General features: G+C 41.3%; 1 protein-coding gene across 1 annotated transcript; it reads right to left on the bottom strand.

The window, feature by feature from the left end:
* Positions 1-22,116: 22,116 nt before the first annotated feature.
* On the bottom strand, positions 22,117-50,081 carry vstm2b (V-set and transmembrane domain containing 2B). The gene is made up of 5 exons (XM_084722698.1): positions 49,398-50,081; positions 48,694-48,881; positions 47,341-47,370; positions 45,185-45,629; positions 22,117-23,167 (listed from the first exon to the last, which is right to left on the bottom strand). The coding sequence occupies exons 1-5, from the start codon at positions 49,468-49,470 to the stop codon at positions 23,079-23,081; spliced, it is 825 nt and encodes a 274-aa protein (XP_084578824.1). The 5' UTR covers positions 49,471-50,081; the 3' UTR covers positions 22,117-23,078.
* Positions 50,082-72,089: the final 22,008 nt, after the last annotated feature.

Here is a 72,089-nt window from a genome sequence, read left to right as displayed (position 1 = left end):
AAGTGATTTTGCTATCTTACGCCAGCGCAAGTGCCATTTTTGCCACGTGGGTAAGATAGCAAACGCACTTGCGCTGGGTCTGTGCCTCTGTGGGCGGGAGGTCTAAGCATGAAGGCAAAACCAAGGCGTGGCCGGGCGCGTTTGCTATCTTGTGCTCAGCGCATTGGGGTAAAACGCGCTTGTGCCTTATTGTGCTGATCGAAAGCAAGCGGGAGGCGCAATGGATTTAATTTATTCAAGGCGTGTCCAAATCCACCTTTGCCGTCTTGTGCCAGGGGCAGGAGTGATATTTTGCTCTGCCCCGCCCTTTGCGCCACCAGCGCAAAGCAGGATACACCTATCAGGTGTGCCCAAGTGCCTTCATTAATTCACAGGCGAGTTTAGGCCGAACATGCAATAAACCAATCAGAAAGTCAGCTCTCATCACCTTTTAAGAGGAGGCAGCATGACGGAGGATTTACCAGGAGGAAACAAAGAGAAAAGATTTTCAAAGCAAGAAGACAGATCTGGTTCGAGAAGAGAATGTGCAAGAGCACGCAATGTATCACGCTGAAATAGTTTACAGTAACGCCTGCAAAAAACAATACAATAAATGAACTGCAAATGTCATGCAGATATGTAACTGGTAATGTTTTACACCGAAGCACCTTGAAATTGTGTTGTATTTTATAATTAATTATTAGCATCATCATCATTATTAATTTTACTGGCTGAGGAGCGGGGAGAGAGATGGTGCAGTAGAGAGGAGAGGCGAACAGATCCAGTCCAGCCGCGAAGCTTCCCGGTTCCGCTGGTCCACCTGAGCCAGGTGGAGGAGCAGATACGCGGCTGTCTGTGCTCCTCCTTCTTCTCCTCTCCTACCTAATCCTCATCTCCTCCTCTCATCCTCCCTCCTCTGTCCCGCTGCGAAACAAGTTGTTCTGTTCTGAACTTTGGAGTGTGCAAAATTATGCACAGATCTATCCAACCAGCTCTGATAGAAGCACACATAACTTTTTTCTCTGTTGGGCTGGAGTCCTGTGGTCAAATATAGTGTCTTGTATATTTTGTATGTTATAGATCATAACTGTTCAATCCTTGTTTTTCTGAATCATAACAGACAGGCAGACACAAACACTACAGCTGCTCCAGCTGTCATCTGATAAAGACGATCAGGTGTGATCGCGGCCGTGCTCCCTTCGCAGGTTTATTTAGATTTATTAGGCTTTAAAATTATAATTATTTTCCTCTTTAGTGAGTTTATCTTTAAAGACACATGCGCACACGGCTGTTTAACATTGATGAAAAGTGTTCTGTGATTGTGGAGACGTGTGTGCGCCTCAGCAAAGCGCGAGACACGCGAACGCTTTTAATTTCAATATTTACATTTTATTGCTGATAAAAAAATATGTTCAAATATCACTTAACTAATCCACACTCACGTGGGAGGAAGAGAATGACCATAAATGACTGTGTTTTGTGATTGTAAAGACGTGTGTGTGTTTCGGTCAAGCCCGCCGGGTGCTATCTTGTGCTGAAAGACCACAGACTTTGCGCTTCGACCAGGTTTTGGCTGGTCTAAAGCGCAAGCGCGTTTTACTCCAGTGTGCTGAGCACAAGATAGCAAACGCGCCCCGCCACGCCTTCGTTTTGCCTTCATGCTTAGACCTCCCGCCCACAGCGGCACAGACCCAGCGCAAGTGCGTTTGCTATCTTACCCACATGGCAAAAATGGTACTTGCGCTGGCGGCGCAATGGCTCCACAATCACCAAACACCTTAATTTACATGAGTCTTTATTCTCCACAGGAGTGTCGATTAGTGAAGTGTCCTTTGAACATATCTACCGGCAATAAAGTGTAAATATTGAAGTTAATAGTGCAGGTATGTGTGTGTCATACCCTTGGCTGAGGTGCGTACACTCATCTCTACAATCACCAAACACCTTTCATTTATGTTTAAAAGTCGTGCACGCGCATGTGTCTTTGAAGTTAATCTCACTAATAAGTACAACAGTACTATTATTATAATTATAAAGCCCAATAAATCTCAGCAGACCTGCAAACGGGATCACAGCTGATCGTCTTTATCAGATGAGTCAGCATGACAGGTGGAGCAGCTGTAGTGTTTATGTCTGCGTGTTTGTTATGATCCAGAAAAACAATGTTTAAACAATTATGATCTATAACATAGAAAATATACAAGACACTATATTTGACCTCAGGAGTCCGGCCCAACCTGAGAGAAAAAGCTCTGTGTGCATCTATCAGAGCTGGTTGAATATAACTGTGCGTAATTTTGCGCACTTCAAACTTAAGAAACTCTCTCTGATTATTCCGCAGCGGCTCAGAGGAGCGAGGATGGGAGGAGAGAGATGAGGATTAGGTGGGAGAGAAGAAGGAGGAGCAAAGACAGCCGCGTATCTGCTCCTCCACCTGGCTCAGGTGGGCCAGCAGAACCAGGAAGCTTCGCGGCTGGACTGGATCTGTTCGCCTCCCCTCTCTACTGCACCATCCCTCTCCCCGCTCCTCAGCCAGCAGAGTTAATGATGATCATGATGAAAATAATTAATGATAAAATTCAGCATACTTTCAACGTGCTTCAAGGTTAAAATATAACCAGTTACATATCTGCATGATATTTGCAGTTCATTTATTGTATTGTTTTTTGCAGGTGTTAATGTAAAATAAATTATTTACACGTGAAGCTGTTTTGGAGACGTCCTGCTGTCTCCATATATCGCGTTTTCACTCCTCAAACCAGGAGATCTGTCTCCTGGCTTTGTAAATCTTTTCTCTTTGTTTCTTCCTGGTAAATCCTCCGTCATCCTGCCTCCGCTTGCGCTGCTGGCGCACCTCTCTCTCAAAGGTGATGAGAGCTGACTTTCTGATTGGTTTATTGCATGTTCGGCCTAAACTCGCCTGTGAATTAATGAGGGCACTTGGGCACACTGATAGGTGTATTCCGCTTTGCGCTGTAGGCGCAAAGGGCGGGGCAGGGTGAAATATCACTCCCGCCCCTGGCAAAGCTGGATTTGGACACGCCTTGAATAAATTAAATCCATTGCGCCTTGCGCTTTCCACTTGCGCTTTCGATCAGCGTAAGATAGGGCCCCTAGTGTCTTTTCCATTGCTATGCCAGTCACATACAGTCCAAAACAGCAGCCATGTTTCTTGGGTCATCAGGTCTCAGGGGGAAGGAATATCTATCTAAAGCTGTGCTCACATATGAGCTCCAAACGATGTCCTGAGATTTTTTTTTTTGCAGAGATTACCTTATTCTATTTTTCTACTGAATCCTGCAGCACATGCACAGAGTTGAAGCTTGCATATCAAGGCATTGTCCTATTAAGAACAGGAAGTTCGGTACGATTCTAAGAATGTCAAACTGCTAGACACATAGTCACACACACACACACACACACACACACACACACACACACACACATATGAGTCTTCCTCTTTTTCAGAAGGACCTATATATCAGACACCGAGAAATACAATAATAAGTTCATATAAAGGTCACTACACATAGACAAAAAGGCACAAATATAGCATGTGTTTATCGTGTAGGAGATGGATGTGTTCACACATGCTGAAGATACCTTTTATGGTTTAGGAGGGCTCATCTGTAATGTAATGTTTGATGTCAGCACAAACCGAGTTTCAAAATCAACAAACTGTAATAAAAAAAACTGAAGGACAGTGATAGGAATAATGGCGTTAAAATAAATGCCATTACTAACGGCGTTACTTTTTTCAGTAAGGGTAATCTAACTAATTACTTTTTCTATCGTTACAACGCTGTTACTCGCTGAAGCTGTCATCCGACTTGGCTCACACAGACACAGGAGCTGCAAATGTGTGTGTTTTTTTCCCATTGGTGACGGTGGAGGGGAGGGGCAAGATAACCGCCTAAGTAATGATGATTGGCTAAGGTAGAGTAAGATTTCATGTTAAACCAACCAGAGACATCAGGTGGGCGGGTGTTTACACACAAACCCTGCACATAGCAGCACACACACACAAACTATCAGAGATGGCGAGTCCAGAGTCACAGGGAAAGACGGCATTTTCGAGGTGGAATTACAGGCACTACTTTGATCTCATCGAGGTAAAAGGTAAAAATGTACATGTTGAGTGTACATTATGTCCCAGAGCAAAGAGTTTGTCCACATCCGGTGTAAGCAACTCCAATTTAATGAAGCACCTCTCGACAGCACACGCTTCTACTAAACTAGTGGCCAAAAACACTGTTGATACCAGTAATGATGCTAGCAGGCCAGGTGCTGTTAACGTGAGCTCCGCTAACAAAGAAGGACATGGAGCCACGCCGTCCAAGCAGCAAAAGCTGGATTTAAAAAAAAAAGGAACGCAATAGTTACTTTCCCTGGTAACTAGTTACTTTTATAGTGGAGTAACTCAGTTACTAACACAGTTACTTTTTGGGAGAAGTAACTAGTAACTATAACTAATTACTTTTTCAAAGTAACGTGCCCAACACTGCTGAAGAATGACAGATGCAGAGACCAGCTGACTAGTTTGCCAACTTGGCAGCGATATTTTTTCCCTAGGAAAAAAACAAATATTGCTGCCTGGCAGCAGAGACACTTGTGTGTGGTTGTGTTGCTGCTTGAGTGCTTCACACTTACTTTTCTGACTGTAATCTCATGTTTTCATGTCACAAATGATGAGGAAAGGCATTTGTGAGCTCAAAGAATATTAGAGAATATTAGTCTCATGTAGGCTGGTACTGATTGGCAGTCTGTATGGAAACACAACTATCAGTGGCTTCATAGGCGAGCAGCTGCACACCACGCAGCATCAACAACATGTTCACTCATGTGACATGTGAGTGATGTCACCTATTCAATGGCACAAAATTTGCTTGAACTCAACATCTCAAAATCAGAAATCTTTTGTTTAGTCCCCTTAACTCCATCAGCTGCAATGAGAGTGGCCTTGTCCACCAATGTCAAAATCACTTCCAGAAATTTGGGAATAATTGGTTCAGACCACAGATTCTCCACAATTATAGCAATGCTCCCACACTCTGATCTGGAAAAAGTCATTCACTCATTTATCTTCTTGGGACTTGACTACTGTAATGTTCTCGCCTCCAACAGAATGCAGCAGTGAGGCTTCTTACTGGTTTTAACAGACAACACATCACAACAATTCTTGCCTCTTTCCACTGGCATTTTTTGTCTTTTAGAATAGATTTTAAGATTTTACTGATCACTTTTTAAAGCTATATAAGGAGACCCATATAGCCAGTTTGCAGCCTTAGATCCTCTTGGCTGCCCTAAAGTCGAGGCTTAAATCTATAGGAGACTGTGCTTTTGCCATCCGCCATGGCATTTTGATGTTTCTCCATGAAATACAAAATCCAATCTACACCAAACTTCATGTTTGATAATAGTCATGCCCTGAACACATTTACATGACAATATACAGTCATAATCAGAGCATGGGAACAGCAAATGACATGTTTTGGGCTCTGGCATGCTTCTTTAAGCAGATTGACCATATCCAACTCAAATCTGGTCAAAAAAGCCTTAAGATATTGGTAATACTCTGTTGTGAAGATTATGATGTGTAGTCAAATAGCGTTTCCATGACGGCCAAATTGCTTGGCCATGCCAGGCTAAACATTTTCACCATATTTTATATTGAGGCAATCCAGAAGTATCAGAAAGTAATTGTATCACTTTAATATTGTGATACTTGGAGTAGGTGACTACATTTTTTAACAGGTAATTAGTAACTTGGAATACATTTTTAAAGTAACCCTCAAAGAACTTGTAGATATGACTGCAGAAAGAAAACAGTTCCTACATGAAACTGGAGAAAGAGACACTGCTATTAAACTTTTTTTTTTTTTTTTTACCACAAGTCAAGTGCTAATTAGTTCCATTATATTTGAGAGAAGACACACATTTACAAAATTCTGCAACTAACCAAAACACTCTAGATGGATAAACAGATGAGAGGAAAAAATGGATTTGGGATGAATGTCCCTATAAACCAGGCATGTCAAACATAGGGCCCGCGGGCCGGACCCGGCCCGTTGGATGATTTAATCCGGCCCGGCATAAATTTCTGAGTATGTCAAAAAAAGAAGCGAGTCTCTAGCTCATTTCTATAAAAAGTTGTGATTTTTTAAAATAAATACAAACCAAATGCTCCCTCCGGCCGCTAGAGGGCAGTAAATGTGTAAAAGCGCTCACGTCCAGCATGCAGCACTGACACGAGTTAGTCACAGGAAATAAACATTCGCAACGTGATGTGTCCAAGTAAAAATAAACCGGCAAGCTTGCTTCACCATTCACCACTACTAAACAAGTTATCGGTCAACACACCCTTCCCAAAATGGCACTGTCAAAAAAAAGAAAAGTGGACATGGAGTGCAGAGTTTTCCAGGAAAAATGGACTGAGAAGTATTTATTCACAGAAGTGAATGCAAAACCAGTGTGCTTGGTATGTAATCAGCAAGTTGCAGTGTTCAAAGAGTTTAATATTTGGCGCCACTATGAGACTCATCATAAAGACAAGTATGACCACTTGAAAGGACAAATAAGGAAAGACGAGATAAACAAATTGGTCGCTGGTCTGAAGAAACAGCAGTCTACTTTTACGCGCAGCTGCGATATTCCTGATGGGGCTGTAAGAGTTAGCTACATTATTGCCAACGAGCTGGTGCAGGCATCCAAGCCATTTTGTGATGGGGAGTTTGTAAAAACATGCATGCTGAAGGCTGCAGAAGTCGTGTGCCCTGAAAAGTGACCTGCCTTTGCCAATATTAGTCTAACGAGGAACACTGTCGCAGATCAGGTGACAGAACTCTCAAGTGACTTGAGCAGCCAACTGAAAGAGAAAATCAAGTCATTTATCGCATTTTCAATTGCAATAGATGAGAGCACCGATGTCACAGATATTGCTCAACTGGCCATATTCATTAGAGGTGTTGATGAAACTTTGACCATCACTGAGGAGCTGCTTGAATTGGTGCCCATGAATGACACCACAACAGCAGATGACATTTTCAGCGCTCTCGTTGGAGCGCTGGACAAGGTGGGAGCGGACTGGTCCCGTGCCGTGAGCCTGGCTACCGACGGTGCGCCATCAATGGTCGGGAGAAAGGCAGGCGTTGCCACAAAATTCCGTGACAAAATACAGACCGCAAATGGAGGACAAGAGTTTTGGGCATTTCACTGTATTTTGCACCAGGAGGCGTTATGTTGCAAAAACTGCAAATGGACCATGTTATGAGTGTGGTTGTGAAAACTGTCAATTTCATCAGAGCGCGCGGTCTAAATCAGTTTGACACATTTCTCAGTGATAATGACATTCATGCTGGCCTTGAATACACTTAACACTACATTGCAGGGCCGTAACAGAGTTGTCACTCAATATTACGACAGCATAAGTGCGTTCAAGATGAAACTGTCACTGTGGGAGTCGCAGCTATCCAACGGTGACACCGCGCATTTCTCTTGTCTCACAGCTGTGCGTCCGAAGGCACCGGACCGTCCCGATAATGATTTGGATAAATATAAAGACAACATAACAGATTTGCTGCGAGAGTTTGAGCAGAGGTTTCAGGTATTCAGTGAACTTTAGAACAAATTTGGCTTTTTTCGCTCGCCATTTACAGTGAAGCCTTCTGATATACCAGCTGACATTCAACTCGAGCTTATTGACTTGCAGTGCGATTCCGCTATGAAGGATAAATTTGGGTCCGTGGGATTGGATACGTTTTATCAATATCTTGTGCCAGGTTACCCCAAATTAACAGCCATGGCTGCAAAGGTTCTATCCATGTTTGGGACTACTTATCTTTGTGAACAGGTGTTCTCCGAAATGAACAATAATAAAACAAAGCAAGGTTAACAAATAAACACTTGAATGACATTGTTAAATGTGCTGCTACTCAGGATTTCACACCTAATATCGATGCACTTGTGAAGGCAAAAAGATGCCAAGTTTCAGGAGCCAGCAGCAGCAAGTAGACTGCAGGAGTGCAGTGAGAGAGAGAAAAAAAGTGTGATGACACGAAATTTGTTTGCACTCATGAATACAGATCATTAAAAATAAGATTAATCTGGTTTCATATTAAAGACAATTAATATTGTGCAGTATATTCTCAGCTTCAGTAGGCCCAGCCTAGTAGCTTGATCTGATGTAGTCTAATCTTATTGCCCATGCACTGCTATAACTTTTTATTTTATTTATTTATTTAATTTATTTTATTTTATTTTGTATTTCTTTTTTTTATTTATTTCAAAGCAGTATGACAATTAAGGCGAAAATATTTTTTTCATAGCTCCCACTTGAGTTTGTTTAGTGTGGTGAGTTGGTTCAGGTGTAAAACTGCATTCACGCAACTGTTAAAATAAACCAGTTGTTAACACATTCACCGCCAAACATTAAAATCATTGTTTTTCCATTGTTTGTGAATAAATGTGTTGTGCTTAGAAAAGATCCCTTGTCATCCGTGATTATAATATGTAGGGTAGGCTACAAATGTAGGCTGAATGATAAAGCATAGTAATGAAAAACAAAGCTAAATATTTGGAGTTGACATTCTTTTACTGATCCGGCCCACCTGAGAACAGAAAGTCTGGATCCGGCCCCAGAGACAAACTGAGTTTGACATGCCTGCTATAAACATTTTAACACCAGTAGTTTTACCATTTTTGTTTCATTTCTGTACACAGTTGGAGATGCAGAGAATATTTTGCTGCTCTGTATGAGTGGTGTCTTTAAAAAGAGAGCTAAATGTTTGATGACCACAGCCATACATGCTAACAGCCATACATGCTAACAGCCATGCTAACAGCCATGTTAACAGCCACACATGCTAACAGCCATGTTAACAGCCACACATGCTAACAGCAACACATGCTAACAGCCACATATACTCAGTAGTGGACAAAGTACTCAACCCCAGTACTTGAGTCAAAGTATAGATACTCCTAGTCAAATATTACTCAACTACAAGTGAAAGTTGCTCAGTCAAAATTTTAATTGAGTAAAAGTACTAGAGTACTTGGTTTTAAAAATACTTAAGTATTCAAAAGTACATGTTTTTAAAAATACTTAAGTATTCAAAAGTACAAATTACAAAGTACATTTTCTAATATCAATACATGCTGTATTGTTTTCATTATGCATTTACAGAAGCTTGTAACTCTCTGAAACCACCTGATGAAGCACTGACCTGCTTGTAGAACCACTCTGCTACACAAAGACTATAGAAACACCTATAAAAACTTCACCATAGAAATACAATCAAAAACAAAACGGACAGCTGTTGTCATTTTCTGATGTAACTGTATTAAAATCACATCATAAAATTAGATTGAAGCCAACTGTAAGGAGTTCTCCAAGTTAAATAACTGAGATTTCTTTCTGTCTTCAGAGGCAGTATATACATCGACTATGTGGTATTTTTCACCCCGATAAAAACAATCCAACTTTAAAAGTTACCTGGAATAATTAATAATTATAATAATATCTTGAGATTTAATTTTGTCTTTCTCCTGCCGTCACCATTACCGCTTTTTGTTTGAATGAAAGAGGGAGAACTTGCTTGTGCTTGTTAGTGTGCCTGGACATATTTCTGCTTTTACATCAGTCCCATTTGAGCTACTGTGATTGGTTTCTTTCTATGAGGAACACAGCATGTGACCAGTTGCATTTTAGAAACAAGAAAAAACACCAACAGCTGACTTCAACGATGCGCTCAGTCAAAAAGTAACAACAACCTTCCTAGAAATGTAGTGGAGTCAAAAGTACAATATTTGTCTTTGAAATGTAGTGGAGTGAAAGTAATAAGTTTCCAAAAAAAAACAAATACTCAAGTAAAGTACAAATACTCAAAAAATGTATTTAAGTACAGTACTCAAGTAAATGTACTTTGTTACTGTCCACCACTGCATATACTAACAGTCATTCACACTCACCTGCACAGGTTCATTTAATCTGCATTCAAACACACCCAAACAATTCACATGACACAGTTTGTTTGATGTGAATCTTGCTCATTTGTTTACATTCTCACACTGTTTAAATGGAGTGAATATATTCTCACTCTGTTTAAATGGAGTGAACATATTCTCACAGTGTGGGGTTAAACAAGCTCTTTTCTGTTATATTAACTATGTGTTTCTTTGTCTTTGTCTTACTGCGGTTGTTGGGGGCGGTTCACTTCCTGGTTGAGCAAAAGGTGTGTCTTTGGGTGTGTTCGAAACCGCATACTTACCTACTACTCATACTAACTCTTTGAGTATGCAGTGTGTCTACACTGGCAGTATGCGATTTTTGGGTATGCGAGAAGTTCCCGGATGCATACTGCATTCGCCAGAAATGTTGAGTATCCATCATCAGCTTACTACTCACACTCAAATTACCCAGGACACAACGCGACGTGACGTCACCGCGAACAGGACAGGGAAAAAAAGCGTTTTTATCAGTTTTTCCCTCCAATTTTTATGCTTGGAGGTATGTTGTTAGCGATTTCTCATTGGATTTACATTTATTAATAAAGTTTAAAAAATAAATACAACTTGCATCTGACAACAAGCCCAAGTCGATAGCGACCATGATGTACCGAAGACGGCGGGCCGATCTTCGTCTCATAGCCAACAAGACTCTCCGCCGGTAAGGCATCATGACTGCTCAAATTCCGTTAACGGGACGAGATCAGTCCAAACGGCGGTGTCAAGCAGGATGTATTGCGGGTTGGTTCGCTTCTTGTTTTCAAAGTAAAAGCACTATTTATCACCATGGTCTTTTGTTATGAGAAAGGGAAAGGGGTGTTTTATTTTGTGAATATAACCGGAAGTGTGTTGCTCACTGTGGCTAGTTTAAATTTCGCTGAATTCGTCCAAACGAAATTGTAAACGGTTGGTATTTGGACAAATAAATGGCACACTCGGGATCTAAACGGCCACTTTCTCGCCTGATTTTTAAAAAAATCTCGATAAAGTGATATATTTAAAGAGTTTAGAGCTAAAGTGAAATCAGCTTCAGCCTGTCGATTTCGGCTCGGGTAGGAGCGCAATGCATTGTGGGTTATCATGCAGTACGCTGTAGTGTAAACGCTTTGCATACTGTCTGATGGATGGGGTATGCAGTATGGAGTATGGATAGTATGGGTATGGAAGTAAGTAGTAGTTAGTATGCGGTTTCGAACACAGCCTTTGTCTTCTTCTTCTTCTTCTTCTTCTTCTTGGCATTTTATGGTGATTGGCAACGAACGTTATGGTTACCGCCACCAACTGGTATGGAGTCTGGATCGGGAATCTAGCTTAACTCTACTAACTGATTAAAAAAATTTAATAAATACATAAATACAAAAATAACTAATAATTAAAAGAAAAAAGAAAACTATGAAAGTTAGACAAATAAACACAGCAGTTATATTCTCTTTATGAGACTTGTTCTCCTAAGGTATTACAACAGTGCTTGATGACATTTCTCACTTGAACTTCTCTGTAAAATATCTCTTAAGTCCAAACTCAACTTAATTTCTTTGAGGTTTGATGTAAGTTGCCTTCTCTCAAATTCATATTTTGGACAACAAATTGTAACATGCTGTATAGTTTACTCCTGATCACAAAAGTCACGGTTTCCTGAGTCATGTTTGTTTGAAGGTGTGTCTGAGGGGGGTCAGGCTTTAGTTAGTTTTTGTCTTGTATTAGTTGTAGTCAGTGTCCATCTTGTTTCCCTTTGTGTGTTATTTGGTTTGACTTGGTCACTATAAATGTTCACTGAGGACTCCACAACAGTTTTTTTCCTTCCTCAGCCACAGAGACAGCTGCCCCATGAAAGAGGCTTTTTTCACAGGTACGTTCAAGAATTAATTAATTGTATGAAAAGCATTAATGTTAGAGATGACAGGGGAGTCACGTGACGCGATGCGAGAAGAAGCCACGGAGTAGGGAGCTCCGCACTGCATTGCTACCTTTTATCATTTTTAAACTTTTACACCAGAGATATTTTAATCCAGTACACTTGTTAACTAACAGGAGTGCAAAAGATGTCAAAATTTTCCAAGACTGCGGCCTGTGGAGATATTAAAAAGCATTAAGATCGTACATGGCCAACGCCATGATGCAAGACCAAGATGAAGATAGCGAGCTCGACCAGCAACAAGCTCAGGGCATAGCTCAGGATATCAGTAACATCTATACAGCACTAACAAAGATTTCTGAAGATTTGAAGGGGCTTGCAGAGACACGTCGCACTACTGCGTCGGTAGAAACTAAACTCTCCTCCCTAATTACGAGAATGGATGACGTGGAGAAGCCAGTGGAGTACTTGGAAATGAACGAGAAGGAGTGGCAAGCTAACCTGCCAGCTAGCAAGACAGAAGTCGGGCAGATCTGGGACAAATTAGAAGATATGGAAAATCGCTCGGGGCGCAACAATGTCCGCTTCATCGGCATTCCAGAGGGCAAAGAGGGAGGAGATGTGGTGAAATTTTTGGAGGAGCTGATACCAAATTTGCTGGACATGGAGGGGAGACGAGAGATTGAACAAGCACACAGAGTTGCTGGCCAGCGACCCACACCAGGTGACCGGCCCAGACCAATATTGGCGAAGTTTCTGAGATCATCGGACCGGGATGCGGTGTTGCGGGCAGCAAGGAACAAGGGCAAGCTGAACTGAGGAAACACTACTGTAATGCTTTTCCCAGACTACTCCAGAGCCACCCAGATGAAACGCAAGAATTCAAGGAGTGCAAGAAAAAGTTGCATGAACGAGAGGTGAGCTTCAGGATGCTATACCCGGCTAAGTTGAGAATCGAGAAACGTGAGGGAGAGAAAGCTTTCTATTGTCCCCGGAGCGCCATGGCTTTCATAGACGCTATGCAGTGAGTGTCTTTTTGAACATTAACTTTCAAACACTGGTGGACATTTATTTTTATGGTAGCTGTGCATGAGGAGTCAGGACGAGTGGAGCCTCGCAGACCAGACACAGACCGTCTGATCTCCGTTGGAGAGACTTTCATGAGGGTTGAAATGTGCAAAGTTCAGGTTCAGTTGCACACTCTTTATTTTGTTAGTTTTAGGGGGTTGTTTAGGTTTAGTCATCACCACTGCGCTACTTTTCTGGGTCTGATATATGGTTATGTGTCATTAAAGTGTAGACAGGCATGTCCTCTCAAATAGGTTTAGTGCATCTCTCTACTTGGAATGTAAATGGACTGGGGAACCCTGTTAAGAGAAAGAAGGTTATGATTATGCTCAAAAACAAAAAATATGACGTGGTATTTCTTCAAGAGACTCACATGTCAGCAGAGGAGTCTGAGAAGCTCTGTGGAGGATGGGTGGGACATGTATTCTACAGCGTAGGCTCTAGTAAAAGCAAGGGCGTCATAATCTTATCCATGGCAGGTAAAGTAAATATTTTAAAAATGAACTGTATCCCTAAGCTCAACTATCTTATCCATTCACTCCCCTTAGAAATTCCCCATCATTATTTTAAAAGGTTTGACAGAATATCCAAGATATTTATTTGGAATGATAAACGCCCCTGATTACACCACAGTAAATTACAAAGACCAGCTGATAAAGGAGGGTTGGGGTTGCCAAAGATGTTGTTTTACTACTATGCTTTTAATCTAAGACATTTAGCCCATTGGTCTCTCCCTCCTGAAAGGGCCCCTCCTTGGTATGGTATGGAACAAGCTGTAGTGGCACCTATGTCACCCCTGCAAATCTTGTCTATTAAATTAAGTAAAGAAGCAAAAATGCACCCGATAATCTCTCATCTTGAATTAATTTGGACAAAGGTTGCTTGATTACTTAAATTTGATCCATTTCTGAATGTCTCTTCAAGTATATGGTGGAATCCAAAATTACGAATTGGTAAATTCCCTATTTATTGGAAGGTATGGCTGGAGAAAGGTATGGTCACTTTGGGGGATCTGTATTATAATGGTTCACTGAAATCTTTTGAGGATTTAGTGAAACAATTCAGTATTCCTAGGTCTCACTTTTTTAGGTACCTACAGCTCCACCATATGTTGATAGGGATTTTTGGATCCAGTACATCAGGTCCCCAAAGTGCAGAATTTCAAGATAAGATTCTAAAGATTTTTGGAAAAGGGCATGAAGCATCAATCTATTATTCTATGATGATTCAAAACCTTGGTAATGGGCCCGTTTTAGCTTTGAAGAAAATATGGGAAGGGGATCTGAACTTGACATTCAGCGATGAGCATTGGGATAGGATTTGTAAAAATGTTAAAGTAGTGTCAAGGGACGCAAGGGTACGCTTCATTCAATTCAAGATTATACACCGGTTTTATTGGACTCCTTCCAGATTGTTTAGACTAGGACTGTTACCCACATCAAATAGTTGGAAATGCAAATCTGAGGAAGGGCATTTAATTCATGTATTATGGTCCTGTGACAAAGTTCAACAATTCTGAGCAATGATTTATGATAATTTATGTGAGATTACAGAGACACAAATCCCATTTAGCCCTAGATTATTTGTTTTGGGGGATCATTCAGTTTTGACAGGACTGGGGAAACATATTACAAGCTGGGTCCAAACCAGTATAATGATTGGTAGACAGATACTTGTCAGGGGTTGGAAGACAGAAGGGGTGCCCTCTTTGCAAGAATGGGCTGCAGAAATGGCACGAGTTGCAGCATTTGAAAAAGTGTCATATAAACAAATGGATAGACTGGATCAATATGAAGGAAAGTGGGGAAAATATTTACATCTCTTAAAGGGTTCCTGAAAGGGGTTATATAGTGGAGAGATGCAAGTCCTGAGTTTCCATGTGGAGGTTTGTGTACCTGTACTTTTTCTTGTCTTTTGTATATGCTATATTTGTGGATTCCAGCTATATGTGTACATTTGTATGTATGTACAAGCATATGTGTAAATGAATTAGTAGATTTGGTTGCACATAGGTGTATTGATAGAGGTATCTGACCTGTTTTTATTATGATTATTTTTTTATTATGGTTATGATTATTATTATTATTTTGTTTTATTTATGTTTTTTTTTTCTCTCTTTCATCAATGGTACAGCTAGTTTGGCTGTGGTTACTAGAGACAGGTTTGCAATATAGGAGAGAGCATAATGTTAAATATCAGCAACCGAAGAAGGATCAGCAGTTGGTGGTGAATGTTTAAGGGGGTTTGTTTGTTTGGGGGGGGGGGGGTTGGCTGGAAATCTGTGGTGAATTTACCATTCTATGTTTCCATGCTCTGTTACAGTGTTAAAAAACAATAAAAATTGTTAATCATAAAAAAATGTTAGAGATGACACATGGAGAATAAACACTTTTACTTTTGTTACTTTCCCAGATTTGATTGGTTCTCCCTCCTGAACTCGTGTGTATTTTAAAGCGTCTGTCCAGTCTGAAGAAGACAGACTTCATCATACTCTAATGTCTAGCATCATTTAGTTTATTTGCAGTGTAGTTTTAAGTGTCTCATGTTCATCTCAGGCATTATAGAATTACATATTCCACCATTTCCTGTAGTCCACAATGTCCACATCGCCTGTAGCAGGTTTCTACGTTAATGTCCTCCTTTCTACTTCTACTGATTTCTCTTGTTTCTCCTACTTTCCTTTGAATGCTGTAGTAACATAGGTAGACTGAGGTAAATGTCTGAGGCAGATTCAGCAAATGTAACTGTTTCTAAAGACTCTGCTGTGTACATAAAATTGTTAATAGTTAATTCTAAACACTGTAAATTTATCTTTAGCAAGTTAACTCAAATTTCTATCTTCATTTCTGAGTCCTGAATCATGTATAATTAAATGAAATTGAGGGGAAGTTAAAAAACACAAATTTAAAGACTTTCAGATGACAATTGGAATATAACTGAAATCAAAATTATTTGCATGTGCAGTGTTTCTATCATTGATATCAATATAGAACCTTGCAAGTAACTAGAGGGCACCTCCTGAGGTTGTCCCCCACTCCTCCTCTCTCCCCTCAGTTTTTAATTAATCTTTATCCAAAAGGTCAAAGGTCAACTTCACTGTGACATCATAATGTCCATCTTTCTATCAGTCACTGTACTCCTCTGCTAAATTTTTTTAAAAGATTTAGTAATTGTTGAAGGACGTCACTGTGGCGTGGTCAAATCTGCCCCAAATGCAACATGTTTGATAAGATACCCTTCCTAAATACATCTACAGGACAATATTTAGTCAGTGTTGCAAAATGGCTCCATTGTGTCCCCTACATTATTTCCATGAAGCAGTATGTTTTATCTACATGTACAAAAATCAGCAGGCACATGTTTCATGTCCAAAACAGGTGACAGTTCAGAGCCTTGTTGACTGGTCCACTCCGGTGATGGGGTCAATTCTGTCATGCTTTTGTTTGGCCATACTTTCTGGTCTGCTTGTCTGGTCTTTGTAAACTGTTTTAAAGGTGCTAAATTGTTGCTGTGTGTAAACACACTTGAAATATAGTTGATTTTTGAGTCTCACATCCGGGATGTGAAATATCGATGTTTGGGGTTGGTAAAGTGCAAAAATAAGATTGTAGAGGAGGAGGGTAGGGTTTCTGCAGATGCAGGCACTGCCACATCCTTCTGGTGGGTGATGGGTAATTACTTTTGTATTAGTCTATGCATTATATCCTGTAACAGACTATGAGTGCATAATGACTCCTCACAGGCACAGCTGCCACTTTTCACAACTGTTTTAACAAAGAAACAGTCACTTAAGTGTAACTGTGAGTGTGATATGCATTTAGCTTAAGTATATTTATAGAATATCCATCTATTGACCTGTTAATGCAGATGCCAAATGGCTTAAATTTATAAAAATGTATAAATTTTGGCTCACGGTAGTGTGCCCGGTAAGCGGCAAAGATGCCATATCCTATGTCAGCTCAAGTGTGAATGCTCCAAAAGTTGTTGCATCACTTTGCTGTGTGCCTCTGAATTTTAGTAAGTTGTTGGGCCTGGTGTGAGCCGCGCCTCTTTTCAACAACAAGGAAGACTGGGCGAGCAGGATCGTATGTACAAACATCATATCTTGTGACCAGTGTGTAGTGATTGGCCACTATTTTAAAGCTACAGAAAAAATTACAGATGTGTGCACTGTTACACATAGTACAGAGTGTTAAATCTGCATATGTTCAAACAAGATAGATCACAAAATGCCTGTGATATACTGTTTGTTAAATTTCTTCCTTAAAAATCATAATTATGTGGAACCACAGCTTTTAAGTAAAATTAAAACACTTTCAGGGTATCTAAATGAAAAACAAATCCACACTCTCAAAGCCTTTATCATCTCATCGAAGTTATTATGAATGCAGTTACAAATTAATTTATACCCACAGCAATATTGTCACTTTATTTTACCAGCTATTCATGTCAACTCTGACTGCATGTTTTGATCACGAGTCAGAGATCAACAGGACTTGTTTATGAATAACAGATATGACGATGAGATTGTTTCATTGGAAACATAAAATTATTTTTGGTTTACATGAGTAATTGTGTATTTTGGGAACTTAATTAAGACTACCATATGGTGCAAAGGGTTAAAAAGCAGGGTTCAGGTATTCTTAAAGGAATAAAACAGACAGCTGCTCTTTCGTATGTATTTCATTGATGGACAGGTGTGCAAACAGTACACCATAACTTGATAGGTTAGGACAGTGATTTTCAACCACTGTGCCGTGGCACACTAGTGTGCCCTGAGAGACTGTCAGGTGTGCCATGGGAAATTATCCAGGGCAGGTGCACAATGCCTGCATTGCATGGCAGAGCATGGCAGAGTAATTAAATACTCTTCCAGGTCAATAGGTGGCAGTAGGGAGCGCAATAATGACCTTAATAGAATGAGTGATGCATGCAAGAGGTGGCAGTGACAGCAGCGATGGATAAATATTTTAAAAGGAAAAATGCAGACTCCGAACTGGGCCCTAGACAAAATTCTAACCCAGGTGAAGAGCCTAGTACGAGTGGTGGTCAAAAGAAAGCAAAAACGGTGAGCTCGAGGCAATACAGCGAAAGTTATCTTTTGTTTGGATTTACTTTCCCACCCCATTATGCTTGGTGTGTGGGGAAAAGCTATCCAACAGTGCCATGATCCCAAGCAAGCTTAAATGCCATCTGCAAACGAAACACCCGTCACTTCAAAACAAGAGCACAGACTATTTTGTTCGCCTGCGTGAACACACTGAGAAACGGGTAACTTTAATGAGAAAAACCACAAAGGTGTCTGAGAGAGCTCTCAAAGCTAGCTTCTTAGTAGCTGAACTCGTAGCCAAATCAAAAAGCCACACACTGTGGCAGAGACATTAATACTACCTGCCTGTAAAGCCATTGTGAACGAGATGCTTGGCCCTGCTGCAGTTAAAGAAGTAGCCAAAATCCCTCTCTCAGATAACACAATTGCCAGACGTATTGATGACATGTCTGCAGACATCGAAAGTGTTGTCTTGGAAAAGATACGCATCAGTGGGAAATTTTCATTGCAACTTGATGAGTCTACGGACATTAGTGGACATGCTCAACTCTTGGCCAATGTGCGTTTTGTGGATGGAGACGCCATCGGAGAAAACTTCCTATTTTGCAAGGCATTGCCAGAAAAAACAACAGGAGAGGAAATTTTTCGGGTCACATCAGAATATCTTGAACAAGGAGGACTTAAGTGGGAAAACTGCACGAGTGTCTGCACTGATAGAGCAGCAGCCATGGTCGGGCGCACCAAAGGCTTCATTAGCGGAGTGAAAGAGAGACACCCAGATGTAATTGTTACACACTGTTTTTTGCACCGCGAGGCGCTCTTTGCTGACTGACTTTACCAGCAGACCTAGCTCCTGTGCTGGATGATGTTGTGTGCATGGTAAACTTTGTAAAGACAAGACCTCTGAAAAGCCGCATATTTGCATCTTTATGTGAGGAAATGGGAGCGGAGCATAACGCCTTATTGCTCCATACAGAGATCCGATGGTTGTTGCGGCAAAGTGCTGGCCCATGTGTATGAGCTATGAGAAACTAAAAGTGTTTTTGACTGATGAGAGGTCCGATGACGCAAAGCTGCTTGCAAGTGATGAGTGGTGCACAAGGCCGAAATGAAAACCTGCTCACAAGCACAGATAAAATAAATGGATTCCGTTCAAAGGTGCACCTCTGGCAACATCTGGAAAGTGCCAACCTTGAAATGTTCCTACTCACCCATAAATGGCAAGGACATGTCAACACTGCTGCGTTGTGTGAGATTATAGGTAAACATTTGAAAACTCTTGAGGAGAGGTTGTCATTTTATTTCCCCTCAACCCTCATTGAAAGCTTTGACTGGGTTAGGGACCCATATAGCTCAGCAGCAGTTTTTGGAGACAAGACCTTGGTTTAAAACTAAGCTTTGCTGATCTACCTTTGGTCAGTTTTTGGTTGACTGCTGCCAAGGAGTTCCCCATTCTGGCAAACTATTTCGACATTGCTCCCATTTTCCACAACATATTTTATGTTAAATGAGCTTTTCAAGCATGCCTGCTATTAAAACTAAAAACAGAGAAAGACTGAGAGCTGTTGAGGAAGAGCTTCGTGCTTCAGTTCCTGCCAGGATATCAGCTTTGTGTTCATCTAAACAGGCCCAGGTTTCACACTGAGTGAGTATAAACAAATTAAGAGACTAAATTGTCATTATATATACTGTATTAGGCTACAACGTGTCGTTCTGTAACATTTTTGGTTGGTGGTGTGCCGCGGGATTTTTCAAATGTAAAAAATATTAGGAAATAGTTTATTATTTATATGTTCAGGTTTATATTTATGATATAGTCATTTATGGTCATGTTAAGTCTATTATTGACTCTGTTACACATGTCTGTGGTCTTTATCTGTAAAGCTTTTTAGCTGCTACATGTAGCTGTAGCTGCATTTCCTTGTTGATAGGAAGCATTAACCTCACAGTACGACTGTATTCTCCAATAAGACGTCTCTCTGCATGTGAGCAGTGGTCAGAACCTCTCATCTTGCATCATTTTTTAACAAATAAAGTGTTCTCAGTAGTGACAAGCTTCATGGTCTGCGGGAGCAGCCATATTGGATAATGATGTTCCTCCGGTTGAATATTTTGTCTGTATGCTCTCCGGTATTTCGGATAATACTGCAACAAACAACACCTTGAACATAAACATCTCCATACTAGCTTGTAGGTTGTGCGCCATCTTTGGAGGCCTGCACCACGTTATCTCATGTAATCATAAACAAGGCTTTAGTTTGGGCTCTCCTGTCAAGTCATCTTGATCTCTGGCTCTCTAGATCTAAAATCGCCATTATTAATGATGTGTTTTATTTTCTCACACATAAAGGCATATATACACACACACACACATATATATGTATATACATATACATATACATATATATGTATATGTACATATATTGTAACTAGTTGGATTTACATGAAAAAATATACATTGGAGGCATATATTACGTTTACTGAAAATGATTTATTCAAGTGATTTATTCATGTTCAATATGCTAAATCGGATCACAACATGTTTTTGTTTTTCTACCTCTCTTTTAGGTATGCACAGGTTAGTCTTTCACATGCTCCTCTGTGGCAGTGTCAGGCTGATTCGTGGACAGATTTTTTTGAGTAATGATGCACTTTATCCATCATCATCATCCATCTGATCTGGACACTTCAGCTCTGGTTTCTCCATGACAGTGGGAGTAAACTTGGAAAAACTGATTTATAAAAGAGCAGAACTGTCACCTGGAGCAGCTCTCAGGTTTCTGGACATATCTCCTCTTTGTCCTCCTCAGCAGGAACAGCTTAGTTTCAAGTATGAATGTCAACAAGCCAGTAACTTACCTTTACAGTATGGGCACTAATGCTCCAGTCAGACTGACACAATCATGTGGACCTAATCTGCGAGTGAAGTGTATTGACTGTACTGCAGACTGTAGTCTCAGCAGTGTTGAACCTTTGACAGTATACCAGCAGGCTGAATGCATGCCCAGTAGTCATATGTGCTTCTCCTGTGGAGGGATGGGGCACCTGACAAAGAGACACACTATGCACAGAAAGAAAGCCACTTCTGTCTGATGTGTTTGCTCATTGAGTCATGAAGTCTATGTAGGTGCAGACCTATAAATTTTAATCATTCAAATTTGGCTGAGTGGCCAATAACATGTTTCTGTGTGTGACAAACACACATTTATTGCTCCTTTACTGTCCCTTTAAGGCAGTGGTTTCCAAACTGAGGGGTTCAATAAATCTGTTCTATGAAGAGTTCGGTGTTTCTTTCCTGCTTTTTCATTAAAATTCAACATTTAAATCATTTTTCATCATTTTCACCCCCAATTATTACTAATAATTGATAAAAATTGTGGCGTGAGGGGGCACAAACTTCTCTTGGCTTCTGAAAGGTGGGCATGCAAGATTTGGGAACCACTGCCTTATGGGATTTTGTCCACTGAAACGCTAAAGGACTTTTTATTTGAAATGCATACATAAAATGTTGTGTTTGTATCAATTCCATAATGCAGTAACAAAAGTCTGACAGGAAAAACCAAGCCTTTGTACTAAAATATGACCAGATATAATTGATTAAACTATGGAATTAGAAATGAAGGCTTGTCTGTAATATAAGCCTGGTACCCTCCACAGTATACCGTCCACTATTAGTTCAGATTAAATTATCAGTTATCCTTTAAAAGAGTTTATTTCCATGGAGCATAAATGTGGTTAGCAAATTTCATGGCAGTTTGCACATTTCACATGATATATTTTTTTATAGAAAGTGGAAACTTGTCACATGAGAAGTCAGAAGTTACCCAGTATTACAGCTGATCGTGGCACATGTCATGGAAGTCATTTGAGAAACCTTTTCCTAGACTTGGGTGTAGGTCCTGGCAAATGATTTACATGGCTTTACATGTTTAGGGCCCCATTGTGATCAGAACCTCCTCTGATGATACTAGAGAAAGACCTGGCATTTGTGTAGATGACCTCAACATACTTATACATTGTCTGTAGTGGAGTGGAGTTGTCCTTGTATGGACTTAAAGCTGTTGTTGATAATGAGCATCATTGTCAGTCATTTAGTTATGTGTTTTTCCTTGTGCTATTGTGAAGAACCATCTGCGGTAAAAGAAATGCATTACCATACACCTTTGAAATCTACTTTTTATTACAAAAACAATAAACCTTCATCTCAACTGCTGTTGGCAAGTTACCAATAAATCATTTTATCTCATAGAAATGAAATGTCTCACTTTGATCACCACATATTTAATAAAAATAAACATTATTGGAGGTGATTAACAACAACAATGGTAAGGTGTGCCTTATCTTAATCAAAATATATCAGCTTATTATTTGTTGTTTACATTATGGAACACAGCTATGAGAACAAAAGTAAGTGTGTGTGTGTGTGTGTGTGTGTGTGTGTGTGTGTGTGTGTTTGTAGGAGGGGGCGGACATGGTATATATTGGACTAACACACTGGATGAACAGTAGTTCTGTGTAGTGAAGATGCCTGACAGGGCTACAGCAAAATATGTAAATGATTGACAGGTCATGCTGATCAAATCACCCCCTTCCAAGAAAAAAACAAGGAGGTCACATGTCTTCCATATAACAAATGAAAGTGACTACATTGAAATCAGCAGTAGGACTCACACTGAAATGGTATGTGTTGTCAGATGAGCAGAGTTCACAGTGGAAATGCTGCAAAAGAAAAGTGAGTGTGGAGTGTTTGAGGAGGGCCATGCATGAAGCAGGTGCAGAGCTGAGGCAGCGCTTCATGTGGCCACGCTGTATAGGCTGTGTGTGGATCAGTAGTGATGCTCCCATCATTCACTGTAAGCAAGCACATTTCTCTTCTCCATGCTCTGCTCTTTCAACAGTCGTTTAGTTTTTATCTGTTTCAAGTCTGAGCAGCATCCTTCCTTAGATTTGTCACGTCTGTCCAACTCGCATTGCTTTCACTCCCTGCAGTGATGTGTTGCAACGGCATACATCAATTTAATGTAACCCTCTCTCCACTGGTGGGCACGAACTGCTGCTTGCTTTGTTTTTTTGGTATAGAAAGTGAGAACGTTGCAAGTCGACATAATTTTGGTTGAAGTCTCTTCAGTGGGCCAACAGGAAGGGGAGGAGCTTATGCAGGAACAGGAGAGTGATGCAGAGGAGGGGGTCCATGGTGCTCATCACACCACAGCCTGGATGAGAGAGAAATGTAAAAGAAAAAGAAATAAAATTAGAACAGTATTCCAAAGAAGAACAATTGTAATAGGATAGCAGTTCTCTTTTAAATCAAGCATGGCAACATATGAATGGAAAGTACTGTTCTGGCAACTGCATTTCTAAGGCTGCACTGCCTTGAACTACAAGGCCCTGCAGCACATCGTGAACAGAGCTGGGAAGATCACTGGTGCTTCCCTCCCCTCTCTCATGGACATTTACAATACCTGCTTAAGCCTGCAACCACCAGCCAGTATTGTGAGTGACACCACCCACCAGTCACACAGCCTTTTCAATTTCCTGTCATCTGGGAGAAGATACTAGAGCCTCCAAATTTGCTGAACTCTCTCCCTCTCTACCTCCAGAAAGTCTGGATTGCAGTTTACCCATCCCACACTGCCACACAGCACCTGCTATAAGAAATTGGCTGTGGCTCAGTGGTAGAGCCAGGTTGTCCACTAATCGGAGGATCAACAATTCGATCCCTGGCAAGATACAGAACCCCGATACAGAGGCACCTTGCATGGCAGCCCCACCAATTAGTATGAATGGGTGACATGTGTTGTAAAGCACTTTGAGCAATTGGAAGACTAGAAAACTCCTATATACGTGCACTCCATAGGGATGCACAGATACCACCTTTCTTCAGACCGAGAACAAGTACTTACATTTGTGTACTTACCGATACCGAGTACAGATACAAGTACTTAATAATGCAATTAAAGTTCTTACAATAACTTTTAAAACATGTTTTATTTTCATTAGATGCTCACTTTCTAAATGTAACAAATCATTGTTGCTGTTTTCTGCTACAAGTGTAACCATGGTTACTGTACACATTACATTTTTAGGTTATTTGTAGTAAGTTACTTTACTCATTTTGTGTTCCTTATTAAGCTGTGCAGTTTACTGTGTGGGTGATATATTTCAGTATAATAATTTTACAACATTATGGACTTGCAGAAATAAGTTTACTATTATAAATAGTGGTATATATGATAATTATTTCATTATCATTTACAGCATTTTAACTTGTATTTTTATTACACATTTACATGTGTAATATTTAAGTTTCGTCTTCATGTCCCTCTTGTCTAGAGCTAATTAGTTCCTACCTTTCATTGTTTAGGGGGGACAGGTATGAGTGTGGTGCCATGTGTGCAACAGTTTTGTTGACCCTGTAAAAGTAATGGTTTCAGTCAGGTGTAGGGAACACAAAAAGTCACAGTTGTATGAAACTGTTGCAGGCGGAGCCATCAGAATCAACGCTTTAGCATCAACTTCTACCTGTTTTCATTTCTTGTGTGTTAGCTGTAAAAGAAATACTCTGCTGGTGGATGCTCCATAAAATGCAAATGAAGCTTGCCCATTGAAGCTAATATTGATGTTAGCTTGTTGAAGAAGATAACATTGTAGTGTGATGATGATGAACATTTTTTCTTCTTACACTGACAAATGAGTAAACCTTTCCTTTCTAACTCACTTGACCTCTGGGTTACAGAATAGGCCCTGCCACAACTAAAGGATGGCACCAATGGAAAGGATCCAGGATGTGGCCTGGAGCAGCACTGAGATTTAAGAACAAAGGGGTAAATTTTTCAATGCAGAATTGAAATGTACCTTAATTGATACGTGCCATTAACCACATGAAAAGAATGTGATGTTTTGAGTTAACTTTCTGATTTGGATGCAGGATATCTAAGCTGAAATGCCTCTGCCTGACAGGTGTGGTGTTTGAAAGACAAGAAAAAGTGTAGAGATGTTTAAGATGAAAAACATACTGTTATACTGCTGGTACTGAGTTGGGGTGCTAGGTTTGTTGTTTGTTAATGCCAACAGGAGGCACTAGAGTGCTTTGTTTTTTAGGCTGTGTGCACCAGGGAGCTGCACACAAGCAGACGCTGTTTTACCTGCTCATAATAAAGAAGCCATGTTGTTAAGTCATCCTCTCTGTTGTTTTTCACCAGAGACCAGAGAATTTTCCCACTATGGCCTGAGACACGACAGCACACAACAAGGCGTGTTTGCCGTTTGTTCTGTTTTCATCCTTCTCAAGGGGTGATGAAGACACTGACTGAACACTGACATATTTTGAATCTGACATGTATTGAGCTTTATTTTACTAATGAAATTTCTGTATATTATATGCATTTAGACATGCATACTTTATATACGTGTGTGTGTGTGTGTGTGTGTATATATATATATATATATATATATATATATATATACACACACACACACATATGCATATATATATATATATATATATATATATATATATATATATATATATGTATGTATGTATTGGGACTAGGTGAATTTAACACAAGAATTTACTGCAACTAATTCTGTTATTTAAAAAAAAACCTGAATAAACACATAAAATGCTTCCATAGTTTTTTTACTTTTGAAAACTGGTCACCATTCACTTCTATTGTTTGAGAGATTCTCAAACACTGTTTTCCTGTGAAACTCCAGCAGCACTCCAACAAAATAAACCTGACCCTCAATCAGCATGAGGGTGAGTAGATAATGACTGAATTTTCATTTTTGGGTGAACTATCCCTTTAGTCTACCTTTAGTATGTCTGTCACAAACATATTAACTATACAGTCACTTGGATGATAAAATCAAATACTGTAACTATTTAAAAATACATTGTAAACATTTCATAAATGTCTTGAAAATGTCCTTTTCACAGTTATTATCTAATTATTACAGTAACACTATCATCCATGCATGTGTAAAATTTCCCTCACAACGTGATGCTTTATTTTTTTGCCCTGATATCCTGCTTGTCCCGGAGCTTTGAAAACATTTGCCACAAACAGTGAGTCCCATTCAGTGAGGAAAACAGCAAAGATGTGACACTGCTTTACAAATGTCTGACATGACAACTTGACATTAGCCAGGGGGACAGAGTTTGTCATTTAAACATGCTTTGATGTGTGTGTTCAGACTGTGACCGTGGCTTCACTTGAGATCACTATCAATATTCTGGATGTAGTGATCTCATAGAAATCCCATGTCTGAATGTCTCCTGTGATCTTGGTGTGTATGTGAAGGTTCAGGGTCAGGCCCAGAGCGAACTGCATAATGAGCTGCTGTTAAATGTATTCAATCAGATGCTGAACACATGCAGATTGTACATTTACACCACGTTTTCTTAGTAGGTCTGAGTCTCAAGATATTAGTGAAACTGACACATCCCCCCAATATGCAAGCAGGCCAGATTTCAGACAGCTCAAACACCTCTATTATAAATGTATATATGAAGCTTTATTATAAATCCTTCTATGCTATAATGATGAAGTACTCCGATTCAGCGGCGTCAATGTGCTCTGAGAAACCGAATAAAGAAATGAAATGCTTTGGCTTTTAAAAAGTGTTTATATGATCTCTGAAATAATATGAAATAACTTCTGTACAGGGATTCAGGGATTTTCAATATACCCAAAGACGCTCAAAGTGTGGCAGCAGTGAGGCTTCCTGAAGGAAAACTTACAGTTTCATAAAGCATCTGCTCTGGTGAGCGACAGAGCATTTCCACCAGTAACAAAGCACAAACTTCTTCTAACTTTCTTCTTCCTCTCTTGTTTGACCACACACTCTGGGACACCAACATGTGTCTACTGAAAGATTCATCTGTAAAGATTCATAACCAGCTGAGGCCTAAAATCTGGACTGAATGATAAAAGGCGATCTGATCTGTTGGCGTCTCCCAAACCTTCTTCCACAGCTACTCACAACTCCTCCCACTACTCCAACACCAAGCTCACTCACTCCACCGACTCACTGTCACTGCTGCTGCTTACAAATACTGCATGTTGTTAGCACTGGTTTGTTTTGCTTCACTTAAAAACCTTTCATTTTAATAATGTAATTGTTGTATTTAGTACAAAAGATGTTCAGAATATTCAGTCTTGTTGGTTTCTACAATGACCAGTGGAAAATGTTCTCCAAAAACATCTCAGCCATGAAGAAGAAAGGGACAGGACATCATATATTAAGTGAAATTATTATTTTGTTCGGAATCAATATGTCTACATTTGCATATAATGTTAAGGTATATGTTGTTTCTTTAGCACATCATAATGTAAGAGGATCATGCACTAGAATGGACAGCATAAACCAGGGGTCGGCAACCTTTACAATGAAAAGAGACAGTTTGGGCCCAAAAAAAAGAAAAAAAATCTGTCTGGAACTGCAACTATTAACTTCTCTCTTTTCCCTGAAGACTAGTGTTTTTTTATTTAGCATCCATAACTAACTTATAGTGACGCTCAAGAGTGCCACCAAGCCATAGAAGTAGGGTATGATACTATGATATTTGTATGATATTTTTATGTTTGAGTCCAACTCAAATGCTTATGCTTTGAAATAAACTTGAAAATGTTTTGCCAACCGATAATCTTTAGTTAAGATAATATACTGTTCCTCTTCAGATAAACTTTAATCTTTGAGTTTTAGAAACTTAAAAAAAAATATGTTTCAAAATTTTACGGCAGTGAGCTGTGGAACTAAATTGTCATTATCTTATTTTGGTGCCAGGAAATTAAATGGTTATAATTGAAAATTATACTTAATTTTTTTTTACATATTCTTTCACCTGAATTAATTTACTCTGTATTTTCTAAATACATTTTTGGGGGTTTCCAAAAGTTGAAGATTTAAGTTTATCTAAAGAAGAAAAGTAAATTATCTCAACAAAAGATTAGTAGTTAGTAAATGTTTGCAAAACTTAAGAGTTTGAGCTGGGCTCAAAACTCAAAAATCTATTGTGGTAAGTTGCCTCGAAGTTTTGCGTTGTCTAAACTTTTTCATAGACCAACAATGATAAATGAAATTTAAAATGTATGTTGTTTTTTTTTAAGTTATTGATTTCCATATATATATATCTACATAACATTTGCTACAGTCACAGGGAGCTACTGGTTGCATGCCCAGCATAGAAAACCATTGAAAAACATAGAAACCACAGAGAGTGAACCAGTTCAAATATGCAGTATGATTTTTGATCATACTGTGCTGACCAGTAAAGCCCTCATTTAAAAAACAAAAACTGTCCCAAGATTTATTGCAGGACTCCTTGTCCTTAGCCTGGGACAGCTAATCATCTGGAAAATGTGTGCGAGTCCCTGCAGCTTTGTTTAGGATGAAGAAATGACTGAAAGTGCTGCACAGTCAAGCTAGTGTGCTGTACTTTTATAAAACAAAACAGCTGTGGATGAGAGACCATAGACAGAGTAGATTAATATATTCACCTGGTTCACTGTCTGCAGACTTCGTTCTATGTGTGGGAATTTGTGGAGGAACTGCCCTGACACAGAGAGCAGGGGAGAGGCTGCAACATGACCACCAAAACCAAAAACTTTGAAGTACAGATAAAAGAACCTGTCAGAGCTTCAGCAAATTATTATTTATGTAGCAAGCTAAGCTAAACAGACTGCATACATAACTTTGGTTTTAGCTTGTAACAGTTCACTACAGTGTAAACAAGGAGGAGGAGTTGGTAAAAAGTTGCTTGTAAAAAGTTTCAAACAGTATGAACTTTGGCTAACTGAAAGCTAGGCTCATCATTGCTGGAAACACATCAACAGTGTGTGACAAGTATATGACCACGTATGTGTATAATATGTATAATCATGAATACAGGTCGGGTCACGGGATTTATATTAACAGTTCTGAGTGGGTGGTGATCATCCTCACCAAAACTCAAGTGGGAGCCTAGTTTAGAAGTAAACATGATGCATTGAAGAGTCTAATATATCCCCCACCTGTAGTACAGTGATGCCCTCTCCTCATTGGGAACAAAAAAGAAGCTGGTGTTCAGAAAAAAAAACAAAACGATATGTGAACACGAGGCCTAACTGCAGCAAAGCCACCTCATCCAGACATAAACACACACACAGAGCATCTCAAACCTTAATGGACATTTTGGTTGCGTAGCACTTGATATTGCAGCAGTAAGGGGCGTAGAGCGACAGTAAGATGAGGTCTGCAGCAGCAGCACGGCTCAGTGAACACACACAACCATCAATACATGATTCAGATGTGCTGAAGGTAAAACTTATGACATTTAAATGGAAAACAACATACAAACACCCTCAAGACCAACATATGAACACACACACACGGCCGTGCAGATAAGGGATTGGAGCAGCTGTCAGGACAGATTCTGCAGACAGACATCGAGGTCCTCTGGGTGTCAGTCTGTGTAGGTGTCTGATTCTGTCTCACTTTATTTCATCTTCCTGTCCTTCCCACTGTCTCATACAACATTTACTGCAATGTTACTGCTGTGGGAGAGCTTTTGGACACAGCATACATTATGAAATATCTGACCTATAATTTCTCTTTATTTGCATGTTGAGATACTGGGTCATTCATTGAGAGAAAACATCCACCCACCCTGACTGTCTTTGTCTAAGAGGTTGTGATTGGTGTTTACATATGCAAATGTCCTCAGTAATAAGAGCATGTTTTCATTCTAGGCACTCTTTCACACTACAGTTAATAACCCTGCCCCATACAACTTCATTATCATTCAGTTGATAATGCTGTTTTATTATTTCCATTAAATGAAGCCAGTGTTCAAAGTAAGGAAGACAACTTCATTCTTCTCTGTTTTCCTATCATTTCGTCCTCTTCACCAAGTGTATTAACTTCATCGACCAAAAGCAACACTTCCACCACCGCCACCACCATCCAGACACCATCACTTCTACTACCACTATCACCATCATGCAGTTATACACCACCCCTACCAACACCACCTTTCAGCCACTTTTAATTCTATCACCCACACCATCTGCCAGCTACTATCATCTCTACCACCACCACCACCATCATCCAGTTACCATCATCTTCACCACCTCCACATCATTTCTTCTTCATAATTCATTATTCATATATCCTTTACTCTGACTCTAACCTCTCTGTACAGATGAACAGCTGAATGATGAGGGAAAAGGGTTAAAAATGGTATTTTAATGATGAGTTCAAAAGAGCACTTCACACATCTATTTTATGAGACAGGCGCTTAAGAGAGGGGCAGGTAGGCCTAGAAGTTGCAAAAGAACTCTTACACACTGTCTAAATCGCATTGTAACATTTATTTGCAACCTTCCGGTACTAGACCTTCATCAAACCTTGATTTTTTGTTTGTTTGCCTGATGAAGCTGTAGTACTGAAACATTACAAATAAATGTTACATTGCAAGTCAGACAGTGTGTAGGAGTATTTTTATAATGATAATGAGTACACAATGGTTGAAACCTAATTAATAACCAGGTAGCACAGCTGCAAGGAATGTCATAAATTTTGCTTCATTGCTATTTAATACTAATCCATTTTCAGTCTTACTTATTAAGTAAGTAATTATACTTATATTTTGTCCATTATAAAATAACTTAATTATCAACTATTACACTGTAGCCTACTGTAGCCTATGATGAATATGATATATGAAGCCTTATTTCTCAGTGACACACCACCATCATCCAGCCACTCTAACCTCCACCCTCATCTCCACCACCATCAATATCTGGCCACCACCAGCCCACCATCACCAACATCCAGCTACCCTCACCTCCACCATCACCCCTACCACAACCAACATCAATACACTATCACCTAAACCATCACAAATTTCTAGCCACCCTCATCTCCACCATCCAGCCACCCTAATTTACACTATTACCCATATCACCACCAACATCCAGCCACCATCACCTCTACCACCATCTCTACCACCCCCAGCAGCATCCAGCCAGCACCAGAGCTAAAAAGTAATCTTGAATCTTGGACTTGCATACATCAGGTGTACACAAACACCACTTCAAATGAATGATCATGGTTCTGCTGGATGTGTAAATAACAAACTGTTTGTTGACACATGGGCCTAACACCGTTTTAAAGAAACAGAGAGTGAATATTGTGTTTAGAACTTGTCGTTCTGCTCCGAGTGGTCAGAAATCAGTCATGCTTATCAGTGACGAGGCAAGGCCACCAAACCTCTGATGAGAAATGAAAATATGAGAGGCAATTTGAGACACCTGACAGCTTATCTGTCCACTCCCCCTGCCAGCCAGCACTGCCGTCCCTCCTCCCATATTAATTGTTTCTGCCACTCAGTCAGATGACATTGCAGAAAAGTGACAGATGCCAGCATTTTGGAGCCCCCTCCCCCGCTCACAACATTGGCTGTTATTACTGAGGATAAGGCAGCAGAGCCGAGAGCAAGCACGGGGTAATCTTTCAATTTTGCCACGCTTTTTAACCTTCATCTGTTGTCAGATACTTAGAGCATATCAGCTCAGAGCAAACAGGGAAAAAAAACTGCCTGAGATGGATTCCTCTGGGTTTTTCTGTCAATAGGAAAGTGTCAGCAAGCCACTTAAACTGTATTGGATTTAGTATGTAACAGACACCAGCAGCCTGCCCAGCTGACAGTCCACTAAAGGACTCAAACGTGAAAATATCAGCCTATGCCACTGCAATATTAATCAGGAGCACTTTTAGATTCAAATCTGCACTGGTTTTATGCAACACAAGTCAAATCCATTTAATGTTATTCTTCTTTTCAATCAAAAATTATGAATACAATCTTTTCAAGGTGAAAGCAGATATCATGCTATGCAGTTATTTAAAATGATTTTAATTTGAGATTACAATAATTATAATATATAACCCTTGATCACCGTGAGGCAAATACCAACATATTACAAACCACAGATCATGTCAAAAAAACATTCACATTCTTAAATGGTCCAATCTTGATGCAACATTTAATTCCAGTACAGGTTTATTTAAAGCTGAAGTGTCAGTGCAGATTAATGATTAGCACTTGGTGTGAGTTTCCTCACAGCAGCAGAGGCCCAGTGTGTCAGGATAACCTGAAACTAAAAAGAAGGCTGTGAGATGATTCAGAGAGCAACAGAGCAACACAGGATAACAGCATGTTAGGATGTAAACTTTAACAACACTTGTCTCAGAATGACTGAAGCAGCAAACTAACAGTGATGGAAACAGGAGAGTGTAAAGCAGAGCAGAGCGTCCTGTTTCTGTTCTCCACTGTAATTCAGGGCCGAGTGTCTGAACTTTTGAACCAAATGCTCGTGTGACCTCATCTGCTGCCTTCCAGCTGAAAAAGCTCTCAGCAGCCAATCAGGAATCAACATTTTATAACTGAATTGTGACCAGAGCACACACTGTTACTTTCCCTGGCTGACTGGAAATATGTTTTCACATCACAGATGATGAGCAAAGATAAACAGAGGTTAGGGGGAGCACAAAGTGATTTACCAAATACCCTATTTTTATGGTTGCGCCACTCCTGCAGATTTAAGTGTAGATGTTTTGTGTATCCTTTTAAACACAAATTAAGTCTGACATAACTGGTATCATCCAAACTTTGTGATTTTCACTTGAATTTAAGATAAAGTTTCATTGGTGTTAAAAGTATAATATGCAATAGTTTCCTAAAAAAACAAACAAAAAAACAATGTATATAGATTCAGAAATATAGTCCCTATCAATCATCACTACAGAAGCCAATTTCAATTTTCTTGGCCAATTCCAACTTCCAATTTCTTGGATTATGAGTCTGACCTGCCAAATCCAATTTTTAGTCTTTCTAGGAAGTATTACTGACAGCATTCACAAACATTTTTGCAACTTTTCTTGTAAAGATCAATAATAATAACACTGACTATTAAATAACTTTTACATTTGCCCCAGATTACAGCCAGGCCTTCATATATTAGTATACTGTATTAAGATTATGTACTAGAGGGAGCACGATCTCGTGAGATTCCGTGAGATCTCCTGAGACAGGGCTCACTTTAGTGACTTCATATGATCTCATGGAGAAGCAAATGTAAATAAACAAAACAAAGAGTCTGGGTGAGAAAATGTTTAAGGAGATGCATCAACACAGGTTGTTTATGCTTCAGCCAGAATAGAAGGTGAGATTTTAACTGTCAGTCTGTGAACAGCAGTCTGCAGCTGGCTAACATTAACACTGTTCAGCCACACTATCAGCTGCTCAGCTGATGGTCACCAGCAGTGTTGTGGCTGTGACCAGCGACAGTCTGTATCCCTGCGTGCATGATGTCACCATTGTGCTGAACATGGATGTGAATGTGTAAGTGATGCTGACTGGCTGGTCACCAGTCAAGATCAGTCACGCTGAAAAGCGTCCGTTTCCAGTCTCTGGTCATTCGATCAGTATATCCCTAATCATCACTTCCGTCCACTAACAGCGTGTGGTGGTGTCTGCAGAGACCCTGCAGCCCTCTGCCTGTATTTCTCATTATTTTGCTGTGCTTGGGACCAGGGACGTCCTGGGATTTAGATACAAAGACACAATAAAATCATTAAGATGTTAAGATTATTAATACTAAGTAGAGCTGGGATGTATGGAAAAAATCAAAGATCACAATATATTTGACCAAATACTTCAATGTCAATATATATTGATATCGTTACTACAGACTATAGTGTAGGAATGACTATTGGTGCTTTCACAGCATATTAATGCAATGAGATTTTTGATCAATAATCATCAGTCATGTGGATAGAATGACCAGGTACAACAGTCTGGTAAGTTCATAAAATGGCACTGCTTTACTGTAAACAACACAATATTGATATCCAAAATCTAAGATGACAGCTAGACTCATGATATCAGTATCGTATCGATATATGTCCCAGCCAGACCCAGTATTAAGGAATACAGCAATTTATGACAAAGATATAAAGGTACAAAAGCAAGTAGAAAAAATAAAATAGACACAAAGTGGAAACAAACATGGAGACAACTAAAGGGAAAGCTTGGTGAATTTGTTTTGTTTTAACAACGGCATCAGTGGTGCACTTAACAAATGGGCTGTTTGATTCCAGCAGTGTTTCAGAAAAAAGCAGATTCATAAGCTACAGTAAATGTAGTTGAGTAAAGAGGACAACACAGGATGATCTGGATTAAGATCAGAGAAAAGAATTGTTCTGTGATCAGCCACTGCACTTCAGCTGGATGTAAAATCACTTCTCTGCTGAGTGACTTCACCACTGGTGACTGTGCTGTATTTACTCATTTCTACATGTTCCCTCTGATCAAAACAAAACCATACTGCATGTCCATGTGTTTGCATCACACAGTCACATGTAGATGTTTTTCTATACAGCTGAATCAGTTAAAAGGCCCACAGCAGAGTCACATGTACAGGTTAAAGATAATGCTAGTCAGGTCAGATGACAGATGTTAGCGATAGCATTACATTGTAGACTGATTTAACTCACCCTTTCAGAATAAAGTCACAAATCTCTGCATTTACTGAATGCTGTGCATTTATTCCAACCCATCTCTCCTCATGCTCTGCTGAGGTTCAATAATCGTTTCCCTCAGAGTGACATCATGAATAATTCTCTTCTTCACTCAGCAGATGTCTGCTTGAACTCATTTGCACAATAAATGTGTTTCCGTCTGGTTACTATAGAATCAAACAGCACAACCGATGTTTATTGTATGTACTTGCTACAGCAAATAAAGAGGGAAAAGCACAAAAAAATGTCCTCAACTTTCTGTCAAACTCGCTTTCTGAATTATTTTGAAATAAGAAATAGCCAAATTCATGGTTTTATATCTACAACAACTGTTTTAAATGTGACTGTGAGGGTTGAGAGTCACATTATTATCTTACGCATCATTTACTGGTTGGTTTATCACTTCATCAATCCTCGTCAAAGTTAAGCTTGTGTAGGACTTGGCTTGGGGACTAAAGGGTTCAAGTCCAGCTTGGGCCAAAAATACAGAGTAGACTGGTAGCTGAAGAGGTGCCAGCTGCAGCATCCATCACTCTACCACTTCTCCCACATAAATGACATGTGTATGTGTGTATACAAGTGAATGTAAGTGTAAAATAATTAACAATGGATTGAAAACTGTTCACCATTCACTTCCATTGTTTGGGCGATTCTGCAGCACTGTTTTCCTGTGAAATTCCAGCAGTATTTTGTGGACAAACAAAATAAACCCAACCCTCAATCAGCATAAGGGTGAGTATAATGACTGAATTTTCATTTTTGGATGAACTATCCCTTTAACATATCGTCATAAATGAGGCATTGTCCCCACAAATCATAATCTTCCGATGTAAGCGAACATGCTTGTTTGGTACACACCCCAGCAAAAATCATATTATTGTTCTTCTTTCAGTAAAAATGCAATATAAAAGCAAATATAAATCATTTCACACATAGAATCATGACTTATATCACTCATATGGTATATCATATATTGCAATATCAGTCAAAATAATTGCAGCATGATTATTTTTGTATATCATTCAGCCCTAATTGAATCAGAGATGTAGTGTGGAATAAAGACTGTGCTGACTGTTATTCAGCTGACATTACTGGATTGAATCCCACTAACATGTTGATGGTGGTTATGTGACAGATTCACTGGATGATCCTCGCTGCTTCATGAAATGAATTAAAGTGAATTAGTAGCACAGGTTTCTGAACATGCTTGTGTTATTAATTGAGCTCAAATTAAAATTGTGATGTAAACATGAAGCAGCAACTGTTGAAGCTTTTATGTGCTTCAGTGAACGCATCAAACGACTGGGGGGGTGCAGCAGTGAGGAGAGGCGCAGCGGAGCAATTAAAGATGTCATTGCCATTGCATCAGCGGCTGCTTAAGTTCAATAGTTTGCTCCTTTGATATTGAAGTACTTATTTCATTCTTATAATCTATATACTGTACAAGGCAGCGCTGATATTTCTAATTTCTTTCATTCCATTTTGAGTATTTCTGATCTGCAGAAAAAGGAATATCTAACATTGGATCCTCTCACACAGCTGTAGGTTTTCAGTCATGATTTCACCACATTTCTTTCATTGTGTGGTTAAACATTCTGTCTCATCTACTTCTGCTCAAGTAAGAGCTCTTCATAGTTTTGTAAAATCACTTTTATGCTTTTTATTTACAGCAGCAGACATCTCTTTGCTGCTACATATGGAGAAATTTGTATCAGTAAATGTTGGTCTATAAATGCAGGTCCTGTAGCTTTTGATTTTGAAGTGCAAAAAGAAAAGCTAATATTTACATTTAATATTTTAAATATTAACTTTTTTCCCTGCTAAACAACTCCATTATAAGCCTGCTGTCTTGATGTGCCGTCTTGTCCATGGGTTCAGACTGATGTGGTTTGTAGGTGTATGAAAACAAGCTGCTGTTACCAAGTTTGCAGATCATCTAGAGCCAGGAACACATTGGAAATAAGAAGTTGTGATCAAAAAAACTTGAAGCTTTTCCCCAGGCTTTAGTCAAGTTTGATTAGCTGTCTTTTCATCTGTAAACCACTCTGACTCTTCTGTGCTGTTATTAGCTGCTCCAGCAATAAAAATCTACTTTGGAAAGCTAAGTCAACAACCCTCTGCTTCACAGAATCAATTTCACTTTAATTAAAACCTCACAATGCAGGTACTGCTGAAGACCAAGCGGCCAGCCAGAAGATCTCTTGTCTCTGCAAAATCTTCACCTACAATTCTCTGTGTTTCATCTGATTACAATATAAGAAATCAGAGCACTTTCAAAACACTGCTGGAGTAAGACAACAACACTACATTCAAGTTATCTTTTCCCCAAAGCTGATGTCAATTTCACACAAGTGTTTCATTTCTTCTACCATCACCTGGTGGAGGGCTCCATTTAAACAAAAAATATGACAATCATCCATGTTTTTACAGTCAGTGTGAATCAGTTTAGTTCAATTCTGCCAATGTAGTAACTGCAGCTTCTGGGCAACGTTAGGAACATCGGCATGACTGGGTTCTAAGAGCAGATCCTTGTGGCTGTTCTCTAAATGGTGCTTTTTTCTAGTGAAATGATACCTTTACTAACAGTAACAGTAGTAAGTTACTGTTAGAGATGTGCACAGCTCTTAGGAACATGCAACCTGTGATGTTCAGTTGGATGTGGACACATTCATTGTCGGGGTCACAATTAGGACTGAGAAACTATCAAAGGTAACCAAAAACATTATGTTATTTAACTTCCTCATTTTTGTCGTATTGATGCATTTGATAAATATCCCCAATGCAACTTTATTTACAAATAAAGCAGATTTAATATAATTGTTGTAATTATAAATTATAAATTCTAATGTTTGTAACCTAAAGCCTTTCAGCTTAGTAAGAACACTCAAAATAGGGTGCAGTTTTGTTTTTCCTGGAACGAGCTGCCTTGTATTTTTAATGAATTATACAAAAAAAATTGTAATTTTCTCTTGGTCCTACAATTTCATTGCAAAAAATGCTTAAGAGCATTGCAACATGCATCAGTATTTTTAGAAAAGCTACCATGAAATCAGGCATTTTAAACTGCAACATTCCCAAAATTGGCCCATGAAATCCTGGAGGGACTGCTATATACTCATCTCCTCTAGCTTGTCCCACCCATTGCTATTCTCATAGTTTTATGTTCTTGCTGTTTGTAGTTGCTGTGGCTGTTTTGACTTACAGTATGTTGTACAGTATGAGTTCATGTTCGCTTCTGCTGTAGTGTCAAATGTTCTCAAATTGATGTAAATTGTTGTTAATAACTAGAGATATAATATGCAAATATAGACTGGCCGTCTCTCAACACCCGAGACTGTGACTACAGGTCCCTGCTAGGAGGAGGTTCTATTTTAGATTAGTCTGATTCACCGGATGAACACTGCTGGTACAAGTCCTGCTACTGGTCGCTTTCTGGCATCTGCATCTGTTTTTGAAGTCTGTGGGACAGAGCAAAAAACCCGTGAGCTGTAACCTACATGGTGAAAACAGCAAATTAGCACTAACAGCTGTTACCAGGGATGTAGTCATTTTAATGCCAGAGCTCACCTCCTGACAAATATTCCACCAAAACAAGTTCCCCCTTGACACTACTTTGCAGCAGCACTGTTGCTGCATCCTGGGCTTAGCGCCATCCAAAAGGCTTGTGATTCGTTTAAAGAAATGCAAACTAGACAGGGCATTTTTTTTTTTCTCCTACAGCAGAATGTGTATGTGTGGAGCCAAACCGTTCTCCAGCGCTGAGTGCTGTGAAGAGAATTTTGGCTATGCCAGACTAATTTCAGATTAAATTAAAAAGGATTCAAGTAGTCAAGGACATTTACTGTCATTATACAATACATGGTTGTACAACAAAATTGAAGTTCCCTTATAATACACAATACATACAACACAGATAATTCATTAAGTTCAAATAAAGAAATAAAATAAAAATTCATTTGAAATGAATGTGAACTAGTTCATTTCTTGTCACTGTGAACATTGTAGCTATGACTGTTGGTGCTTTTTCAAAATATTAACACATTGATATTTTTGATAAATAATCATCAGTTATATGGATATAATGACAAAGGACTCTATCTTACACCCGCTGCAAAGCTGGTGTATGTAACTATTGTGTAATAAACTATTTACTTCTGAAACTGCTTCAGAGACACCTGCCCTCTCCATATATTACACATTCTTGTGCTTTAACTTACTAGGAGATCTGTCTCCTTGTTTTAAAAAATCTTCTTTGTTCCCTCAAATCAGCTGTTATGCTGACACAGCTTGCTATCTTGGCACACCTGCTTTTTAAAGGTGATGAGAGCTGACTCTCTGATTGGTTTATTGCATGTTCGGCCTAAAATCACCCATGAATTAATCAAGGCACTTGGGCACACCTGATAGGTGTATCTCGCTATGCGCTGCTGGTGTAAGGGGTGGGACAAAGCAGGAAACCCCTGCTCCCCTGGCACAAAATAGCAAAGGTGGATTTGGATGCATTTTGAATAATAACTTGCACTTCAGATCAGCAAAAGACAGGGCCCTAAGTGTTTAATAGAACAGTTCAATAAGTTTGGAAAATGACATCAATTTACTGTAATGTGGCCAACACTTATGCCATATCATAATATAATCATATCCAAAATCTAAGATTATATCAGTTTCATTTCACCATCAATGGAATCTGTATATTGAACAGCTCTGCTGTACAGCTATGTAGCTATAAGTATTTTAATTTCATTCATGGATGTTGTTTATTATTCAGTAAAAAGAATGACTCAGAATACTTTTTTGAAATAAAATATAAATCCTTTCAGAACAGTTACCAATTGAAATGTGACAAGTAGTCATGATGTTAATGCATCTGTTACTGATGAAATAATAGAAGTGTTGCGTGGTCTGGGTTGTAACAGAGGAACATGCTCTGAATTAACAGCTCTGAAATGGCCAAAACAATAAGACGCATTAAGCAATCAGGCTTTACAGTCAAGCCTCTGACTGTGAGGTTTTATGTGCTGCGTCAGTAATCATCAAGAACACAACCAACAGATGTAGGTTACATAAATGAAAATGAACATACGCTTTCACAACTTCTCTGTGAATTGTTGGTTTGTTTTAGGTTTTGGACAAGCTAAAAACTGTAAAGGAGGATGGACTGTGTGTGTGCAGTAATAACAGGTTATCTCTGGATGTGTGCACTTGGCCTTATCACAGGCTGGGCCTCACTCTCCTGCCTGGCATTTCACACAAAGCACACTGATAACTTTCCATTCCTGGGCTAAAACGCTGTATTTTTCATTTAACTGCACAACTGCATGTCTCCCTGCACATGAGCACCAGAGGGGTTTCCTCATTAGATCTGCGGTGCTCGGAGCAGATGCAGCTGTCTGTGTTATTAGTAACTGTCCTGATTAACACTGATTCCAAGTGTCTGCAATCACTGATAGAAGATGAGCACACGTTACTGCAGCTCAAGTGGAGAAAACATGTCACATTTATTTTGTCAGAAATCATCTATGTCTATTTGTAAATGTTTGCAAATATTCAAAGAAGCAAATCTGCTTCTAAAACATTCACCTTTTCCATTTATTCCTCTCATATTTAAAATAAATGCTTATCAATAAGACCTCATCCTCACCTCCCCCTGCTGCTGGTGACACCAGTTTATGCACTTGTAATTACTATTATTATCACTTTATTATTATTTTACCTTATCTCATTCAATGCATGGACTATAAAAGACCCCCTCCCCACCACCACCACCAATAAAACAATAATGTTAATATCATCAATTACAAAAATGTGCCATGAAAAGTTTTGTACATCATTATTTATTATTCATTTTATGTTTTGTCATTGTATATGTAAAGTCACTATTGTATAGTTTTTTGGCCCAATAAAAAATAAATAAATAAATAAATAAAAAATGTAAAAATAAATAATAATAAAATATTAAAAAAAAAATTAAAATAGATCAAATGCACAGGAACTGCAAACACACATTGTGATATGTGAGGAGTCTTTATATGCTTCTCGAACAAAAGGTTACACATACTAAGCACCCAGCACCACAGATATGAAAATGGTTATAGACCAAACCTTGAGGAAACACTGACTGGAGAGATATTGTGACTAATGTTCAAATTATGGAGAGATTGATCATTTCATTAAATCTATCTAATACTGTGAGGGATGGATTGTGTTTATGACCTCACTCATCTGCTACTGTATGAACTGATCATGTATTTCCATCATTATAATGTCTGTATGAATAACCAGCCATTTGTTCCAATATATTTAGTTGTATTTCTATATTTCTTGAAAAAATTATGTATGAAAGAGGTTACTAATTGGGGAAGTGTCTGGTTAGTCTATTCTCGCCAGTTAAACTTTTTACTAATATTTCACTAATGCACAACACTGTTTAACTGTTGCGTCTAAGATGTTTTGCAGCCGCTCACAACTCGCTGGAGCTGCAGGCCTGTCAGACGACAGCAGCCCCTCTCCCTGCAGCCTGTGCTAATGATTCTGTCATCCAGCCAGGTGGAAAGTGGGACACATAACATCTCGTAAAATCAGCACAGTTTGTCAGTATTTTCATATAGAAAATTAAATAAAGTTGTGTAAGAGTAAACTTGCATATCGAGTGGAGCCATGTGTAACCACATTCAGTATGGGCATGTGGACACTGCACCTGCCACTCCCACAAGGCCACACATTTCAGCCACATTTAATATACGACATATACGACGTCTTTGATTAATGGACGGTCTCATGATTGGCTCACACTCTGTGTACTTAAAGTCAATTCAGAATTTAGAAAGACCACTCTTGAATTCAATGCTCGCAACCCGATGAATAAGTTGCACTGTACTTGAAAAATTGACAGTCTTATCAGTTACTGACAATTTAGAAATAATATTTTAAACCTTCCCACAACAGTCTAATTTCTATGTTTTTATGTCCTTGCTCTTGTTAGTTGAATAGTTGTGTTCATTTTTATGTGTGTTTAAATTACTTTATGTATTGTTTTATCATAATTTTGCTTTATTTATTGTGACTTGCTATTAGACCTGGGTGATATAGCTTTAAAGCCTATCATGATAATGAAGTTTTATATAGGTTGATGTCGATAATCATGTAGGCTGTGACATGCTGTATACTCTAGGGCTGCAAGTGATGATTAATCGGTTAATTATTTCCTTGAGTCATCAATTAATAAAATAAAGTTTTAAAATGTCAGAAAACGGTGAACAATTTAACCTGTCACAATCTTGTTAATTGAAAAATTTGCGTATGTATGTGCACTCCACCGGTTTTTCATCTTTTAACTATTGATCAATCTGGCAATATTTTGGTCCATAAAATATCAGAAAATGTTGAAAAATATTGATCAAAGTCAAAGATGACGTCCTCAAATGTCTTTGTGCACAACTCAGAGATATTCAGTTTACTGAAATCAGAGAATTTAGACTTTTTTTTTCAAAGTTTTATCAAAACGATGAACTGATTAGGAAAATAGTTTACAATTCATTTAATAATTGATTAAACATTGCAGCTCTAGTGCACTCAAAGGGGTGGAAGCAGCTAAGGTGACAAAAACAGTAAAAATCACAGTATTTTTGACCAAATTCCCTGATGTTGTGACAGTATTGGAGCGAAAACTCTCACAAAATCTTCAAACAATGAGATTTTTTTTTTATCAATAATCATCAGAAATGTGGACATAATAACTAAGCTGGTAAAGACGCATGTTAGAAGAGCTTGAACAGTCTGATAAGTTCAGCAAATAACATTATTTTACCATAATGCAGCTTTTAAAACCAGGAAAAGACAACACCTAAAATATGATATAATGTTAACGATATGATATAATATTGATTTATTGCCCAGTTGCTATTTAAAGTATATTGCAGTTTTCCTTTAGATCATCTGCTCAGGAATATTTTGTTCTTATGTTTTTATTTGATGTAAATTCAGGTCTCTCTTGAAAATGAGATTCTATCTCAATGGGATTCATCTCATTAAATAACTGTTTCAAATGTCCAAATACATGCAATATTTTTTCAGACAATGTTTAACATTATCTATTATTAAACTGTGCTCATTTTGTACGGTTTTCTGAATGTTTTCTTTCTTTTAGACTAGATGACTGGTCTGAATTAAACCTTCCATTTAACTGACAGGGAATTTGGTCACCAGGAACATGTATCTCCTTCCCTGTGAGAGGCCTGAATGCTTGATTGAAGCTGTGGGAACAGAGAACTGATGCTCATCTGAAATGACTTGCAAACACAGAACAGCAGAAAAAATATCAACTCTAACACCTGTGACTGCCCGCTCTCTGTTTGCAACATAATGCCAGGATATTGGAAATGTACATGCTGGAGTCACCCAAGCCCGTCATATCAACACGTGGTACCTGCATGTCTCCACTAGACTTGGATGAGTTTTAATTATTCACATGCACGCTTCATCGAACAGAACTGGGGCAGGTAAAAGAGCTGTGGGGAAGTAGATTACTAGTCTCCACCCCCCTCCCATCCCTCCCCATACCATCTGGCAAGCTGCCGCTGGCAGAGCCACTGTCATGAAGAGGTGTAACACGATCATACACAAGACGACAAAAAAACGCTCCCCTGATCTGAAGAGGTTTGGGGTGTGTGATGTGGATGAGGTGGGAGGAGGAACATATGATGAGATGACAGAGAACACTGAACTGAGTGATCACACTCTTCACATGAATGCAGAAATGTTCATACTCCACACCAAATCTGAGTAATGTTTTTTCTGACAAAGAAAATATATTTATTATGATAATATCTCCGCTCCCATATGCTGTACGTACACATAAACAGGTTGGTGTGAAATGTGGTAGAACAAGGTTTGCGTTGAGGAGAGTCACTACTAGAGATGGGAATTGAGAGCTGGCACTAACACGGACACACGGTGCTGTTATCAGTATCTATGTAACATTAATTTGCTCTAATGTTCTGTGTCTTCAGTTCTAAAAGTGCTTAAAAGGGCTGGAATTAAACATAACATATTCATATGTATATCAAAGTACTGGACTTAAAATTAAAAGTCTCTTGTCACAAAAAAGTCTTAAGTCTCTTTTCCTCTCTTCCTTTAGAACATCAAAGTGATTCACTTAAACGCTGCTAAACATAAAAAAATTTGAATGGACAGTTACAGCTTTAGAATAAATAACGTAAAAGCTACACAACGCACTTGTCTTGAGTCAAAAGGTAGTAAAATGGGTGTCGGGTGTTTAATTTCCTATTAATTCTTTACACTTTGTTTGGTTATTTTTTATTATTAAGAAGAAAAGCTAAACTTCAAACCACAGAGATTCAGTTTGAAGCTACAAAAGTACTGAGAGCTGAAAACTGACTGACACTTTTAAAACTCTAGGGGAAACACTACAACTGGGATTGTAAATAAGTCAACATGTCAATGCAGTGTGACATGGACATGGACAGGAAATAGAATTGAGTGAATTGTTGTCATTTAGAAATGAGATTGCACAGCTGTATGACTTGAGATTGTGAACTTTACAATTAATCATGCAGCCCTATTGAAAAGTATTTGCATACAAACCGGATATCAGCAGCAGCAACCTCATGGTACACTTTAATGTACCACACTGTATAAATCTGAAGCAGTGCAGTGTGTTTGACTGCTTCAGCAAACAGCTGTTGCAGCTAACTTTAGCATCACATCCTCAGTGCAGCCTCCTGGCTCATGATATGATAAGCCAACAAAAAATGTGACTGTTTGGACCTTGTCAAGTCAAAGTAACACTCGCTATTGTTACAAAAATAATTCTGTAGTTATTAACTCAGGACATCAGACAAAGTCCAACAATGACAAACCATTCTCCATTGCTCGGCCAGGGAAAACGACATGAATCCAATCGTTTTTTAGACTTTGCAGCTAATAGCTATCATAGCATAAATGGCTAAATGCTAAGTTTGAGCTCGGTGTGAACTATCTTGATAAACAGAGAGAACTCATTTTGTTTTGAGACAACCACAGCCCTTAACCCCAGGTACCAGTTAGCCCAGTTAAAGGACTGTTGAATCTTTTCACATCTTTTTGTACATCTTTATTTTTTTGCATCAAATAAAGTAGTATTGATGAGAGTATTGATAAGATTATCAATTAGTATCTGTCAATAAACAGTAGCAATATTGATAAAAATCTAATGATACCCATCCCTCATCACTACTGCTGCCAAAAGAAGAAAATATGTAGATTACACACCTAATACTGCAGGCAACCATATGTCCTCCCACATGCTATATCTCTGTATCTCTGTCTCTGTTTCCAATATGTAGCAGCAATTGTACAGACTTAAAAACCTGACGGCAGGTGCAACTGATCTGAAGACTCTCAGGTGCCTCAGAGTGAAATATCTTCCACAACAACATGGAGATAAGGAGTTCATGTCAGAGAGAAACAACAGCACATTTACTCAGATTTGACTTTACAGAGACAGATGAACCCTGAGACAGATGCAGACCTGCACAGCAGCCTCACACACTCTGCTGAGCTGTGAGTGTGTGTGTGTGTGTGTGTAAATCTCAGGTGCTTCCTCACTTCTGCCACCACAAGGGGTCACTGTGGCTCTGTTCCACCCCCATTCCCAAACCCTCACTCACCAGCTCCATGCTGCTGCCGGAGGATGGCTGCATTCCCTGGCAGCGGCGAGGCAGAAGACTTGGCCACTGAGGTGGTGGTGGACGAGATGGACGGGAGGAGTCCAGGCTGAGCCTGCTGAGGCACCCGGTGCTTCCCCTGCCCTGATCTCTGACCTCCTGCCAGCCCCTGGCCAGGCTCTGATGTGGCCCTGCCTACTCCTCCTCCTCCTCCTCCCAGCGCTGTGTTGCTATTCCTCAGTGGCCAGCGGTTCTGGATGTGAGACACGGCCTCCTCAGCCACCATGCCGTCACCCAATGTGACATGCAGCGCGGCATGAACCGTAAATTCCTGAGTCTCGTCGGCCCACAGGTCAGACACGCGGCACTCGTACACGCCTTCGTCCTCCTTCTTCACCTTGGACAGGCTGAGGCGGTGTGAGATGGCGTTGCCCTGAACACGCACAGTCTGGAACCCAGGACAGAAACAAATGACAACACTTGAACAACTTGCAGTTTTATTTTACATTAATCATCATGTTAATAAGGCAGCTCCATGTTTTGACTTACAGTGGAGGAACAGGCACCAGCAGACTCATGACCCTGCATTAGCTGCTCAGCAGACCGACACATTAGCTCTTATAGAGCCTCAATTATCTCTAATAAGGGCACATTTTAACAGCAAAACCTTAACATTTTATTAAAGCTCAACCTGCCACAGTATGTTTAACACAGAGTATTTTAGAAGTCTGAAGACTTCATGAGATAAAACATGTCTGAAGAAACTGGGACAGCAGAAGACTGAAGAAATTCTCAGGTGGATAACAGTCACAGCATTTCTTTGACTAACAGATCACTTGATTTACATGAAAAATGTTATAGGTATGTATAAAAAAGATGACAAGATGACAAGATCAAACTTTAATTTACTAGAAAGGATCAGAAGCTTGTTTTTCATGAAAGGAGCGAACAAAAACTAGAAATCTGGCCTCCCTCCCTTACAAAGACACTGCATCAATGAATTAATGTCACACTGAAGTCCACAGAAGATCCTCTACAGTGTTAGAAAAAGGCTCACAATGTTTAGTCAGATTTGGGAAGCTTTCATAGAGGCCTTACCTCGTCTCAAATGTGATGACACTCAGCTGCTGTTTTAAGTGAAACTGAATCTAATTGTATTTTATATCCAAAGATATTTTCATGTTTACATCATTAAAATGACAATTCTTTTGGTTTAATATGACTCTAAGTGCAAAGAACCGAACAGGTGTTTGGGGGTGGGGTGGTAGGTTGCTTGTCTTTTTGCATTGTCATTATTATTTTAATGGAATAGTTCACCCAAAATTCAGTTATTATCTATTCACCCTCATGCCGATTGAAGGTCAGGTTTAGTTTCTGTGAAACTGGAGTTTAACAGGAAAAATGGAAGTGAATGGTGACCAGTTTTCAAACGTAACAATAAACAACAGAATAAAAACATCAAATGCCTCCATACTGCTCGTCTGGTGTAATCCAAGTCTCCTAAAGCCCCGACATGACAAATTGACTAAAGACATGTTTTTATACCACATTTTTAGCCTGAATCTTCACTGTAGATCCTTGTGCTGGGGCTTTAGGAGACTTGGACTATGCCAGACAAGCAGCATGGAGGCATTTTATGTTTTTTTTCTTTCATTTAAAAACTGGTCACCATTCACTTCCATTGTTTGGGAGATTCTGCAACACTGTTTTCCTGTGAAACTCCAGCAGTGTTTTGTGGACTAACAAAATAAACCAGACCCTCAAACATGATGACGGGGTGTAGATAATGACTGAATTTTTATTGTTGGGTGACCTATCACTTTAAGAGAAGAAAGAAAGCACATGCTGTATTTCTTTTCTTCTTGATTCTCATTTTTTTCATTTTTCTCTTATTTTGTCATTTCAAACAAAACACTAAGCAGTGAAAAACATTCTGGTTCACCCAACCAGTCAGTCAAGTAAGAGTGTCACGTTTTCCATTTGTCATTTAATGGAGTCATGATGAGGCACAGAGAGTGATTCAGCCTGAAGAGACGAGAGAAATATGACACTCCCCCCTTTTAGTCAGAGTGTCTCTGTGTGGTTTTGGAAAATAAAGGTCTGCTAATCACCACTCTTCAGTGTGTGCTTCAGTGTCTGTCAGGAGAGTGGACACTTACGCTTATTTTAGTGGCTTCCCTTGGAACGACCTGAGAAGAGAAAGAATTGTACATCACACGTCTGCAGCATGATTATCACTGAGAATTTCATCAGCTGTTCACTGACGAAAACATGTACATTACCGGCAACAATAACACAAGATTTTTCTTTCATTTGGCAGAGAGAGCAAACAGCAGAGCAGAGAGGGTTCTGTACATTTCTCAAAGACGCCATTGATAACCTCTCCCTCTCTCTTTCTGTCTCCTCTGCTCAGTCTATCCTCACTGCATGTTTTAATGTCTCTAACACGCAGAAGAAATGCTGCATGTTATTGTCTCTGACTCCTCAGATGGCAGAGAAAGATTCAGACTGATCTGTTGTGCTGAAATGAGAAGGAATTCCCTCTGTGTCCTGCAACAGTCCTCTATCATGGCGCTTTTAGGCAGCAGACCTGAGAGGAATGTAATGCTCTTGATAATTAACAAGTGGCCTTTCTGCAGTCCGAGTGGCGTCGCCCTCATCCTGAGTAACGCACTTGCTCTTTCACTTGAAACAAATGACGAAGCCGAGGTCAGACACATGTCAGGAGGATATTATGATAAGCTGATAAACTGCGTGATGTATGGATTTATCTCACTAAAGTAAGAGCTTGTTATACACACTTGCAGAGTGTATAACTGTTGATTGCTCACAAATGCACATATGCAAATTATCATAAAATGTGCTTCAAATATGGAGCAGTTCAGATAACAGTGTTTGTCTAAAAAATACATAAAGATCATGTATGGCACATGTAGAAAACTGACGGTAGCAAAATAACAAATGGACAACGATTATTTTCATCATTGATTAATATGTTCATCATTTCTTCAAATTATCGAGCAGTTGTTTGGTCCAGAAAAAGGCAGAAAATGTTGAGAAATGTTGATCTTGTTTTGTCCACAGCTAAAAATATTCAGTTTACTGTCAGAGACGAGTAAAGAAACCAGAAAATATTCACTTTTTAAAAGCAGAATTAATAGAATTTTGACATTTCTTTAGTAAATGACTGAAAATGATTAAGTAAAATCAATCAAAATAGTTGAAGATGTATATAACAGGCAATTAATAATTGATAAATTGTTGCAGCTCTATGAACATTAGTAAAAATCACAATATATTTGTCAAAGCAAAATGTGTCAAAATACCATTTTAAAGGAAACAGTGGTGCCGCAGAGATGTCCTGACCAAAAAAAACATCTTTGTCTGGTACAGATCCCCTCAAAAATCACTTCATAATCATTTAAATTGTTTTTATCATACAGATATAAATGTCTAACATAAATGTATAATTTTTCCAAAACTGTTCAGTCCTAGGTCAGTGTTGCAGGTACCTTGGCTCTGTTGGCTGGAGCGCTGATCTGCAGCTCATGAGGCAGTTCTTTAGAAACGTCCTCCTTCAGGTACCACCACTGGATCTCCAGAGACATGGGCGCCGCGCTGACAGCCTTGAAGGCGCAGGGCATCTCCACATCCTCTCCCTCCCCCACACTCACATCTTTAGGGACTTCAGTGAATGCAGCTTTGGTGGATGAAGGGGAGAGAGGCACAGATTAATGATGTGAGAGTGCTCTGTGTGTGTGTGGTGTGTGTGTGTGTGTGTGGTGTGTGTGTGTGTGTGTGTGTGTGTGTGTGTGTGTGTGTGAGAGAGAGAGAGAAAGAGTTTGGCCTCTGTGTGTTTTGGTCATCATGCAGACTTGTTCTGCTCCTATTAACTGTGATTTACAGACTGGAATGGTTTTATTAGAGCTATAATCTGCCTCCAGCTTTATTTGATCAAATCGTGGAGAGCAGTTCTCCATCTTCATGACGGTGTGATGTGGCCACAGCTGGGTCACACTATGTTTTCCTTTCTTACATTTCTCCAACTCTTCACTCAGAGGGAAGGAGAGTACCGTAAAAACGCACAGGCTCATTTTAACACTAACAGGACGCATGTTTAACCCGCAAACAGCTGACATCTATGTCCAACTGGAGCTTTTTAAAAGCCACCGCCGTTAGAACCTCCTCTCTCCTCTCCTCTCCTCTCCTCACTTACCGTCTGCACAGATCATAAAGGGCGCATTGAGGATGAAGTAATAGAGGAGGCTGTAGAGTCCCGTTCTCTCCATGTCACAGTGAGGCTCGTCACTCTCAGCACGGACATGAGACGGTCAGTTGACCTGGATGTGTGGCGTCCTGTTAACTGCCTGCTCAAACAGCTCCAAATATGGGCATAGAAGAAGAAGAAGCAGAATCCAGAGGAGCCGCAGCATCAGCCGGCCAGCATGTATGATCCGAGCATGATGGACCCGGAGACAGACAGCAGGACCCGGAGACAGTCCACAGTCCAACAAGTCACACAAGTGGCCGTTAATCCCAGTCAGGGTCAGTTATTCCGCTCTGCGCCGTCTGGAGGTAAAAACACAACTTCCCGGTCAGAGAGCTGCTCCTCGTCATCACCCCGCTCTCCTCTCCGGGCTCCGCTCCAACACCCATCACATACCCAGCGCTCCTCTGTGCGCGTGACACACAGGACACCGCGAGGACGGACAACTTCCCCCGATACCGAGAAACAGCAGTGCTGCTGGGAAAAGAAAAGACACGCGTCTGTCTGCGTCTGAGCTCCCCTCTGTCTCTGTCTTCTCTGTCTCTGCTGTCACACACCCGCAGCCTGCGCGAGGATTAGTGTGCGTCGCGAGCGCACCGAGAGGAGGCGCGAGCAGCATCAGAGCTCTCTCTCTCTCTCTCTCTCTCTCTCTCTCTCTCTCTCTCTCTCTCTCTCTCTCTCTCTCTCTCTCTCTCTCTCTGCTTGTGGCTGCTGTAATTTTTTTTTCATTTTTTTTAAAACGCGCGCTCCCAGTGCTGCCGGTTTACATTAAGGGCATCAGGATCATGTCTCGTGCCTCAGACGGATCCATGTGAACCACTGCTGCTGTATGAAAAACAGTGAGATGCTACAGAGAGAAAAGGCTGTCATGTGTCTCCACACAATATTGTGTCCATCACCTGCAGTATTTTCATATAGTCGATTAATCAGTTGATTATTTTCTCGATTAATCCATGAATAATTGTTTGGTTTATAAAATGTCAGAAAATGTTGAAAAATGTCGATCAGTGTCAATCAGTCCAAGATGACGTTCTGAGATGTCTTGCTTTGTCCTCAACTGAAAGATATTCAGTATACTGTCAGAAAGAAGCCAGAAAGTAAAGCTGTGGTAACATTTTTGTGGCATTAATGAGCAATAATTTCATAATAACCTTTCCAGCATATTGTAAATCAAGTGGTCTGAGGCAGAACTAGACTTCTGCACCTCCTCTTGGCTGTTTTCAGGCTTTAGGGGGCGCTATGGCAGACTTAAACCAATCACAGGTCATCAGCTGTGTGTGCACATTCCTTTGGTGAGACCAGAGTCCAGCTAATGAGCAACATGCTCAGCCCAGGAGTTTGTCAACTCACCTGGTTACTTTTGACTTTACCCTCAGAGGTGTATCAAAGGGCTTTTTCCAAGGGCTGACAGGACATAGACACAGAGCTGACAGACAGCAGCAGCGATCCATGAAGAAATCACAGACCCTTGTGGATTTATCTTCATGATTGCTAACTGGTGGAGAAATGTATTTGAAAGTCATGTCATGCGAGTGCAGAGATGAGCAATGTAAAGGACAGAACAGACTTTTCTTTTGAGTACTGTACTGACACTCAAACACATATGGGGCTTTTCCATTTCCACTTTTGTCCCTGCTGAGTCAAACTGTTCTGTGCTTATTTACATTTTCAATAACACTTTTATTGTGCCGAGCTGTGCCAAGCCACGCCCAAGATGGACCTGCTCTGGAGTGGGGACAAAGTGAGGCGGACCCACCTCCAAGCAGGATGTGGTCACATTTCACTGACCACAGCCAACCTGTGACGATCCCCTTTTCTCCCCCTCGAAGAAATGAGTGCTGTGATACTGAGCTCATGTTTGCGCAGGAGAACAGTGAGAAAGATGTTTTTAAAAGTCTCTTTATGTTCAGCCCTCAGTACTTCTGTAGCTTCTAACTGAATCTGTTTGCTTTGTAATGTAGTTTCTCTCCGCTGTCATGTTTGTACATTCAGGTATCTGCTTTATTACACACAACTGATGTCTGTCAGTCTGTGCTCGCTCACAATTGCCTCGGTAGACTGTTGTGTGCACACATGAAGTACATGCTGCTCATCTGGTAGGAGGGACTCAGGATGGAGAAAATGAAACCTAAGTCATGTCCTGGAGATGAGACTCAATAATCAACTGTTTTAGTTTTTTTTAATCTGCTGCAGCTCTAAGAAGCTGGAATCAGAGACTTTTGACTTTTTATTCAAAAATTATTCATCCTGACTAATCGATTATCAAAATTGTCATTCATTATTTTGATAATCCATTAATAATCGATTAATTATTGCAGCTTTAGTAATATAATTTTTACCCAGGGTATCTGCCAATATACAACTCGTTTGCAGCCTGTCCTCACCAGAAAAATGTGCGTGTTTGTCAGAGTTCAAGAATTTTCAGGTTTGGACCCAAGAGGGGAGCAGTTAAGTGATATTTAATGATACTTATGTGATATTTAATTTAACCACAAGCAACAAACTTCCACTAGAGACAGACAAACTAACAAGTATGAGTACAAACCAACAACTATGGAGGAAAAGACACAGGATTAAATACACTAGGGAGAGGGAGGATAACAAGACACAGATGAGGGCAATCAATGACAGTGTTACCTTCTCAGCTTCTTAGTTCCTAACTGTGGTATGGAACAGCTGGTACTTTTGACTTGGCTCGTTGTGACACTGGTAACAAGCAGTCCGGGCTGCTTTCACTCACATAAAGGAGGGGAGGCGGAGTAGTTAAGAACATTTACCGGGACTTTATTGTGCTCTCTTCGCTCTTGATACAACATCACAGCTCACTGGAGGGGGAGACATGCATGCTACTCTCTCTCACTGCGGGCGTGCACACATTAACACAGCCTCGCACTGGCTACTAACAAAAAACAACACTACCCATAATGCCACCTTCTTAAAGGAGAATGCCCAGGGTCCCGTTTCCCAGAGCCTTCGTAGCGCTACGTGCGTCGTAAGTTGTATCTTAAGGTCTCCCTTAAGCTTACGGGCTGTTTCCCAGAGTCTCCTTAGCTAAGATATATCTTCTGAAGGTATATCTTAAGAAGGGTGGTCTGAACCACTCGTAGGATGTCTCTTAGCGATGCGCTCCGTTCATCTTAACAGAGTTTTACCTTTATTAGGCCAAAATTATGCTTTTTAAATGGACAGTTGCAGTATAATTCACATCTAGACTCCTTGCGCAAATTACATAATTTAAAATTAACCTCATGAAAAATAATAATGAATAATGGATATTATGAAAAAATGTGTTTATTTATTCATGCATTTATTTATTCATTAATTTATTCATTTAATGGAGCTGACTAACTGACGATATGTTTTTTCTGACTAGGCTACAGTCTGTTCCCCACCACTTTATACTGGATATCTGACAGATACTTGACAAATTGATTCGTCTAATGAGGCCGGCTGGAAACTAATCAAGCGGGCATCACCAGCTATATAAGCGACCATGCGCATCGCCTCTGCTTGCTTTATTGTAGACTAGATTATGGCTGCAATACAGCGAATCGTTGCGCTAAATTAAGTGAACCAAAGGCGTCGCCGTCCGCGTAGCCAATTGGTTCATGTCAACCCCTTTATAAGGACAAACTTCAGTCCACTTGATGTCCTCTCGGACAGTGCCATCCTGTCCAAGTACCAACTGCCACGTGAGGAGATCCTGAATCTGCTTACACTTGTGTCCCCGCACATTTCCAGAGCTACCAAGTGCAACTTTGCCCTCAGCCCAGTGGTACAGCTTCTGGCAGCTTTGCGTTTTTATGCAGTGGGTAGCTTTTTGGAGGTGGTGGGAGACGGATTCGGGCTGAGCAAGGCATCGGTTTCACGGAGTATGGAGGCGGTGACCAATGTCCTTGTGCGTCATGCACAAGAGTACATTAAGATACCTGTGGGGAGAGAGGACATCACAGAGGCACACCAAGGCTTCCATGCTATGGCTGGCATTCCCCAGGTGATTTGACTGGTGGATGGGACCATAATCCCCGTGTCCAACCCATCCATGGACGACCAGGCCTTCATCTGCCGGAAGGGATATTCTGCCATCAACACGCAAGTGGTGGTGGACCACAGAGGGCTCTTTGTGGATGTTGTTGCCAAGTGGCCCGGCAGCACACACAACAGTTACATCTGGGCTGACTCGGCTGTGGGACAAGATACTGCCAGGCATATATTTTTTACCCAGGGTATCTGCCAATATACAACTCGTTTGCAGCCTGTCCTCACCAGAAAAATGTGCATGTTTGTCAGAGTTCAAGAATTTTCAGGTTTGGACCCAAGAGGGGAGCAGTTAAGTGATATTTAATGATACTTATGTGATATTTAATTTAACCACAAGCAACAAACTTCCACTAGAGACAGACAAACTAACAAGTAGTGGCTGTGGGACAAGATACTGCCAGAGGAGCGTTCGGCAGAGGTTTTTTCCTCGGGGATAGTGGCTACCCGCTCCGAAACTACCTTCTGACACCAGTGGCAGTTCCCCTGACGCACGCCGAGCAGGAGTACAACTCTGCCCACATCCTCACCAGGGGCTTGGTTGAACGCACCACTGGCCGTTGGAAGCTCCAGTTCCGATGCATCCATTGGTCGACGGGAGGACTGAAGTTAAACCCTGGAAAATGCTGTGCTGTCATCATCGTCACAGCAATGTTACACAATATTGCTGTATGTCCGCGAGCAAGTCTTCCTCTGGAGGAGAATGAAGGAGAGGATGACGATGACGACATCGACGGTGTCAGTCCCCCACCCGAACATCGTGCAGCACTGTACAACTTTTGCGTGCCACCTCATCCAGCATTACCTCCAGTTCTTCCTTCGTGAAGGTCGCTCCCCTCGTGCGCCTTGCTTTCTCAGCCATTGTGTCACAAGGTTGCACATATGTTAACCGTGAACCCGTATAGGCCACATGAACCACTCCCAGTGCACAATACATTAAATTGGTAATCGCATACACCTGCGATTAATTATGGCACGCACGCGCGCACACACACACACACAAAATGAAACGTGGATATGCTGCTGCTACAGGTGCCTATTGCGTGACAACAACAGATTTGCAGTCTGTACATTGACAGAACTGATGTTGATGTTGATGTAAAAAGAGAGACAAAAACGTATGCTTGTGTAAAGTTTTCAGTAACATCAGCTTTATCCGGGAGGATGCTGTGAGCAGCAATCACGTTTGTGTGCTTCATCATTGGCATTTTTCTTGTTTATAACAGGATGCATATATTTTTTTATGTGATGTGCTTCAGACGTGTTAATATGGACGGGGATTTAGCATGAAAGTGTGCCAAATCACTCGTCTGGACAGAGATTTGGTTAAAAAAAAAAAAAAAAAAAAATACCTGTGTATGTGTGGACTAGGTTTCAAATAGTTTAGCAGATGATCTCTGGGAGGCAGAGCATTTATGATACAATATTTGATGGTGGTAAAATTATTGTGGCAAGGCTTGTAATATTACAACATCATTTATTTACCTTTATAAGTGATCAATCGATGCATGCAGCATCGATTAATACACTTTCAGCACCGTGGCGAAGAACAGCTCCAACTTAAGATGTACCTTAACAGCTCTTCGTAAGAGCACCCGCTAAGGGACAGTTTGGGAAACACTCGTAGGAAAAGAAGTTCCTTTGCTAAGGTATATCTTAGAGACCTTCGTAGAGCCCAGGCCGGTAACACTACCGCCACTCTGGATGATGGATTAACCCCTTAACATCACTCCAGGACACACACCAAAAAAATAACACAGGACATATAACAAAACATTCCCCATTATAGCTCATCCCACCCCTTAGTGTCCCTGGTCGGGCTATCTTTAGTGGGAGATATCCTGAGGTAAAAGGTCAATGTCCATTAAGTGTCCACAAACCAAAATGATCAATTACTGTTCCTCGGTTGTAGGCACATAAGGCCCATATTGTCCATACAAATATGTGCACAAACACTGGAAAGGAGTTATGCTTCAGCTCGTACAACTCGTAGCTAGTGAGGAAACCTTTTAAAAATCCGGCTTAGAAGGAGCAAATACTGGGCCTAGGTGTAACTGCAGCCGCACTGGTTAAATGACTTTTTTTTCCTGTATGAAAACATGCATTACCAAATTGTTGGTATGTCACTTTATGGTAAATATAGTGAATCTAAGATAATAAATTTGCTTCGTTCATATTAAAAAAAATACATATGAATATTCACTGTTGTTAATATCATATATTTAATGTTATTCCATTAAAAATTTGATGAAAAATCCTATCATTATGACCATTTCTGAGATATTTTCATAAATGTTTTCATAAAAATGTATTCATAAAAAATAAATATGGTAAATAACAAATTGACATATTTTGGTATACCAACATATTATTAGCATTATAAGAGTGCATGATTTGTAATTGTGATTTTTTTCTTTCTGGTTTACAAACAATAGATAGACACTAAATCTCTTTACGGTGCAAGGCCACACAATTTTTTGGCACTTATACCAGAAAATCCTCAAGACTCTGATGCTGATCTGAGTGATGACGATGATGATGACCAAATTGAGGATCCTGATTATCAGCCCACACAAGCAGAAGAGACTGGGGACACTTCTTTTCAATCCATGGATGAGGAAGAGGTTGCCTCAATGAGCACATCTTCTACACTGCTGCCCCATAAGAAGAGCAGAAAAGGTAAAAGCACCCTAAAAGCAGTTTCCTTGGAGGAGCCACAGGGCACCTCTGGGCCTGAGGGTGACCCAAGTTCACCCTCAGGCCCAAACAAAGACACAAGGAGAGTCTGGAAGCATGAAGACATTGAGGAATTCCAGGTTCCTGATTCAAGATTTGAACCCCCTGAGGCTGTAAAGACACCCTTCCAGAACTCCAGTCCAAGTCAACAAACCAGCACCCAAAGTTGGCCGACCATCATCCTGCTCTCCACCCCCTCAGAAGAAACGCTACACCCCAAGACCCTCACAAACACAACCAGATGTGCATTATGACAACTTTAGACATTGGCCACTTCACTGTGACAAACGCGGGCGGTGCAACCTGTGTCCAAAGGGTGTGTCGAGATGGAAGTGTCAGAAATGCAACGTTTTCCTGTTTCCTTGAATGCAAACCAGCAATGCTTTGCAGCATACCATCAAAAATAAAGTGGATCTAATGCCCAAAAAAACATTTGCGCTTTTGCACCACCACACAGATGAGATGTGTCAAGATGGAAATGTTAGAAATACATGTTTTCCAGGGATTTGCAATGTCCCTGTGTTTGAATGAAAAAAAAAAATGTTTACAATACCACCAAAAATTGGAAGTGTGAAGTGGATCTAATGCCCCAAAAACATTTATGATGTTTATTCATTCCATAAGTTAGCATTTTATATGACTTTTTCTACTTTTTTTGGTATTTGTATGTATTTTAATACATTTACCATCAAGTGACATCTCAACCGTTTGGTCGAGGCCTGTATTTTAAAAACTGTGGGGTCAGTTGAAAATTTTTTTTTTTGTTGTTATTATTGCCCCACGGAAATAAAAAATGCAAAGAAATAATTTTTCCATTGCTTTTTTCTTAGTGAGGACATTAAAGGGTTAACAAACTTAACGTACCCATTACCCTCATAACAGCTTTGGCAACATGTCATAACACAACATCAATAAACATTTCAACAGTGAAAATAAATTTCCCTCTCTTTTTTTTTTTTTTTTTTTTTAAGTTTTTCTTTTTAGTTCTCATGGTGCTTAGTGACTCACCCAGTCACCGAACATATCTGGTGCTCTGCGCACCCTCTGTGGGCGCTGAAGAGGTTTGGAGCTCACAGGAGGACAACGGGTCGGCCTCTTCATGGGATGCTTAGAGTCAGCCTCATCCAATCGAGGCCAAGCAGGTCTGTCAGGAAGTTGGCGATCACTCGATGAAACTGGAGATGTAGAGCAAGCATCAGGAAGCTGGCCGTCATCCGAGGAGACGTCCCACAGGTCAAGGGGGCCAAAGTCGGTGTCTGAAACACCTCCATCTTTTGCAGCAGGTGGTGCCCCCTCCCGCGCTGATGTATTGGAATCTTGTGAGACCCAGCTGGTGTCCAGCGGAGTTCTGGAGTGGTAAGGTTTGAGTTTGTCGTGATGAACCACTCTGGCCTTTGATCTTGGGCTCTTTTTGATGCGGTAGACTAAGTCGTCCAGCTGGCCCACAACAAAGTAGAGGCCCTCGTATGCAGGTAAGAACTTTCGTACCTTGTTCTTGACTCGCTTGGTACCTTTAATCAGATGCCAGACTGCAGCTCTGACCTGATACTGGACTTGGGAGACGTTCTTGTTGTACTGTCTTTTAGCATGCACTGCAGCTTTCCCCAGAGCCTCCCGTGCCAGCTGGTGGGAGAACTCCAGCCGTTCTCGTAGCTACAGGACATACTCAGAGGGGGTGATGGGACCTCCCTGGTCAGGTGGCAGACCAGTGACGAGGTTGACAGGTTCAGTTATCTCACGGCCGAAGAGCATCATGTTTGGCATGAGGTCCATAGAGCTGTGTTTGGTGGCACGACAGGCCATGACTGCATATGGAATCATTACGTCCCAGTCCCAGTGGCATCGTTCTGCCGTAGTGGCTAGGATTTTCTGTAGAGTGGCATTAAAGCGTTCCACTTGGCCGTCAGACTGTGGGTGAAAAGGGGTAGTCCGCGTTTTTTCAATCCCTAACAGTTCACATATCCCCTGGAAGACGGACGACTCAAAGTTGGTGCCCTGGTCGTTGTGGATAGTGTGTGGGGCTCCGTACCTGCATACCCACTCAGAAACAACTTTGTCTGCCACTGTCAGTGCTTGTTCATTTGGGACTGGATAAGCTTCTACCCACTTACTAAAATAGTCCTGCACTACCAATATGAAACGGTTGTGCCTCTCTGTCTCATTTAAAGGTCCCATTAGGTCAATTGCAATTCTCTCCATAGGGCCACCGACTTGTACCGTGCCCATGGCAGCACGGGGAGTTTTCTTGGGATGGGCTTTAGCAGCGCAACTAGTGCAGGTACGACACCACAAAGTGACATCATCTTTCATGTTATACCAGTACTACCTGGTTTTAAGGCGTGCCAGAGTCCTTTCTGCTCCGAAGTGGCCACCCACTGGGCCATCGTGCATCTGCTCCATCACAGGGCGGCGGCATGAGCGGGACAGCAGGACCTGTGTATACTGCACCCTGCCTTCAGTGCTGTAGAATTTCCTCAACAGGACTCCTTTCTGCATGTGTAGTATTTTCCACTGGGCCCAATAAGCTTTGGTGGCAGGGCTGCAGGCTGCTATGTCAGTCCAAGGTGGCCTACTGCTCCCTTTCTCCATCCAAGCCAGAACTGGTGCTATATCAGGATCAGTTTTTTGTGCTGAACTGAGCTGCTCCATAGTCCAGCCACTGAAAAGGTCTGTGTGGGCTGTCTCACTCACCTGGTGGATGCTTGGATGAGTCTCGGCACTGCTGCAGCTGCTGATGCTGAAGTCCCCCACCCCCACTATTGGTGGGCCCGTGTCTGCCACTCTGTCACCTGCACAGCTGTCTGGTTCCACCACCCCCACTGGCGGTTGCCCTGCAGGAGTCTCAGTGGCAACTGTCCCCTCTGGGCTGTAGGTTAGGTCGCACTGCACCCCTTTATGTTGACGCTGGATGCTGCTGGGGGTGAGGTCTGGATGCTGCTGGGGGTGAGGTCTGGAACTGTACATGGGCATGAGCTGCGGCAGGGTTTTCTGGAGAGAGCATCTGCATTCTAGTGGTTTTTCCCAGGCCAATGGATGACCTGGAAATCATATTCTGCTAGCTTTTCCAGCCAGCGTGCTAGCTGGCCCTCCGGCTCCTTTAATCTGGTCAACCAGCACAGGCTGCTGTGGTCAGTGCGGACGGTGAATGGTCACCCGAGTAGGTACTGTCTGAAGTGGGAGGTGAACTCCACAACTGCCAGTAGTTCTCGTCTGGTAGTGCAGTAATTCTGCTCTGTAGCTGACAGCCGTCTGCTACCATAAGCCAAAACTCTCTCTTCCTCCCCTTGCATTTGGGAGAGGACAGCCCCGATCCCCCAGTCACTGGCATCAGTGTCGAGGAATAGCTCACCTTTGTCGAGCGGGTAGCCAAGAACAGGAGCTGAGGTCAGCCGCTGTTTTAGCTCTTCAAATGCCTCCTGGCATTCGGTGGTCCAACTGAAGTGTGTGTACTTCTTAGTGAGTTCATGGAGTGGTCTGGCTATTGTGGCAAAGTCCGCCACAAAGCGCCGGTAGTATGAGGCTAGGCTGACAAACTGCCGTACTTCAGAGATGTTTTGTGGTGTGGGCCAGTCTTTGATCTGCTGGATCTTTTGACGGTCGGTGGTGACGCCTTCGGCAGAGACAATGTGTCCCAGGTAAGCAACCTGCTCCCGAAACAGACGGCACTTGGAGGGCTTTAGCTTTAAGTTGGCTTCCCGCAACCTGGTGAACACTTGCCCCAGCCGCTCCAGCATCTGCGTGCTGTCCCGCCCCAGGATGACTATGTCGTCAAGGTAGACGAGGCATGTTTCCCATTGTGGCCCAACCAGGACACGGTCCATGAGCCTCTGGAACGTGGTGGGCGCATTGCACAGTCCAAAGGGCATCGCATTCCATTCAAAGAGGCCCTTTCGTGTGCAGAATGCAGCAGCTTTGCGGGCCCTGGGTGTCATCTCCACCTGCCAGTATCCCGACGTCAAATCTAGGGTGCTGAAGTACCTGGTGGTGGATAGCGTGTCCAGGGTGTCTTGTATGCGTGGCAAGGGGTAAGCATCTTTAATTGTCCGTTCATTCAGGGGCCTATAGTCCACACACAGTCTGGGGGTTTGGTCTTGCTTTCTCACCATCACGATAGGGGCAGCCCAGCTGCTGTTGCTGGGTCGGGCCAGGCCGGTCTCCAGACTCTGCTGCACCTGCTGGTCCGCTGCCACCTGCTTATCCCTGGCCATCCTATGTGGTGGCTGCTTTACAGGTGGCCCAGGCGTGGTCACGATGTTGTGCTGCACAATGTTTGTTCAGCTGAGGTCTGTGGGACCAGTAGAGAAGACATCGCCATAGGACTGCAGCAGGGAGGTCAGCTCATGACAGTCAACCTCTGACAGGCCGGAGCAGCTCTCGGCATACAGAACCTGCAGGTGAGCAGGTACAGAGGAGGCAGAGTTACTGGATTCAAACACTGGGGCCTCTGGGGAGTGAGGCTCCACTCTCTCCAACACTTGTGCAGATTGGAGGTAGAGCAGGTTTATTAAGTGAGTGACAGAATTTTTTATTGTAAAATTCAATAAAAAGAACTCTGAAAGAAAGGAAGGGGTTGGTAGATGAAGAGGGTGGAGGGGTGAGCGGCCAGGCCGCCACGTGCGGTGGAGTTGGAGTACAGTCAATCGGCACGTAGCCTGCCGCTCCACCCGCTGCTAGCATTAGCTCCATGCTAGTCAGAAAGGGGTTGGTGCTTTGTTCATAAAAAATGTGTTTCCGCTAATTACATCCCTATTGGCTTATACAGTCTCTGTTATATCCGACAAGAACGGGTTGGTGCTGACATTTGATCTCCTTACTTTGAAGTGTGTGACTCCGGTGGTTGTGTTTATGTTGTCTGTTGGAGCCACCATGTTGTTACTCGGTCCGTAGATACTGCTTTCCGCTCACTTTGTTTTGTGTTTTTTTTCTTAGAACCTCCAGTCCTCGTGGTGATAAGAAATCCCGGACGAGCCTCCAGTGTTACCTTCTCAGCTTCTTAGTTCCTAACTGTGGTATGGAACAGCTGGTACTTTTGACTTGGCTCGTTGTGACACTGGTAACAAGCAGTCTGGGCTGCTTTCACTCACATAAAGGAGGGGAGGTGGAGTAGTTAAGAACATTTACCGGGACTTTATTGTGCTCTCTTCGCTCTTGATACAACATCACAGCTCACTGGAGGGGGAGACATGCATGCTACTCTCTCTCACTGCGGGCGTGCACATATTAACACAGCCTCGCACTGGCTACTAACAAAAAACAACACTACCCATAAGGCCACCTTCTTAAAGGAGAATGCCCAGGCCGGTAACAACAGGTGAAAATAATCAGTGGGATGATGACATGTTGGAATGATTGATGATGTCACATCCAAGATGGCGGCGCACAGCGGTGCAGCGGCTTCTCGAGCTCCCGGGACCAAGCCTTACTTTAAAAACCTCTGAGGCCGTCTTTGGCACTAGTTTAGTGCAAAACTCGCAGGTGAAGTACAGCACAACCGAACTGTTAGCCATCAGAGGAAGTTCGGCGATCACAATCTCACCAAAGCTGAAATCCGTACTCGGAAGGCACCAGCTCCTGAGGTCAACGGTGTGGCGCAGCAGAGTACGTGGAGACGCGGGCAAAAGGAGACGATGTGCCCGTAAACAAAAGAGAGGAAAGCGGGCGGGCATGCTAGCCCGGCTAAAGGCTAACAGACCGCCGATTCCAACTCTCTTTCTGGCCAACATCCGTTCTCTGGACAACAAGGTGGACCTGTTACGTCTGAGGCTGAGTGCTTTTATGGAGATGAGGAACTGTGCTGTTCTTTGCCTCACGGAAACCTGGCTTAACAACAACATGCCGGACTCAGCCTACCAGATCGATGGACTACAGCTCTTCCGAGCGGACCGCGACTACCGTTCGGGCAAAACACGGGGAGGAGGACTCTGTATCTACGTGAACGAGTGCTGGAGCACGAACTGCGGACTGGTAAAAAGCCACTGCTCCGAGGCGATTGAACTGATGACTGTGAGATGTCGGCCGTGCTATCTGCCACGGGAGTTTACCGCGGTGTTCGTCACCATTGTTTACATCCCGCCGGGTGCTAATGCTAATGCTAACGAAGCACTACAGGAGCTACATGACACCATTAGCTCGCTGCAGACGAGGCACCCGGAGGCGTTTTACGTGATTGCAGGGGACTTCAATCACGTGAAACTGACGGACACTCTGCCCAGTTTCTACCAGCACGTCACCATCCCCACACGTGGAAACAACACTCTGGACTGCGTGTACAGTAACATCCGCGGTGCATACAGAGCCCTTCCTCGCCCCCACCTTGGCCTCTCCGACCACATCTCCATCCTGCTGGCGCCAACATACCGCCCCCTGTTGAGACGGTCCAGGCCAACCAAGAAGACAGTCACTGTGTGGCCAAGGGACTCAGCCTCTGTGCTCCAGGACTGTTTTCAGTGCACAGACTGGCAGATCTTCAGGGACCACCAAGACACTAACCTGCTACCCGAACCAGAAACCCTGGCTGAATGCTGAGGTCAGAGCTCTGCTGAAAGCCAGGGACGCTGCGTTCAGGGCAGGTGAGGCACCAGCGCTCAGAGAGGCGAGGAAAGAACTGACTGCAGGCATTGCAAGGGCCAAAGCCACATACGCAAAGAAAATCCAGGGTCACTTCACCACAAACGACCCCCGGCGCATGTGGCAGGGCATCAAGTGCATCACGGATTACAACACCAAGGACGCACAGTGCCCCAGGGACCCCTCCTTGCCAGACGCACTCAACAGGTTCTACGCCCGCTTTGAGGACCCTGACACCCCCCCCCAGCACCAGACTTATACCACCACCCGGTGACACACCCCTCAGTGTGACCACTGCAGACGTGAGGAAGACCCTTCAGGGAATCAATCCCCGCAAAGCTGCAGGCCCCGACAACATCTCAGGGTGGGTACTGAGAGACTGTGCACACCAGCTGTCCGAGGTGTTGGCGGACATCTTCAACACCTCACTGTCACTGGCATCCGTCCCCACCTGCCTAAAAACTGCCACAATTGTCCCTGTCCCCAAGTGCCCCACAGTGACAGGCCTAAACGACTACCGACCCATAGCTCTCACCCCGGTCGTCATGAAGTGCTTCGAGAGGCTGGTCATGCCCCACATCAAGAACGCCATCGACGTCACTGTGGACCCCAATCAGTACGCATACCGGAAAAACCGCTCCACTGACGATGCCATCTCATCGGTGGTCCACACAGCCCTAACCCATCTGGAGAGCAAGAACTCCTACGCCCGCCTGCTCTTCTTGGACTTCTCCTCAGCATTCAACACCATCATCCCACAAACCCTGGTGCAGAAGCTCACCTCTCTGGGATTGAGTCCCACACTGGGGAACTGGATCCTGGACTTCCTGACTGACAGACCCCAGACTGTCAGGATCCACAACACCGTCTCCTCCTCCATCACCCTCAGCACTGGCTCGCCCCAGGGCTGTGTGCTGAGCCCCTCCTGTTCACTCTGCTGACGTATGACTGCTCGGCGAGACACCCCAGCTGTCATATAGTGAAGTTCGCGGACGACACAGCAGTGGTGGGACGCATCACGAACAACGATGAGTCCAAATACAGAGAGGAGGTGGAACACCTGGTGCAGTGGTGCAGAGAAAACAACCTCTGCATCAACGTCAAGAAGACCAAGGAGATGGTGGTGGACTTCAGGAAGGACAAGCACCCCCCCGCTCCCCTGTACATCGGAGGAGCAGCTGTGGAGGTGGTCTCCAGCTTCAGGTACCTGGGTGTGCATATATCTAACGACCTCACCTGGAGAACCAATACCTCCTGTCTGGTCAGGAAGGCCCACCAGCGTCTCTACTTCCTCAGGAAGCTGCGGAGAGCTGGACTTGGTAACTCAGTCCTGAGGAGCTTCTACCACTGTGCGGTGGAGAGCGTCCTCTGCACCTGCATCACTGTGTGGCATGGCAGCTGCACCGCTGCAGAGAGGAAGAACCTGCAGAGGGTGGTGAAGGCAGCACAGAGGACAGTGGGGAGCAGCCTTCCTACCACCCTGGACCTCTATACATCACGATGCAGGGGGAGGGCCCTTCGCATCATGAAGGACCCCACCCACCCCGCCCACCAACTGTTCCAGCCCCTCCCCTCAGGCAGGCGGCTGAGGAGCATCCAGAGCAGAACCACCAGGCTCAGGAACAGCTTCTTTCCTGAAGCTGTCAGACTGCTGAACTCGAGCCATGCTCTATAGACCCCCCCCCCCCCAACTCTCTCCATCCCTCCCCACCACATACCTGCACCACACACACTTTACCGCACTAACTCACTTTACTAAACATGTGCTCTTAAAATACTTGCTCATGCGTGTTTCTCTTAGACCTAGCATTAGCAGTGCTGATCTCAGCCTCTTTATCCTTGTATCTATTAGTCTTACTTGTATATTTGCCTTATTGTATATTGTCTTGTGTATATTCTTCTCTTGCCTTACTTGCGCTCTTTAAATACTTTGTTTTTAATTATTTATGGCTCAATCCCGGACCCGAGTACCAATTTCGTACCATAAACTGTAAAGGTGAGCTGGTATGACAATAAAGTACCTTGAATCCTTGAAAGAGCGGGAAAACAGACAAAGACAGGAAGTAAAAACAACAAAGACACACAACTGAAAATACACCAAAATAAAACAGGAAGTGACAATGAAAAACCCCAGACCATGACAGTGTGGGTCTTAAGTGCACAAAGCTTATTCCAACCGATATGACTGTTATGGCTTGCCCCCTAGTGGACATAGTAAAAATGACAGGAGAAGTATAAAGAGTGAAAACATCAAACAAGCAAAGTACAGGATTCAAGGTCTGTGTGAAGCATAAATTAAATGTAGTGTTATTTAAAGGTTTAACTAACATAAAATTTCATTATGGATGTGATGTTTGGTCACACAAGTGACATGACTTCTGTCTCGTGAAATACATATCATACATATTTTAACCCAAACCACTACCATTTCCTAAACCTAACCAATTAGTTTTGTTCCTAATCCCTTGTAAACATTCATTCATTCATTTTCTGTAACCGCTTATTCCATAAGGATCGCGGGCTGCTGGAGTCTATCCCAGCTGACATTGGGCGAGAGGCGGGGTTCACCCTGGACAACTCACCAGTTCATCACAGGGCTGACACATAGAAACAGACAACCACTCACACTCACATTCACACCTACGGGTAATTTAGAGTCACCAATTAACTTAGCATGCATGTCTTTGGACTGTGGGAGGAAGCCGGAGAACCCAGAGAGAACTCATGCAGACATGGGGAGAACATGCAAACTCCACACAGAAAGGCCCTGACCCAGCAAGCCGGGGGCAGCAGTGCTAAACACTGCACCACTGTGCCGCCCTATTGCCAAAACATAACCAATTATTTTACAACACAGACAATATGTGTAATGTCACATGAGTTACATAACATAGCTAAGATCTGGTCTGCAAAGGTAATGTGGACACTGATGAAGAGTTAGAATTGTCACATCATGGCGGATGGCCTGATCTGATTACTGTAATTTTCAGCTACGAAAACAGTTTCTATCATTCACAGACTGTTTAGTCTTCAGCGGATGATGGTGGTATTTATATGCACACTTCATCAATACACATTACCTGTTTTGCTTCAGGTTTCATCACTGTGACTTTGACAGGAGAGGAAAGCAGCCTGTGTTTTCCTTCTGTGCAGTAAATACAAACTCACAGACTCACGTTCGTCTTGTTCAGGAGGTCCACAGTAAAAACAGATCTTTGTTGTAAAAAGGGCCTTCAACCCAACTGCCTTTCTTCCACTCTGTTTCATTGAAATATATTTATGGATTGTTTGATGTCCTTTGTCCTCTGTTTACTACATACCTACAGCCATGTATTTTTCCCCAATAGTTCTATACATGATGTCTTGTTTCTTTATTTTATTTTGACAGAAAGTGGAGTTAAACAGGGTTTTCCCCATCAGAAATATCACATTTTAGGTTTCTGACTCAAATCTCTGATATCTCAGATTCTGTGAGTTTTTGAAAATATTTTTCTTTGTTCTTTTCTTCCACCCAAGTTTCCCCATGGACAAGCTGAGACTAAATCAAACAAAAAACTCTTGTCATCCTCACAGATACAAGACTATGTACAATACAGCTTAAGATATAAGTCAACTAACTGCGCTTTAAGTCCCAAAGCTCACTGAGCTATAATCCATCCAGTGACCAAGCTTCAAATGCCGAACAGTGAAAACCGAGCTTTCTAACATCACTAACATACATGTTCACTTGTACAAAGTCAAGCAATAGCAAATATAAACTTTGTTTTTGGAAGTGTTAGCAAGCTATTTATGGCTGATCTTAGTGTTTTGACCGATTCATGTCCAGAGATAAAAGACTTCTATTGTACTTCAGTTTTTATCATCCACTATGCTTTTTTAATGAAGTAAAAGGAAAGGAACAACATATATATATATATATACATATATATATATATTATTTTTGTTATCACACAAATGTGTACATATCGAGACATACAGTGAATCTCCATGCTTGCATGTGTCTTCATATTTCTGTCTCTTTAGCCTATTTATTATCATTTTACTTTTTTTATTTACTTGTTTGTTTGTTTGTTTGTTTGTTTATTTTATAACAGATGGCCCAAATGTCCACCCAGGATCCCCTATAAAAGTGTCACACAGAGAAAACAAAATAAAGGGATGTTCACTGGAAAAGAACATTCAGTCATTATCTACTCATCCTCATGCTGACTGAAGGTCAGGTTCAGTTTTTTAGTCCACAAAACACTGCTGGAGTTTCACAGGAGAACAGTGCTGCAGAATCTCTGCAATTGAGGTGAATGGTGACCGGTTTTCAAATGTTAAAAAACAACAACAAAAACCCTAAATGCCATCATAAATCAAATCAAATTATTTCATTGACACCATGTTTTTATCCTGAATCTTTGCTGTAGATCCTTAGCTTGGAGCCATGTTCATGAGCATGCGCACACCGTCTGACCTGGGTGAGCAGTATGGAGGCATTTTATGTTATTATTCTGTTGGGTTTTTTTTTTTACATTTGCAAACTGGTCACCATTCACTTCCATTGTCTGGGAGATTCTGCAACACTGTTTTCCTGTGAAACTCCAGCAGTGTTCAAACTAAAGTTGGCTTTTACTCGGCATGAGAATGAGAAGGTAATGACTGAATTTTCATTTCTGGGTGAACTATCCCTTAAACACACACTGCACACAAGTGGTGTATAACTCTAATGAGAGGCAGACAGCCATGGCTCCTATATGAAGAAATGTAAAACCATGAAACCAGCAGTCTGCTGGAGCTCTTCCTAAAGTTACACAACTGCACATACTAAATATGTACAGATACTACTCTCTGTAGTGGGATATTGTTTCTCATGTTTTTTACAGATGCAGTAGTCATGCAGAAGTTGCAGCCGGTATTTGCAATGACCAGTAGCTAATTCAATCTTAGATTTTAAATATGTGTTGTTTTGTTTTTCTAGCACCTATGACAAAAAGTCCTCTGCATTGGATGAAGGATTGGTTGAAAGACTGGATTCTAGATCAAGTCATCACACAAGAAATCTACTGTTACTATAGACGAATCTGGCAACTGCTTAGTGTGTTCCGCCATCTTGTGGCACCACCATTGCTGCGGTGGCACATTGTGTCCGTCACTCTCTGTCTGCTGATTGGGTCTAGAAAGGAACCCCAAATTTGCACGACTGTCACAAGATTTTTCATAGTTTTGGTCAAAATGTTCACTCTCTCAAGATCTTGTGGATCTGCGGTTCTCTTCTGGATACTGTGACTGCTGCTGCCTGCTGACAGAGACAGATGGATAACTGGATTAACAACATTAACCAGCAGCCCTCAGTAACTGATGGTTTCTTTTAGGATGGTGATATTAATGTTCTTCATATGTAGATTTAGTAGTTAGATGTTGGTTGTGACAACAGCCAGAAATGGATGATGGAGAAAATTTTAGATTGTCAGGAACAAAGTTCCGTTCTGTGAATATTTTTGATCCACTGTGACACATGGTGCTCCTCTGTACACTCAGTGAATCTCTGTACAGTCTCTGCTCTCAGACAGCAGCTCTCTTCATCAGGTAAAGCTTTGTGGATTTTGCATTCTGTTTTTGTCCAACGTCAAAGTTTGACACAACTGTTGGAGCAGCTAAACTGTACAGCTTTTTTCCTGACTTCCTAGACATAGTTGTCAAAAGTAATATTACATATGTAGGGTTCTCTAAAAATGAGTAAAAACATTCATTTTCTATTTTACTGTGTTTCTGTAATTTGACTGATGGTAAAAATATGCAGATTCTGCCTTGATATTGCTTCTAAAACACAGAGTAATGTAGGACTTCATTTCCCAGAATCCTCTGGTTTTTCAGGTTTTCTGATAGGCCTGTTAAAATAAATACTGTTCATATATTAGCTCTGTAATTCATGTTTTATAATGTTTAAAAAAAAAAAATCATAAAGGTCAAGTTTTGTTTGTTTTAATAAAAAGACTAGAGTTTTCCCTGGGAGGAAGTATCCCAGATTTCACCGGAACACTGAAGGAGCTGGCTGCAGTTTTTCCTCGGCAGAGCCAGAGAGAGAGCTAAGTCAATGTTTGGAGACTTAAACTAAAGTTGGCCCAGATATTGCACTGCCTGACTTTAACCGGCCACAGTAAACTTTTCAAGTATCTCAGTTGGGTTTGAGCAGTTTTACCCAACGGTGAAGTTTTACGAGCCGCGCTAGCATGGACTCCGCTACTAGCTCGTGCTGTGAGTTAGCCTAGTGGCAGAGGGCTAGCCTGCCATAGACATATATACATAGACGCCGCATTGAGCGCTGAATCATACGTCGACGTCACCGCCATATTGGATGTGGCAAGAGCGAACTGAGAAGATGCCTCATTCATTCATGCAGAGTGGCAACAGACGGAAAAAGCTGTGCAATACCATTCTTTTCCAAGGTTTTTAGCTTACAAACACACACACACACACACACACACACACACACACAGACTGTAGTTGTATAGTTGTATAGATATATGTATGTATATATGTTAGGGGTTCAACGGATCAAAAAACTCACAGTTCAGATCGTATCACAGTTTGAGTCACGGATTGGATCATTTTTCGGATCAGCAAAAAAGAAAAAAGTGGTGGGATTAGAGTTAAATTATTTTAAAAATGCACTTGTCTTTGATCTTTGTCTGTCTGTAATTATCACCATAGTTATGTGATGTAATATTAATGATAATAGTAATGATAATGGTAATACTATTAAAAACTTCAAACTTATACAGTGCTGTACTATGTATATACTATACATATATTAGATCATTATACACTGTACAGTATAATACACAACTACACTCTGTAGTCTGGTTCAATGTCCTGCCTACAGCAGCACATCTGATTGGTTAGAAGTCATGATCAATCAATCAGTAGACACACTGTGTCACAGACGGGTGAGACAGAGCTGCAGCGGTGAGCAGAGAGGAGCTGTGTAGAAGTTAAGACAGCTGATATCACCAAAGTTTCAATGAACATCACAGTTTTATGATCTGTTTCTTTGGTGATAGCAGAGTTACATCAGTGAAAAAAGTTATGGTCTGGATTTCACTCAAGGTGATGTGACGGCATTTAAATCAGTCGCTCTTCACAGAGATGAGCTGCACACAGCAGCATCTGTCCTCTTTTCACTGCAACTCTGCATTGAGATTTCGGGTATTATAACTTATACAAAAGTAGCAGTGACAGTAAAACTATGATGCTCACATGTCGTCCGTGGATCACATGCGTGCCGAAGAGGAGGGCGATCTGTACGGGACACGGGTCAACTGCGATCCGTTGCAGCCCCCCCCCCACAGATATATGTATGTATATATGTTCATCAATCACTGAATATTAAAATGATTAATCAAAATCAGTTAAATGTAAACGTTCGTGCTCTTTATTCAGAAAATCTACCTGTCACATCTACGTTTCAGGATCTGATTATTATAAACACAGATGTTTAATATTAATATTTCAATATTTATCATCACAATAACAGTGTTACATACATTGATAGCTGTAAAAACTCATAAAAACATTAGAAAAATACATATGTTGGTTTGGTGCTTACCTATGTCCTAAACATATAAGGAGTAAACATTTATAATCATCACAATAAAAGTTACATACGTTGTTTTTGATGCCTATTTGTTTCCCAGATATATTAGTGTGTGTGTGAATGGGTGAATAAAGGGCATTAACTTAAATCACTTTGTAGAAAGGCGCTTTATGAAGTTCGGTCCATTTCCTTGCATTAGTTCACGAGGCAGTTTTGCCACATCCAATATGGCGGACACGCTGATGTATCGCAGCAACGGGCCAACCCGCTCAATGCGGCGTCTATGTATATATGTCTATGTAGCCTGCTTCACAGAACGGACACGAGGAAGTCTGCACAGACATTCGGGCGCGCGTGAGGACGGATCGGACGGAGCAGACGGATCGGACGGATCGGACGGCAGAGAACGAGGACGTGTCGCAGGTAGCTGGAGCTACAGGACTTGGCGGGAGCTGTCTGGACAAGGCGCTACAGCCTGGCTGGCTGCACCGCCATATTGCTTCAACAACGTGAGGTTGCGTGAGTAATTGCCATTGGACCAGAACCGAGTGAAGGATACAGGCACCGGACTGTGTTAAAGCAGACTGTGTGAACTGTCCTGGTTTCAAAAGGTTAAGTTCTTTTCACTGGACAAAACTGTGCACCAACTCTTCAAATGGGCCCCAACGGTTAGGAAGATTAACCAAGCGCTTAGGTTAGACTTTACTGGTACCATTATCATTTATATGGACTGTGAAAAAATACTTTTGGGTATAGGCGTGAGTACTGGTTACTGTGTTTGAGTACACAAAAGCACTGTTCTGATATTTCTATGCATTTGGGTTCTTGAGTGAGCATTTCATAGGTGAATACAGTTAAAAGATAAAAAAAACACACCTAGGTAAATATTTCATAAGTGATTGGTTTATTACAAATATTCACCATAATTTGATTTGGTTTATAAATAAGTTAAAAAGAAACTAATTTCATAAGGGTTGCTTTTCATTAAAAACAGCTGAGATTGAGTTCAAATGAAAAACTTTCATTTCATTGATGTGAGTTAAAACAAACTAACAGATCGAGGTGGCAGTAGACCAGTAACTCATGTGTTCTGTAGGGTAAAATTACTGTGTTTGCCCGTGAAGTCTGGTTCAAGCAGGAGGGAGTGATATTTGACAGTTTTGGGCTGTCTGACAGTAACCTGACACGCCAGATGGTTTGTTACACAGAACCATATGGGAAGTTGTCCATAGCAATTGTTTGGAAAAGGGCAGGCGCCTTTAAGAAAACCCCTGGCAGGTGATTGTATGAGCCATCTGTCATCGCTAACACAGGCTAACTTCAACCAATCAGATCTACTCACCAAACTGTCCCTGAAGCTGTCCGAAAGAAGTTCTGTTCTTTGCTCTTCTTTCAATACAGAAATACTCTCCAGTTCTGATATAACTGATGCTATCACAGTATCTATGCTAACATCTTCAGGAGCTACCATTGTTTGCTTGAGATGAGCCGTTTCCATGGACACTTTTTGCTATCAGCACACCTATCTATTTTGTTGCTGACCCTGTCCACAGCAGTATGTTGCTTAGCTTCCATGCTGGTGCTCCTCTCTGTGGGTAATACACTGACTATGGATAAGTGCCTAATACCACATTTCAAATAATCCAAACTATCCCTTTAATGGATTTTTCAGTGGAGGTCATGGCTTCCAGTTGATCAGTCAGTAGTACCTTCTATCTATT

This window comes from Lutjanus erythropterus, chromosome 1, assembly GCF_056507025.1.
Source record: "Lutjanus erythropterus isolate fLutEry1 chromosome 1, fLutEry1.hap2, whole genome shotgun sequence".
NCBI lineage: Eukaryota > Metazoa > Chordata > Actinopteri > Lutjaniformes > Lutjanidae > Lutjanus > Lutjanus erythropterus.
This window is presented reverse-complemented; position numbering and strand designations above follow the sequence as displayed.

Excerpts from the sequence above, each read along its gene's own strand:
- vstm2b (XM_084722698.1), bottom strand. The coding sequence starts at position 49,470 with ATGGAGAGAACGGGACTCTACAGCCTCCTCTATTACTTCATCCTCAAT. Across the intron at positions 47,371-48,693 it reads CTCCAGCCAACAGAGCCAAG|GTCGTTCCAAGGGAAGCCAC; the intron begins GTACCTGCAACA and ends TTCTCTTCTCAG. Across the intron at positions 23,168-45,184 it reads CCGGCAGCAGCATGGAGCTG|GCTGTGGTGTGATGAGCACC; the intron begins GTGAGTGAGGGT and ends TCTCTCATCCAG.